The following is a 66978-nucleotide window of genomic DNA, read 5'->3' on the forward strand; positions in this document are numbered from 1 at the left end:
CAAATGTATACAAAAAGAGTTGTTTCAGACTAAAAAATGTTAAATGACAAAGTGTTGTAAATGTGTAAAAAAGTGTTGCTTTTAAAAAACTATGTCGCAAATAAAGTGTTGTAAAAATATACTAAAGTGTTGCTTATATTTTTTCGACAATAGTGTTACCAGATCTATGGTTATGCCAACACTTTCATTGTAGTTGCGATAGGGAAGAAAACTGTTGGTATAGACATGAACGGTAACACTTTTATTGATGTTGCCACAAATTTGAAAAAGTGTTGCTATTGATATTTATGGCGACACGCAAAAACCCAACACTTTTTTATAAGCAAAAGTGTTGCCTTTAAGTCTAAGCCAATACTTTTATGGTCTTTGCCAACACTTATTGCCTGTTGCAGTAGACCATCTATGGTGTAGTGATATGGGGTAATACTTAAATTAGATTATGATAATTGGATGAGCAAACTCATTTGTCATAAACTAATGGGCAATATGGTTGGAATTAATGTGAATAGCATATTAGTTACTAATGTAGTTAGTAACCCAATAACCTAGGAATCACATCAAAGATGTGATTGATTACATGAATCTACCTAACAAATGAGACTAGCTTGTTGAGCAAACTCAAGGTGAAATCTCAGGAGTTAGGATCCTAGCTCACTAAAGGATTTGCGAAATTCTTCGAATTAATATGGAGGGCTATTAATTTGGCAAAATAGTGGGAGCAATCTAAAATAAACAAAAGGCCTATAATTTTAGATTGATGTATTTTAAAGCAAATGAATAACGTACGTTTACTCTTTCTCACTCTCAGGTTATATTAAAACACTCTTAAAATCATGACTAACACCAATCTGCAAAATATACTTACCGATAACAAGTTGAACGGTTCAAACTTCATCGACTGGTATCGCAACCTCAAAATCGTTTTGAAGTTCGAGAAGAAAGGGTATGTACTTGATACACTGATACCCCTTTACCCGGCGGATGGTGCTCCCTACCAAGAATTTTATGCTTACTTGAAGCATAAGGCTGATGACGATCATGCGGGAGACATCATACTTGCATCGATGACACCGGAATTGCAAATGCAACATAAGGAAATGGATGCCTATTCCATCATCATGCACCTAAAGGAGCTATTTGGGAAACAGACTAGGTGCGAACGCTACGAGATATCCAAGTTGCTATATCGTTGCAGGATGCAAGAGGGCACATCTGTGATGACACATTGTGTCAAGATGATTGGCTATATTACCAAGCTTTCTAGTATTGGATTCGCGATGGATAACGAACTAAGCATAAACTTAATTCTTCAATCCCTCCCAGAGAGTTATTCACAGTTCATCATGAACTACCAGATGAATGACTTGCAAACCTCTCTTGAAGAGCTTGCAAATATGCTCAAGTCAGTTGAGCCCAATATGAAGAAAGACAAGGCAATACCGGCTCTTGTCATAGAGGGATCAAAGAAGAGGAAGGGGAATTTTCCCAATCCTAAACATCCGAAGAAAGGCAAGGGAGCCATGCCCACTAGAGCTAAGGGAAAGGAAGTGAAGAAACCCAAAGGAGAGTGCCACTTCTGTGGTAAAGACGGGCATTGGAGAAGGAACTGCAAGAAGTACCTAGCCTCCCCCAAGAAGGGAAAGGGCGGTGCTTCAACATCTGGTATGTTTTATATTGAAATAAATACAGTTTCACAATCTGAATCTTGGGTACTTGATACCAGATGTGGATCTCATATTTGTACAAATATGCAGGAACTAAATCGGACTAGGGAATTGAAGAAAGGGAGCATAAACTTGCGAGTAGGAAATGGAGCAAGAGTTGTCGCCCTCGCCATTGGAGATTATGCTTTGAGCTTGCCCTCGGGGCTTGTAATAGAATTAGGGAACTGTTTGTATGTTCCAGAAATGTCTCGTAACATTATTTCTATTAGCCGTCTTGTTGACGACGGTTTTCATATTTCAATAAAAGACAAACATTGCGATTTTTATAGAGATGGGATTTTCTATTTTTCAGGAATATCACAAAATGGGATTTATGTGCTAGATGACAAAATTTCTGTTTTCGCAATTGATACCAAAATACATAAGCTAGATGATTCAACTTACTTGTGCCATTGTCGTTTAGGCCATATAAACAAAAGACGCATGCTTAAGCTACATCAAGATGGGCTTATAAATTCAATTGATCCTGAATCATTGAAAACATGTGAAGCATGTTTAAAAGGTAAAATGACAAAGACACCATTTAGCAATAAAGGTGAGCGTGTATCAGACATTCTAGGATTAATACATTCCGATGTATGTGGTCCTATGTCAGTCCAAGCAAAAGGAGGATTCAGATACTTCATAAGCTTCATAGACGACCATACCCGATATGGTTATATCTACTTGATGAAGCACAAGTCTGAAGCTTTTGAGAAATTCAAATGCTTCAAAAATGAAGTAGAAAATCAATTAGGAAAGAAAATAAAGATACTTCGATCCGATCGAGGTGGCGAATATCTTTCAGATGATTTTCTGAATTATCTAACTGAATGTGGGATATGCTCACAATGGACACCTCCCTATACACCACAACACAATGGTGTATCCGAGAGGAGGAACCGTACCTTACTAGATATGGTACGATCCATGATGAGCATAGAATTACTTCCAAAGACATTCTGGGGCTATGTCTTAGAAACTGCCCTCTTCACCCTAAATCGAGTACCAACTAAATCCGCTAGTTCCACAACATATGAATTGTTCGTTGGTAGGAAACCCACGTTCTCATTCATGAGAGTATGGGGTTGTTTAGCATTTGTCAAACGCATAGCGTCAGACAAACTAGATTCTAAATCTGATAAGTGTTTCTTCATTGGATACCCTAAGGAAACTGTGGGGTATTACTTCTATCATCTAGATGATCAGAAAGTAATAGTATCAGAGGCGGTTCAAGCACGCAACCTTCTTGGAGAAAGAGTTTCTCGAAGAAACAGAAAATGGAAGCATGATTGAACTTGATGAAGTTCAAGAACAAGAAACACCGATTGAAACAACAGAGGCGGTTGAGGAACCCGAAGCAGTCCTATTAGATGAGACTCAAGTGCCACCCATTCGTAGATCACAAAGAGTTCGTGAACTCCCAATTAGATATGCTTTTCTAGTGGGAGATGATGATGAGGTTCCCATGTTAGACGACGAACCCGAAAACTATGAAGAGGCTCTTAACAGTCCAGATTCTAAAGCATGGCTCGAAGCCATGGATTCTGAGATGGATTCCATGTACACCAACCAAGTGTGGACTTTGGTTGATCCACCCGAAGGGATAAAACCCATTAGGTGCAGGTGGATCTTCAAAAAGAAGACTGACATGGATGGAAAGGTTAGCACCTACAAAGCTAGGTTAGTAGCGAAAGGATATCGTCAGAAACAAGGAATTGATTATGACGAAACTTTCTCTCCTGTGGCTATGTCCAAATCAATCAGAATAATGCTCGCTATTGCCGCTCACTACGATTACGAGATTTGGCAAATGGATGTGAAAACAGCTTTCCTAAACGGAAACCTGCTTGAGGATGTATATATGATGCAACTTGAAGGTTTCACATCAAAGGATGCAAACAAGGTTTGCAAACTTCAGAGATCCATTTATGGACTCAAGCAAGCATCAAGAAGCTGGAACAAGCGTTTTGATGAAACCATAAAACAATTTGGTTTCGAACAAAATTGCGAAGAAGCTTACATTTACAAGAAAGCAAGTGGGAGCTCAGTTGCATTTCTGATACTATATGTGCACGATATATTATTAATGGGAAATGACATAGCTCTACTACAGTCGGTAAAAGTATGGTTATCTGGTAACTTCTCCATGAAAGACCTTGGTGAAGCAGCTTATATACTTGGTATAAAGATCTACAGAGATAGATCAAGAAGACTGCTTGGTCTTTCAGAGGCTACATACATCGAAAAGGTGCTAAAGCGGTTTAGCATGCTTGAATCGAAACGAAGTAACTTACCCATGGTACATGGAGTAAAGTTAAACAATCATCAATGTCCTAAAACCGAAGATGATAAGAAGCGCATGGCTGTAATCCCGTACGCCAGCGCAATCGGTTCGATTATGTATGATATGCTTTGCACTAGACCTGACGTAGCGTTCGCGTTAAGTATAACGATTCGTTACCAAGGTAATCCGGGAGACGAGCACTGAAATGCCATCAAGAACATTCTTAAGTACTTGAGAAGGACTAAAGACATGTTCCTAGTGTACGAAGAAGGGGATCTGAAAATAGAAGGATTTTCTGATGCAAGTCATCTCACAGATGAGAACGATTTTAAATCCCAATCAGGATACCTGTTTATCTTGAATGGGGGGCGCGGTCAGCTGGAAGAGTTCCAAGCAAGGAAGCGTAGCTTTCTCTACGACCGAGTCAGACTATATCGCTGCTGCGGAAGCAACAAAGGAAGCGGTTTGGATTAAGAAGTTCATTACTGAACTTGGTGTGGTGCCTGACATTGTAAATCCCATTACACTGTACTGTGATAACAATGGAGCCATTGCGCAAGCAAAGGAACCACGGTCTCATAATGCATCCAGACATTACCTAAAGCGATACCACATTATAAGAGAAATTGTGGCGAGAGGAGATGTGAGAATAGAAAGAGTACCTACTAAGGATAACGTTGCAGATCCGTTGACAAAGCCCTTAACCTAGAAAGTACATGATCGTCATCTTAGTTCTACTGGGATAAGTTGTAGAAATAATTGGCTTTAGTCCAAGTGGGAGTATGTTGGGGTTTAGTGTCCTATAGACAATTGTTCTAGGATACAAACTTAATGTAAATGAAGTGTTCTTTATATCGTTTGTTTTAATGAGATATGGTTTCATAACTATATAAAGGCAATCCCATTTTAAACTAAATAGAGTCTAATAAAAGGAAATCCATAAGTTTATTTAAAGTGATTATAAAGTGTTCATACAAGCATGAAGTGAGACGAAACTTTATGATAAACTAATAAACTTAAAACCACCCCAAGTCAAGTAATATGTTTAGGATTGACATATCACTGCTGAGACTTGCATGTAACAATGTCTTCTGTCGAGACAAAAAGCTGATCTCACAAGCTTCATATATATAGATATCTGGACAGTTACATGGATCCAATGAAAAGAAGTTCATTAGGACTGGGGACCCGACTTGAGATAACAGGATGGGTAGATTCATCCTTATCACCTGTTCATCTCATTGGTATTAATAGGTATAAGTAATCCTCAGACTCAAAGGAATGTTAATTAGTGATTCTGGATTACGGAATGTGATGCTTTGATCCTGTTGTAACACGATCCATAACAGAGATGACTCTGGGGTGTGAACGGCAGACGTTGGGTATCACAGAAAGTAATTGCAGGATAATTATACATTGGATTGAGAATTTTTCACTCCCGATGAATGGGAGATACGTCCATGGATCGCTTGTGGAAGACTCGACTCTAAATCCTTGCAAGGTGATAGCTTAAGACTTGAAATACAGATTTCACTTAACCTATCTAATTGGAGTTGACTCGGCATATACAAGTAAAACGAACGTCTCGCTATATGTGACTTGACATTATGCATAGTCATAAGATTCAGTTCAAGGATGTAGTTGATAAAGGATCGAATTATACTGTAACTAATACGGAAAGGTCAACGACAGAATCAACCTCTCTTCTTATAGCTCTGGGGGAATGTTTCGGATTTACTAATCACATTTCGCGTACTCATTCCGTTATGCAAAGATTAAATATAATTCTGTGAAAATTAATTTAATAGTTGCATACGGCTAGAAGCAATAAGAACCTAATGGGTCACACATAAGACTTGGAGCCCAAAAGAGAAATAGATGTTAATTAATTAATGGAAGCCCAACTGAGTCCACTAAGGCCCAGTATATAAGGGGGGCGATTTTCATGTATGAAAATACATGAATAATTTAATTTGATTTTAACAATTCTAATTAGATTATGATTGTGAATTAAATTAATTAAAGGATAAATAAGTTAGGAGTTTTAATTAGATTAAATTGCTCCTATTATTATCCTATAAGGTTACTATTATTATCTTTATATTTAAGATATAATTATAGATAATAAATAAGAATTATATTCCGAATTAAATTCTTATTCAGTAACCTAATTCTATCTAACTAGGGTTTAGATACAAGAGAATATAAATACCCCCTATATGTGTGATTTTCGAAACACACTAGAGCAACCAAGAGAGAGAATTTCGACCCCCCTAGACGAGGACGAAATAATCCACCGCTTCCTACCGATTCAATTGATTTCATCTCTTTCTCTTTATCCTTGATCTTGTGTTGATTTATTAGAGACAATCTATACTTGATTGTTTTCACGGTTGATCACTAACTTGATTTGGGTTGTGTTTTGTTTTGTGCTCGTGAACTCGGAGTAAGAGTTGAGGGCACTTCGCTTGCAACGGTAGATAGTTCGTCAAAAGGTATTTTCTTCTATCCCTCTTTATATGAAATAACGATTAACAGATCTTGGATTAATGGAAAAAGGTTAAAAAAATTTATATTTCCGCTGCCATACGTTAGCCTTATTTCCAACAAAACAAACCCCTCATAAGTGGTTCCGGGCCTTGTTGGTTCAACTTGGCTACAAAATGTCTCAAGTCGACCCCTCATTGTTTGTCAAGCATCGAGGTAACGATAAGGCACCACACATGCACTTATTCTTGAAACCATTTATCAAATTGAAAAAGAATTCCCAATACGCAACTTGGGTCGTGATGAATATTTCTTGGGAAAGTGATGAATATTTCTTGGGAGTTGAAATTCGATACATGAAACAGGGAATTCACCTACATCGAGCAAAGTATATCAGTGATATTTTTTATAGGGTGAAGATGGTTGACTCTAAACCCACATAGACTTCGAGGGAAACTCCCACATTGTCTAAAGATCTTGGGAAACGTTTTACCTCTGGCGATGAATATAGAAGTGTGCTCAGGGCAGTCAAGTGACATTGCATTTGTGGTAAACAAACTGTGTCGATTTCTTCATTCCCCTACTGATGAACATTGGAAGTGTGTTGTTGAGCGATTTCCATAAGTGCACGGTTTCGCTTGTAGTAATAAAAAGATATCGATCCCACAGGGAACGTTTTTCAACAAAAACTTATTTATGTGTAGATTAAATACGACTTAAGGTTTATATAAATAGATAATCGTTATTTGAAATTGGTTTTGAGATTGATTGAATAAGAATTAGGTTAGAATATGTAGAATGTTATAAATCAATTCTGTTTTGAAAAATGAATTACAAAACAGAAATGTTTAGTGTTTAAATAAGAGAATAATTTTATTTGTTTGCATTAAGCAAAGAAAATAACTTTAAACTTTGTATAAATTATAAAAATGTAATAACGTAAACTCCTTCAATTAAAAGGCTTTGAACCGCAGACAATCCTCCTATGGTCGGGTTAGATTGCTACCTTAACCAAATTAATACTTATTTGCATAAGAATTAATCTGCCTAAGTGTTCAACAAAGTTTCCTTGTAATGATTTTGAATTTAACTACGTTTTAATGAAAACACCAGGACTCACTTCGGATTTATTACCTCAAGTGCTACATAAAAATATATTGAATTATATGAACTTTATTAAATGAATTGTGAATTGATACAGTTTACAGAGAATAGGAAGCATGGAAGCTTTCATCGACTTTCAAGTGAACAGGGTGTCAATCCTTTCCTCGAACCTCGTTTAGAGTTTGTCAGGCTCCTGGGTCAAATCCTCTACTTAGTCTTCTCGTTGAATCTTCGGAATAGAGATGGGTCATCTACTACCAAAATGTAAACTAATAAAAACTGATCTAAATCTAAATCTAAATCTAAATGCTACTGTATTTGTAATTATTTGATAAACAATGTGTGTACATCAGATTTCTTTTTACAAAATCGAACTTCTAACTCTGAATCGTTTAACTCAGAATTTCTGCATTAATTCTGTACTAAATCTTAACTCTAAAAAATCATCTATCAACTCTGAATTCAACTCTTTATTTATAGATGTTGAAGAGTCGAGTCTAAGGAACATGTCTGCTGCGAAGAGACATTCTTATCCAATCGAACGGACGCGTTTTTTTGAAAACGAACAAGTATATGTTGTGCTGCCTGAATTTCTGAACTTACCGATAATGTAAATTCTCGACCGAGAATGGAGAAACAGTTTTTCAGCCTTCGAACGAAAGGGGGAAGTGCCTGGGCGACGCGTGTCGCGACTGATAATGGAGGATTCTCGGTCGTGACACAGGATATTTTTCTCCGTTTCTGACTTCGTCCTCGTCTTCGTTTCGATGCGTTTGATTTTCGTCGTCTTTGACTCTTTTTGTAGGGTTTTTTCTTTGTTTTTTGACCTCTTTTCGTTCCTATTTGGATTTTACCAAATATTTAGGTACCTTGCATGAAAGAAACATATTCGGACGTAAAAGTACGCTAAATAGATATAAACAGCACGATTTTATAGCAAAACTGATATAAATATTAATGATATTTTAGGTAAATTTTGTGCTTAACAAATCTCCACACTTAATCTTTTGCTAGTCCCGAGCAAAATTTCACTGAATTTATTCTTTAACTAACCTCTTTATGAAAATAGAACATATATCTTTGTACTTCATTTTAAATTAGTTAAGCCGAAAAGACTAACTTTGCATGGCAAATTTATACGCAAAATATCAAACTAATTAGTATAAAGGCGATATATCAGTCGTCTTGTATTTCAATTTTAAATTGAAGCATTCGGGACAATATAAGCACGCATGTTATTGAGTCTTCCGTCTCAAGGCATTTCAAAGCACAAAATTTCCTTTCCCAAGATCTAAACTATTGCATTCAAATGAATTGAATAAATACATAGGTTAATTTATTTGCCTAGTTACGCCCAAGATAAGGGTGGTCTCGATCGTAACTTTATATGCATTTATTTGCTTTTGTGTTCTCTTAAGAGGTACCGACCATGCCATGGGTGGACGCAATCGTAATGTTAAACTTAAACACGCTTAAATTTTGCTTTTAAACGTTCATTCCATACCTCAATTGTGATAAGGGTGGTCACAATCGTGGCCAAAAGTAAACGGTACTTAATTTTCTTCCCTTTCATACCTCGATTGTGATAAGGTTTGTCTCAATCGTGGCCAAAAGTTAAGAATACGACTAATTAATTTAATTAACATGAATTATAAAATTATAAATTGTAAATTGGGAAAAAGAAAAATAGCACATCCATCCTATATTGACTTAAAATTCAACATGTATTATGGCTAAAGTTTCCTTAAAAACTTCAATTAGTGTTAATGTAAGACGAAATCAAATCAAGCTAAAAATTGTTTAGTTCAATTTAATGTCTATAAACCTAATTGAAAATTAAAAATAAGATTTATTGTATCATGAATTGCATGATATAAAATAAAGATTGAAAATAAAGAATTTATTTACTTAAATACATTCACTTGAGACGTTTTTACTTAAAATCGTATCGAAGATTTGTGAAAAATTTGAAAAATGATTGCCCGTATAGAAATATTATTTCTATCGATAATGATAACCTAAAAATAGTCATAAGTTAAATGTCTACTCATACATATGAAAATGTAAGGTTATAATGATATTACTTAAAATAATGTCATTTTGAAAAATATTATGTCAAATACTATGTTTTAAATAAAACGTTGCAAAATGTGTTACATTTGCATACAAGAAATGTTGCATTTAAAAATGTTAAATGTTGCTACAAAATTATTTCGTTGCATTAAGTCGTAATAAAAGTTAAATGATATATGCAATATCTCCTCCCACACTTAATTTGGACCATGTCCTCATTGGTGCAAAAATTGATAAAACACGAAAAATTATACGAAATAACTCATACGGAAAATTAAATTCATCTTAAGAAAATAGAAAAAGCATTCATCAAAATTGAAAAATAAAATTGTACCAAAAAAAATGGAAATAAAAATTGTATCAAAACATAACAAAGGAAATGTTAAAGAAAAGATAAAACCTAAGCATGTGAAGGGGAATCCGGTGGAGATGGTGAAGTTTCAACATTTTGACGACGGAAGAACGAGAGCATCCGACGACGGGTGGACTTGTGTTCCCTCCTCAAGTTGTTGAGATTGTCATTCATTACCATATTGTTTTCAACAAAATCATCAATCCTTAAATTCATTTGTCGATTATGTGAATGGATTTGAGTCAATGATTGTAAACTTCCTTTTCTCGATCTTGATTCACATAGAAATTCAAGAACTTCGGAATTCATGCCGGTGTCATAGAATTACTTAGCTTAGATCCCTCTAATTTAATTAGATACCATCTGAGGAGGCTTGGCAAAACCCTTGTATAGCTTCTTCGATTTCGCGATAAAGAGAAATATGACCAACAGTAGTTCGAATGTATATACAAAGAATTTCTTTTTTTTCTATTTCTTACTATTAGATAGTGTTCATAAATCTCATTATAAGTACCCAAAGATTCATAGTGAACTTCGATGGGAGCTTCTCTTGAAGCAATAGTGTGTTGATCTAGTTGCCATCGGAGCCACAAAGCACTATCTAAATTGATTATTTTCTGCCGATAAGCACCAATTGCACCAGAAGAATTAGAAAAAAAAGGGTTCTTTTGTATATTTTTGGTTATTGTCGTCAATTCTTTCATTTTGAGAATTTCTGCGATTACATGGATTATACCTATTTTCACAAATACCTCGACGATTTCCGCTTGTTAATACATAGAGCCCAATAAGTATATCTTGAGTTGGTACATAAATGGGATCTCCAATAGCTCGAGACAGGAGATTCATATGAGAAAACATAAGTAAATGAGCCTCCGCTTGAGCTTCCAACAATAAAGGTACATGAACAGCCATTTGATCCCCATCAAAGTCTGCGTTGAATCCCTTACAAACTAATGGATGTAAACAAATAGCATGGCCTTCCACTAAAATGGGTTGGAATGCCTAGATGCCTATTCTATGCAGAGTTAGCACTCTATTCAGTAATACCGGATGCCCCTGCATAACTTCCTGAAGTATTTCCCATACAATTGGCTCTTTTTCCCGAATTTTACTCTTAGCAACTCCTATGTTCGAAGCAAGATGCTGTCTAATTAGACCACGAATTACAAATATCTAGAAAAGCTCTATTTCTATCTCGCGAGGCAATCCACATCGATGTAATGAAAGTGAGGGACCTACGACAATGACAGAACGACCCGAATAATCAACCCGTTTCCCAAGCAGAGTCTCCCGAAATCTTCCTTCTTTGCCTTCAATTACATCCGAAAATGACTTGTAAACCTTATTATGACCGTCCCTCATTGGTTGTCCGCGGATTCCATTATCAAGAAGTGTATCTACGGCTTCTTGTACCAATTTCTCTTGACACATTACTAATTCCCCTGGCGTATATCTACTTGTTGTTAATAGATCAATAAGAGTATTATTCCGATAGATAACTCTTCTATAGAGTTCATTAATATCGGAACTCATTAGTGTACCCCCATCTATCTGAATGGTCGGTCTCAACTCGGGAGGAAGAACTGGTAATAGACATAAAACCATCCATTCTGGTTGTATATTTGTTCGAATAAAATGCTTAGCTAATTCCACGCGTCTAACTAAAAAATCTTTTCTTCTTCCAACCTTGCGATCTTCCCATTCATTCCATGTGGGCCCTTCTTCCCCTAATTCTTTCCATTCTACCGATGAACAATCTATAATAATTCGCAAATCCAGATCAGCTAATTGGTCTGGAATAGCACCAGCTCCTGTAGAAATTTCTCGATTTCGAAATGTATCGAAGCCTTAGGTAGTAAAAAAAAGTGGAATACTGTATTTCCAGGATTGGATTTCATGTTGAAATGAACCTCGTAATCGTAAAAAAATAGGTTTCTTAGCTATGGGCCTAGCAAAAGAAAAATTGGGATAGGATCCTATAGGCCTCCCCCCTTCCAAATCGGACGTGAAAGTTTCCTTTCATCCGGCTCAAGTAGTTAATAGTTATACAAAATAGAAAGAAAAGGGTTCCTGCTTTCAAATTCGATAAAACCCCAAAAAGAGCTACTCCTTACTCAAGTTCCCAATGAGTACCAAGCAAGCCTTCATTAATTCATTCTTCTTTAATACATTTTTTTAGAATTTCTGAATTCTTTATTCAATTCTCACAATTACGACCTAAATGAAATGTGAAATTCTTGAGTAGTCTACTTCCCTTCGAATGATGAATTCCCAATACCTTAGAATTCATAAGAGATTTACTTGTCTATGTCTCTTTCTATTCAATCTTTTAGGTCCCGAACTCACCTCGACGGTTATGCCACGATGCTATTAAAGCCTATATGCGATGTATAGACTCCTGTAACCATGACATATTTGCTTACTTGAATATAAACAAAGTTTCTTTCTAAAAAAGAAAGGGAATGACTAATTCCACAAAAGCAAAAGAAAGAAGTCAGTTTTTCCGAGGTACAACTAGGAATTCCTATTTTTTTGTTACTGCATCGACCATAGACCAATTCCTCTTTTATTGGGGAGTATTGAATACACCCATAATTCTGAGCTTCATTGTACTCCTCTCAAGAGACATGCCAGATCCAGGGCATCCCAATTCGATTAAATGGGATGACAGTTTTTCATTCCAAAACTGTAAAATCAGAATTTCGATCAAATCACACATCGCAGTATACTAGGCCTTCTAATTCTTTAAGAGGTTTATCTAAAAGATTGGAGATATAACTAGGAAGACGTTTCAAGTACCACACATGAGTTACGGGGCATGCCAGTTTGATGTAGCCTGATAGGAGCATTTCGTCCCTATCTTTTAGCATGATTTACTGTTTAATTTTAGATGAAATAAATAAGTTTAATTGCAAAAATAGAGTCTTTTAATAAAATAATGAAATAAAAATAAATTCTGTACTTTCGGTTAATTTTCCTTATTTTTGATTAATTTAGAAAATAAAACGTCAAGCTAACTCGGCTCTCGAGAATTGTATTTCAGGTACGAGCAAGGAGCGAAAATTCTCCAACATACGCGGGGCGTATCACCCTTCACGCGGGGCGTGGAACACTTGGTCAGAAATAATTGTTCAATCCACAGGCACCACGTGGGATCTAGTCACCGATACGCGGGGCGTCTCAACCACCACGCGATGCGTGTAACATATGTCAGAAATGATAAGCCCAATCCTGAAAGTCAGACTGCATTGTCTCCTAAGTCAACTATCGGTACGCGAGGCGTGTTTTTGGATACGCAGGGCGTAAATGGTGTAATTCGAGCAATAAAACGCCAGGAGCTCAACCACGCGCGGCGTATATCACTATACGCGGGGCGTGGTTGAGACAACAAGATCCGAATTAGGTCCACATGCAGGAAATTATTGAAGGAATGGGCCAATATGCAAGGCGTCCCCTACCATACGTGCGGCGTGGTATGGGAAAACTGCACAAAATAATGTTGCTCCATGCTTGTACCTTGTGAAATTATGATTTTACCCCTAGCATGATGTGTATAAATAAGAATGACTAGCACTCATTTGATATACCTCTTTGTATAGACAAATTTCATATTTTGAAGTTCTTGCTATTTTAGTTTTAGATTCAGATTTTATATAGCAATTCTCTATCACCTTGAGAGCTTGTTCGTTGATTACGGCATTCCGTCGAAGTTCCGTTCCACCTCCGTTCACCAAGCTCGAAAGTTCCACCTCCAAGTCCTAAGAGACGGCCTTGAGTCCGGTTAGCTAGTTCCGAGGGTGGATTCTTCCCTTTTCACTTGCTAATTAGCTTGTACTCTTCCTATGTACTAGGCTTGGTTGTATTTCATATTTACATTCTCCATATTTATAACTTATGATTCATAATATCTTTCTTTATATTTGTGCTGATGTTTGCTACTTGTTTTAATATTCGTAATTGATTATTGTGTAGGAAGAACGCGATTTCCGACGCCATTCGGGCTATCTTTAGGGATTCATATAGGTGTTGCCTTACCGGAAGTGACGCTCCGGAAACCGTAGGAATTGACAAACCACGGAACTTACGGGCCCTAATTTCCGGTCCCAAGCATTAGACACGCCTTGACTAGGAACCACATAGTCTAAGTACTTCACGGGTCGGTCACACTATACGTAGTCGTCATTGCAAGAGTAAATCATCAACCGTTTATATATTGAGAGTCATTGTTTGTCATATTTATAACTTATCGCCTTCCATATCATTTCGTAGAGTTTTGTTATATAAATTTGTTTCACCCGTAGTTAGGAGTAGTTTGTAGTTGGTCCCCATATCAACCTCAAAGTATTCACCGCTTAAATAACGTATAAAACCGAGTCGTTTAATACTTGCAGTTATAAATCCCGTGGATTCGATACCCGGTCTTAACCGGATTATTACTTGATACGACGGGGTACACTTGCCCCTAAGTAGTGACGTCTAGTAAAGATAGAGCACTTAGAAAGATCACATCCATAGTCGTAACGCACTTATCATAATACACATTTTGTCGTAGAAAATACTACACTAGCCGTTAACGCTATCATAGCCCATTTGATATCTTCGTATCCGAGAATCAACAAATTCGACCCCGCATTGTTCACAAAATTTTCGGTCTTCTTTTTCATTTTTTATTACTCGATAATTTCCACAAGCACAAATTCCACTTTTTATAGGCCCAAAAATTCTTTCACAAAATAATCCATCTTTTTCAGGTTTATTGGTTTTGTAATGAAAAGTGTAGGGTTTTGTCACCTCTCCAACAATCTCTCCGTTAGGTAGGATTTTAGTGGCCCAAGCCCTTATTTGTTGAGGCGAAACTGATCCAATTCGGAGTTGTTGATGTTTATACCGATCAATCATAGAAGAAAAATTCTAATTCATTCCGATTAAGCTTCCTTCCTATTAATCTGGAAGTTCTTCTTAGATACAAGGAAACGATTCAATTCTAGAGCCAAAGATTGTAGTTCTCGAACGAGCAATCGAAAAGATTCTGGAGCATCCTCAGGTTTAGGTATTGTTCCTCCAATATCATAATACCAAGCACTTCTTGGCGAGCTCTAATATGATCAGATTTATAAGTAAGCATTTCTTGTAAAATATGAGAAACACCAAATCCCTCTAGAGCCCAAACCTCCATTTCTCCGACCTGTTGTCCCCCTTGATTGGCCCTTCCTCAAAGGGGTTATTGTGTAACAAGTGCATAATGTCCACTGGAACATCCATGTATTTTATCATCAACTTGATGAATTAATTTCAAGATATAGGGCTGCCCTATTATAAAAGGCTGTTCAAAAGGATCCCATGTTCTTCCATCAAATATTCTACTTTTTCCCGGATACTCGGGTTCAAATACCCACAGATTTGTTGTTTGCTTACTGGCTTCATATAATTCAGAAAACACTAGTTTTCTCGAAGCCTTTTGTTCATATCTCTCATCAAAGAGCGCTATTCGATAATGTCGATCTAGCAGACCCCCCGCTAACCCGAGTGAGCATTCAAATATCTGTCCTACATTCATTCGTGAAGGTACTCCTAATGGGTTGAAGGCCATATCAACAGGTCTTCCATCTTGCAAATAGGGCATATCTTATCTAGGCAAAATTTTTGAAATGATGCCTTTATTTCCATGTCTTCCAGCTACTTTATCAGCCACTTTGATTTCACGTTTCTGTAAAATATATATATATGAATCGTTTCTGGATTATAACAGGAGTCCCCCTTTCTCTGGATCCATCTCACATCAATAACTCGACCCCTACCACCTAGAGGTAATTTTAGACAAGTTTCCTTTGAAGTAGATACTTGAATACCAAGTATGGCTCTTAATAATCTATCTTCTGGAGCATACGATGATTCTTTCGCTATTTGAGGCGTTAATTTACCTACTAAAATGTCGCCTGTCTCTACCCAAGACCCCAGCATCACAATTCCATTTTTGTCTAAATTTCGGAGTAAATGGTCTTCTAGATGCGATATTTCATTAGTGATCCTTTCAGGCCCTTGGCTTGTCACATGAGTCTGAATTTCATATTTACGTATGTGAAAAGAAGTATAAATATCTTCATATACCAGACGTTCGCTAATGAGTACTGCATCCTCAAAATTGTAACCTTCCCATGGCATATAAGCTACTAGTACGTTTTCCCCAAGGCGAGTTCGCCACCAATGGTAGCGGCACCATCCGCTAAAACTTGTCCCTTTTTAATGCATTTACCCTGCTGAACCTGGGTTTTTTGGTGCATACAAGTATTTTTGTTAGAACGTTCATACATAACTAATGGAATGCGTAGAGTATCTCTATTGCCCGATAAAATGATCTTGTCAATATCAGTATAAATTATCTTTCCCTCGTGTTCGGCTATAGTAGGAACCCCTGAATCTAGAGCCACTTGGCGTTCCAATCCAGTGCCAACAATGCATTTTTCGGACCGAGAAAGTGGAACTGCTTGACGTTGCATATTCGAACTCATTAAAGCCCAATTCGCATCATTATGCTCGATAAAAGGAATGAGGGAAGCTCCAATAGAAAAATATTGGAAGGGAAAAATAATTCGAAGATGGACCTGTTCCTATGCAATAGTCAGGAATTCTTGACGATATCGAGCTGGTGCAACCTGTTCTTCCTGAACACCTCGATTCAGCGCCAAGGAATTTCCTGCTGCTAACATATAGTGTTCGTCACTATTTGGTGATCAATAAAACATCCGTACTTTTTTTGATCCCTCAGAGATTTCATAAAATGGGCTTTCTAAAGACCCCCAATGATCAATCTTGGCATGAATTGCTAAAGATCCAATAAGTCCAACATTGATTCATTTATGGCACGCGGGGAGGGCTCATGCAGCTGCAGCAGGATTTGAAAAAGGAATTGATCATGATTTTGAACCCGTTCTCTCCATGACTCCTCTTAATTAACTGAGACAAGAGATCAAATACTTATACTTAAAGTGGGAATCGATTTGATTCTATAATACATATGGATTGGGTGGCTTAAGTCATACTTAAATAAAAAGTATTCTTTTTTCCTTTCTTTTCAACGCATTTAGATCTAATCTCTTTTTTTTCTGGCTCGGCTAGGTGGGATAGCCGAGCCATTTCCCTTAAACACATAAATTTATTCATCGAGAAAAGGAGAGAGAGGGATTCGAACCCTCGATAGTTCTTTGCAAACTATACCGGTTTTCAAGATCGGAGCTATCAACCACTCGGCCATCTCTCTGAAAGATAATTTCTATTTTACTATTTTATTTTTTTCCGCCGAATAGAAATGGTCATAGGAGTTGATACCATCACTGTACTATAAAAAGAAATTAGGTATCAGTCGATAAGTCTATTTATATATCTATAATATATAGACGGATGTCGGATGTCGGATCTAGTATGACTATTTGTGAAGTAAAAAACTACTCTCGACTCCATGTTCAAATAAACAAAAGGGGAAAGGAGTAGTAATAAGTCATAGAGAATCAATGAATTCATGGCACAATCTCCCCATGATGTATTTTTTTTTTTACAATTTTTTTGGTTAATATTAATAGAGGGATCAAATGGTATAGTTCTTTTGTTGGTAGCTTGGAGGATTAGAAACATGACTATTGCTTTCCAATTGGCTGTTTTTGCATTAATTGCTACTTCTTCAATCTTACTGATTAGTGTACTCGTTGTTTTTTCTTCTCCTGATGGGTGGTCGAGTAACAAAAATGTTGTATTTTCCGATACATCATTATGGATTGGATTGGGCTTGGGGTTGTGCTTGTGGTTCATCCTCCGCTTCCTCCTCCGCTCCTCCTTCTTCAGTACCTACAAATTGAGAACTCGAAGCTCCTCCTCTAATATTACCACGAGATGGGCAATACGTGATTCATAAGAAACAAAAACGGGAGGACATGAAGAAACCAATAAGTGAGCTCGTTCAAAAGCCGAAATATTCAAAAGCGAAACATAGCCATGGTAGGAAGACATATCATAATCGGCCAATTCTCCACGTGCACCCAATACTAAAGCGGTAATAAAATTACCTAGAAGGACTTGAGTAGTGTGAGCCCTCGAAGCATGATACAAGTTATCAAATAGCATACCAATGCTATCAACCCTTAAACCTTTCAACAAACAATAAAAAACGAACAAATCCCGAACTTGAATTTTGGAACACTCAACACGACCAAACAAAGAAAAACTCAAGAATTTGTGAAAGAAAAACAAACAATTGTCCTTAATCATCTTGCTTGAAGTATTTTTTGAGTAAAAATAGTCTTGACCCGAAAGAGTATTCCAAATGGTATCATTATCAAAATCCTTAGGCTTGTCAAAGAAATCACTAGCAGGAAAACCAAACATATTTCCCATTGCTTCATAATCAATAGTGTAAGTCACACCATTGTTTCTAAAAGTGATGAAATTCTTCTTCTTACCAATTTGCAAAGTGACCAAAAATTCCACAATATACTCCGTGATACTAGGAAATTTCATTGAAGCAAAAGTTTGCCAACCTAAAGTATCAAGGTAAGCATTAATCCGAGTAGAGAAGTTTAACTCTCTTACCGAATCAAAATCAAGGAAGTGTATGTCGACAAACTCCCTCTTTGCATTTGAAAAATGAGTGAAACGACTTGCCTCTTCCTCGGAAGCTATATCGAAATAAGCTCCACAATGAATACGAAGGCGATTTGCTTCCGTAACTTTAGGCTTGATTCCGGCAACTTTGGTTCTATGCATGATGGTGGTGTTAGGGTTTGAAATTAGAGAAGAAGAGATGTAGAGAGAATAGCCAAAGGTTGAAGAAGAGTTGGGAATAGTAAAGGTTAATGAATGAAAGAGAAGGTAGATGAAAGGGGTAATTGATTGAGAATGGTGATGAATAAATTGGGAAGAGTAAAAGTTGTGTATTGGGAAGAGTTCAGAGTGAAGGATTGGGTAAAAATTGAGGTGATGTGATGTTTGTGTAAGGAGTAGGTATATATAGGGTTGAATAGAGTGAATTATAGGAAGATTAGGAATAGGAATAGGCAAATTTTAGTGCCAAATTCGGACTCCACATGCCATATAACATGCGTGTCGCGACCGAGAATCCGGATTCTCGATCGCGACACGTCAATTTCAGAGAGAAAATTTCTCTGAAATTGGTTCGTTTTCGCTGATCTTACCGAGAATATTTAATTATCGGCCGAGAATTCGTCCCTGGTGGCTGAAAATCGCGCATATTAACTCCATTCGTGCAATTTTCTGAGTAATTATGCTATGAAATGAATTAAAATTGTACCTGTACTTGAAAACATAAATTAAAAAGCATTAAATACAAGGAAAACCAAAGGTTTGTCCTTATTAATTGGGGAATAATGAACAATTATGAAACATTAATGCTTTAATTTAGAGTTAATGAATCATTAATGGGCATTAATAGATATAAGTTAAATGAATCTTCTTAAATGAAATAAATACAAGTTCATGTATGCATTAAATCATTTTAAAACCTTAAACTGTTAAACAAAATCAAATGAATTAAGTATGATTCAGATACATAATTCGATGAAATTATGGACATATGTGTTAATTATGGAAGATCATATAAGTTCATTAAATCATTATCATGTTCATATTGTAAGAATGATTAGAATTGATTAATATGAAGTGGATTTAATACGGATTGATTCATTATCGTATAGAATATGGAACAAACAAGAATCAAACTAAGAAATGAACTGAAATGAATAGAAATTTTATTCAATAACACATATGTACAAGTTTAAACAAAAAACATATATACAAAGAAAAATTAAAAAAAACGAAACAAACACAAACAAAAACAATCAAAACTTAAAAAATTGAAACTACATAATCATCCCGCGGAAGTGGGATTCTTCTTGCCCTATAGCATTCAATCTTCATCTGCATGAAGATCTGTCTTTCTTCCGCAGAAAGAAACCTTGGGCCAACCCGAAAGATACGTTTCACGAGGCCCTCTTTTCCAAAAATTCATAATCCATCATTGGAAACGGTTCTGCATCAGTCCAAGGAACAGATGCTGCTCCTTTGGCTCCCAGTATTATGCCACATATAATATTCCCATATCCAATCTTCTTTTCTTTGGAACGAGAAGCGACAATCAAACCTTCCATCAATATTTTGGAACAGTTTATTTTGTTGCTTTGAAATATGTCGCCTAAGACATACAATTCGGTGTCTTGGACCATACTGCTGCCAGTTCGTCCAAATAAACTATGACACAGGAACTTGTGCAAATAAAGCATTGAATTGGAGTGGATGCATTTGTTGTAGGCCAGACTCGGATTGAAACGCCAGAATCCCGTTAACATCCTCCAGATGTCTCTAGAAGTCATATCCTTGCCAGGATGGTGGTATGAAGTATCCCGTGGTGGGAAACCAAACCAGGCATATAATTCAGGGTAACCGAAAATGAAAGTTTCGCCATCCTTACAAAAACTCAGACGAACCCGATGCTTATTCACGAAGCGTACTGTATATAGAAACTCAAGGATCCAATCTCCGATGATTGGAAACTTCATGTGGGCGAATTTGGTCCAGCCCAAATTCTCTAAATAGCGATTTATATCATCGCTAATCCCGAGTTCATCATTTAAGAACTCATCCATGTAAAGCATTCCGAAAAATATAGCATAACGGAATCGATAATAACGTCTGCCTTCATCATGGTTATAAATGGGGAATGGTGCACCATAGCGTTCTGATAAATCAGTACACTTACGGCGTGCAGCAACAATCTTCTTGGAAGATTTGAGTTTGGTAGTCATGGTGTTTGGAGGAACAAAAATGTTTCTGTAACTTTATTTGAAAATGGTGTTTAGAATATCAGAGTTTTGTCTGACAGAGATGAATAGAAAAGTAAGTAACAGAACTCTGAACCTCTTGATTTATTTATAGGGATCATAGGATGAAATAGTGTGTCTTTTTAATGCGAAAAAGCATAAAATCAGACCTCTTGGAGTTGAAGAAGCTCAATTTTTCGAGTATGAACAACTATGAAGAAGAAGAAACAGGTCTGATGGTGTAGAAAACACCCATGTCGTGACCGAGAATCCTGAATCTCGGTCACGACATGCTGATTTCCTCTTGGAAATCAGGCGTCGAAACCCCTCTATTTTGATTCTCGGCCGAGAATATTAATTCTCGGTAAGATCAGAAAATTTCTTACCGTCTTGGACAATTCTGAAAGTGTGAATTCTCAACTGAGAATCCTGGATTCTCGACCGAGAATTGCTAATTTCTTCTAATTCGAACTATTTACCTAAAATTTGATTAAAAACATGACTAAAATATATTTTTATGCATCTAAAACTTAATATAAATTCATCTAATAACTAAAAATCATAAAAATGACATGTCTAAAAATAAAATAAAATTAAATTAAATTAAAAATAAAATCAAAACTAATAAAAATTCATACAAAAACAAAATAAAAGAAGTACACCCAAAATTAACGAATTAATCTTCATGAAATTCTGTTATGAACTCAATTCCCTTAATTGGAGCATTTTCATAATAGATTTTGCATCTATTACCGTTAACGGTTCTGCATCAGTCCAAGGAAGAGATGATGCTCCTTTGGCTCCCAGTATTATGCCACATATAATATTCCCATATCCAATCTTCTTTTCTTTGGAACGAGAAGCGACAATCAAACCTTCCATCAATATTTTGGAACAGTTTATTGTGTTGCTTTGAAATATATCGCCTAAGACATACAAGTCGGTGTCTTGGACCATACTGCTGTCGGTTCGTCCAAATAAACTATGACACATGAACTTGTGCAAATAAAGCATTTAATTGGAGTGGATGCATTTGTTGTAGGCCAGACTCGGATTGAAACGCCGGAATCCCGTTAACATCCTCCATATGTCTCTAGAATTCATATCCCTGCCAGGATGGTGGTATGAAGTATCCCGTGGTGGGAAACCAAACCAGGCATATAATTCAGGGTAACCGAAAGTGAAAGTTTCGCCATCCTTGCGAAAACTCAGACGAACCCGATGCTTATTCACGAAGCGTACTGTATATAGAAACTCAAGGATCCAATCTCCGATGATTGGAAACTTCATGTGGGCGAATTTGGTCCAGCCCAAATTCTCTAAATAGCGATTTATATCATCGATAATCCCGAGTTCATCATTTAAGAACTCATCCATGTAAAGCATTCCGAAAAATATAGCATAACGGAATCGATAATAACGTCTGCCTTCATCATGGTTATAAATGGGGAATGGTGCACCATAGCGTTCTGATAAATCAATACACTTACGGCGTGCGGCAACAATCTTCTTGGAAGATTTGAGTTTGGTAGTCATGGTGTTTGGAGGAACAAAAATGTTTCTGTAACTTTGTTTGAAAATGGTGTTTAGAATATCAGAGTTTTGTCTGACAGAGATGAATAGAAAAGTATGTAACAGAACTCTGAACCTCTTGATTTATTTATAGGGATCATAGGATGAAATAGTGTGTCTTTTTAATGCGAAAATGCATAAAATCAGACCTCTTGGAGTTGAAGAAACTCAATTTTTCGAGTATGAACAGCTATGAAGAAGAAGAAACAGGTCTGATGGTGCAGAAAACACCCGTGTCGCGACCGAGAATCCTGATTCTCGGTCACGACACGCTGATTTCCTCTTGGAAATCAGGCGTCGAAACCCCTCTATTTTGATTCTCGGCCGAGAATATTAATTCTCGGTAAGATCAGAAAATTTCTTACCGTCTTGGACAATTCTGAAAGTGTGAATTCTCAACTGAGAATCCTGGATTCTCGATCGAGAATTGCTAATTTCTTCTAATTCGAACTATTTACCTAAAATCTGATTAAAAACATGACTAAAATATATTTTTATGCATCTAAAACTTAATATAAATTCATCTAATAACTTAAAATCATAAAAATGACATGTGTAAAAATAAAATAAAATTAAATTAAATTAAAAATAAAATCAAAACTAATAAAAATTCAAACAAAAACAAAATAAAAGAAGTACATGAAAATTAACGAATTAATCTTCATGAAATTCTGTTATGAACTCGGTTCCCTTAATTGGAGCATTTTCATAATAGATTTTGCATCTATTACTGTTAACTTTAAAACGAACTCTGTTAGGTCCTTCAAGTTCTAAAGATCCATAGTCGAATGTTTTAATGACTAAATATGGTCCTGTCCATCTAGACTTAAGTTTACCTGGAAATAATCGGAGTCGTGAATTAAATAACAGCACCTTATCTCCAACGCTAAAGCTTTTGACTTTAATTTTGGCATCGTGCCATTTTTTCACTTTCTCTTTATATATTTTCGCATTTTCGTAAGATAAATGACGTAATTCATCCCACTCATTCAAGTCGAACAAATGTTTCTTACCTGCTTGTTGTAAATCATAGTTAAGTGCTTTAATAGCCCAATAAGCTTTATGCTCTAATTCTACTGGCAAATGGCATGCTTTTCCATACACTAATCGGTATGGTGTCATTCCTATTGGTGTTTTAAATGCAATACGGTATGCCCATAACGCATTGTTAAGTTTACAAGACCAGTCTCTTCTTGAAGACGAAACTGTTTTCTCTAAAATCCATTTGAGTTCCCTATTTGATATCTCCGCTTGACCATTCGATTGAGGATGGTATGGCGTAGATACGCGGTGGTGTACTCCATATTTTCTCATAAGTAATTCAAAACTTCGGTTTATGAAATGGGTACCTCCATCACTTATCATGACTCTAGGGCATCCAAATCTACAAAATATATCTTTAAGAAACTTAACGACAACCTTAGCATCATCCGTAGGTGTTGCAATTGCTTCAACCCATTTCGAAACATAATCTACGGCTACTAAAATATAAGTTTTACCAAAATAAGGGGGAAAAGGTCCCATGAAATCGATCCCCCACACGTCGAAGACTTCAACTTCTAACATGTTTGTGAGAGGCATCTCATCTTTCCTTCCTAAATTCCCGGTTCTTTGACATTTGTCACACCGAATAATAAATGAACGAATGTCCTTAAACAATGTAGGCCAAAAGAATCTGCATTCTAATATCCTAGCAACTGTTTTGCTTACGCCGTTATGCCCTCCGTAAGAGCTTGAATGGCATTCTGACATTATAGACCCGTATTCATTTTCGCTAACACATCTCCTAATCATACCATCACCATAAGTTTTGAACAATAAGGGATCTTCCCAAAAATACTGTTTAATATCGAAAAAGAATTTCTTCTTTTGATAGAAATTTAACCCTTCTGGAACAATGTTAGCTGCGAGATAATTGGCTATATCCGCATACCATGGTGACATGACACTTTTTATCTGATAGAGATATTCATCAGGGAAATCATCTCGTATACCGATGGTTTCACCTATAGGACCGTTTTCATCTTCAAGTCTTGATAGATGATCGGCGACAAGGTTTTCTACTCCCTTTTTGTCTTTAATTTCTATATCAAATTCTTGTAATAACAAAACCCATCTAATCAGACGCGGTTTTGCATCTTTTTTAGCAAATAGATACCTTAAAGCTGCGTGATCGGTATATATAATAACTTTAGATCCTAACAGGTACGACCTAAACTTATCACATGCAAAAACTACCGCTAGCATTTCTTTCTCGGTTGTGGTGTAATTTAATTGAGCACCAGACAGTGTGTGACTGGCATAATAAATAATATGAAGCTTCTTATCCTTCTTTTGACCTCAAACACATCCTACGGCTAAGTCACTTGCATCACACATGATTTCAAAAGGTAAATCCTAATCGGGTTTAGCAATTATGGGTGCACTGACTAAAGCTGCTTTCAATGTTTCAAAAGCTTTAACACAGTCTTCATTAAAATCAAAGGTTGAATCTTTCATAAGCAAGTTAGTAAGTGGTTTGGAAATTACAGATAAGTTTTTTATAAATCGTCTGTAAAAACCTGCATGTCCTAAAAATGATTGTACTCCCTTAACAGTAGTTGGAGGGGGTAACTTTTCTATCACTGAAGTTTTTGCTCTATCCACTTCTAATCCTTTCTCAGATATTTTATGACCTAAAACAATGCTGGTCCCTTATAACGTGACAAGTTAGTTCCAAGGAGGGGGGATAGGAACTATTTAAAAAAATTGTCCATTGAGGCTGACTTCTTTTTTTATGAAAAGGTTTACACAGCGTCACTAAGTAGATTCAAGACACAAGCTTAGTCAACTTGTGACTAAGTCTGCTTCTTTACTTGAGTCAGGAAATAGCACTTAGAGTCTATTCCTGAACTCAGCTTCTTAGTAAACTTAACTCAGCGTGAGTTCTTTACTTAGTCAGTTTTATAGCAAGTAATATATATTAAAGGAGTTTAAGGGTTAGAAAGATCTTACTCAGCAGACTTATCCTGGTTCGGCCTCTCTGCCTACGTCCAGTCCCCGGAACTCGTTCCGAGCTTTTTGAATTCTCTACTGAGCTCTTTAAAGGTAGAGCATGAAACCTTTTACAGATAGAAGCTGAGTATAACAAGAGTACCTTCCTCCATACCACTACTCACTCCTATATCTATGCTGAGTACTATAACCGAGTACCCATCCTCTCCTTTCTATTCTTCTAGAAATGATAAAGTGTTTGTCTTAAACAACGATTGCTAAGACACTTTAGATGATTGGAAATCACTCTAGACTTTTACACAAAGATTAAGAATTGGTGTAAGGTATTTGCTTTGCTTTTCTCACAGAAACTTCAAGTATGAATTTGGTCAGCGTTTCGAATAGTTGAAGATCTGCATCGATTGAAGCAAATGGATGGCCTTTATATAGTGACACTTGAGGCACCTGGTCATTTCGAATTTCGAAATAACCGTTGGAGGGAAACGACTTCCTATCGTTATCACTCTGGGCGTGCTCAGCGTCGTTGGCCAATAGGATTCATGCATCTTCTGTCTTCGTCAGTCTTCGGCAGAATGTTTCGACATTTAAGGAAAAGTCCACGAGACAGCTTCCTGCGCCTTCTGAACTTTTCCCAAAGTAGAAATACTTTATCTAGAAGTTGAACATTGTCTGCCGCTATCCAGACTGCATTGTCGTCCAACTCAGCAGCTTCTTTTGCTCGAAAAGCCTTCTTCTTCCTCGGTCTCTTTAGCTTTGGACGAGTAGGGTCATAAGGAATGGACTCAATGGAGTCAGTGGGTGAAGCTTCCCTTTGAACAGCGAGAGCATTTGACGTGTGCTCAGTTTCTTCTTCGTCAACCAACTCAGTGTTGATTGGTTCAAGGTGCTCATCATCAGCTATTTCTTCAGTGTCATCCTGACCACTTTCTTCTTCTTCAGACTCATCATCCAGTTCTTCTTCCTCAAACTGTTCCTCCAATTCTTCCTCGATAAACTGACCACCCAGTTGGTCTCGTTCTTCCTGATCATCTATCTGTTGCTCAGCGTCAACGTCTTGACTTTGTACACAGTGTGAGTTAGGAGGAACGACGACATTAGTTGGTAGTGCATCGATAGGTCTTAACTCAAAATTGAGCTGCTTCTTCCTCTTCCTTAATGGTTGGTCATCAACCTCTCTTTCTTCTGTCTCAGGCTCAGCTTGCCTAGGTCTTTTCTCAGCTGACCTAGATCCACCCTGTCCTTGTTGAATCTGAGGCTTAGTTCCTCCACATACAAATTTAACCTTCTTTGGGGCAGAAGTAGCAGCTTTAGAGGTGCTCTGGACAGCCTTCCTCTTTCTTTGAGTTCTTCCCTTTCAAGTCACCGCCCCCTCAGCGTTCTGGACAGCTTCCCCTTTTCCTTTCTTTGGCACAATAGGTTGATCATATGCCAAACCGAATAGGGCACCAGCTGTAATCTCGGTTCCCCGAGTGATGATTTATGCAACCATGTCCACATTGTGATCCTTGAGGATTCGGGTGATAAAAGAGCCTAACCTAAGGGTTCCTGTACTTCGTAGAAACCCACCGATTATGAATACGGGCATGTTTATCGGTGTGTAGGTCAGCATATGCCATATAAAACACTGCTCAACATTGGTTGCTGAGTTGGTGCAGTTGATTTTAGGGAAAAAGAAATTGGTCAGTATGTAATGGGCCATCTTTTGATGCCGACCCATGGAAGTGCTCGAGATTTCACCTACATGACCCTCAGGTTTACAGAAGGTCTGAACGTAGTTGGTTTTCTCATGGTCACCAGATTTACGAAGTATAGCTCCTTCGTTTTTCAGTTTGAACAGTGAGGCAAGATATGCAGGGTTGATGAAGATGCACTACAACAAATCATCACTTGCGCCACGAATCATGCCACAAAAATTTAAAATTCGTGGCATATTTTCATTTAGCCACGGGAAAAAGAGGCTCCAGCAAAAACTTTAAATTGCTTGATATATTTATGCCATGGGTAATTGTTTTTCGTGGCAAAATATACTTATGCCACGAATTTCGCCACGACATTTATTTTTGTGTGGCTAAATCTATTTATGCCACGGAAAAAATTTACATGTGACATAAAATTACTTATATCTCTAGTAATTTATTCCGTGGCAAGTAAATTAATTATTTTCTGATTAAATTCAAACATATTAATTTTAGGATAATCATGGGTTTTAACTTATTATATTATCCTACATATATTTTAAGGTGCTTAACTTTTGTATTAATTAATTTTTTAGTTCCTTTATAGGTTTTTGTAGATGAAAATATAAAAGTTTATTTAGTTATATAAATAAATTTTTATTCTCATTTTTATTATTATATAATATAATATTTTTAAATTAATACTTTACCCTAAACATTAATATGAATTTTTATAATTTTATAAAATCATATTTTATTTTCAGATCCGTAGAGTTTATCACGATTAAAAAAAATTAATATTATTTGTTAATTTTACTTATGATTTAATAATATTTGAAATATCTTTTATTTGTAAGTGACACATTTCATTACAATAAAACTTATTGTTTTCCTATTTTTTTTCTAATTAGGAGATTTTTTATGTTGCTATAGTTTCTTTACGAATTATAGAATTATAGAATGATTGATATTCATTTATTAATTATTTATTTTTCATTAAGAATGATTAAAATTTTGGATTTTTTTATGTTGTATTCTTTTGTTCCAACTTCTTTAACATAGCTCCATTCAATTCAAAAATTAATAATAATTATAATTATGATAATAATAATAAAAGAAATTAGAAATTTATTAAAAAAATTACTAAAATTTGATCAAGTTTGCCACGATTATGTTCGTGGCTAAGTAAGGTTTCTAGCCACAACTATTCTCTTTTTGACACGGTTATGTCCGTGGCTAAACAAGGTTTCTAGTGAGATGTGTTCTATTTTGACACGGTTATACTCGTGGCTAAGTGGAATTGATTGCCACGAGTCGTTATCTCTTGCCATGGGTATTTTACTCTTGCCACGATTTTACCCGTGGCAAAGGTATATGATTAGCCACAGATTATTCCGTGGCATAAAAACCAATTTATGCCACGACCATTATTTTTCTGTGGCAACTACCTAGCCACGCTCACTTGTGCCACGGGGGTACCCACCTTGAATTTCCGTGGCTAAATAGCATAGCCACGGAAAAACTACACTTGGGCCACGACTTTAACCATGCCGCAAGTGATGATTTGTTGTAGTGATGTCATTTCCTCGAACATGAGAAGCTAGGTAGTGAAGGAAATTAGGCTAAGGTATAGCAGCGGAAATATAAAAATTTTAGCCTATTTCCTTTTAACCATAGGATCCGTTAATCGTTATTTCATATAAAGAGGGATAAGAAGAAATACCTTTTGAAGAACAATCTACCGTTGTTAATGAAGCGCCCACAACTCTTCTCCGAGTTCCCAAGCACGAAGTAAAACACGGTGAGGTTAAGTTAGAATCAACCGTATGAGATGCAACCAAAATAGATTGCCTCTAATTAACCAACACAAGATCAAAGAAAAAGGAAATAGATGAAATTAATCGATCGATGGAAGCCGTAAGAATTCTAGTCCTCGAACTTGGGGGGGTCGAAAATCACTTGTGCTAGTTAGATAGGGTTAGTCGAAATTCATGTATAGAGGGGGTATATATAATCACTTGTATCTAAACCCTAGTTAGATAGGAATAGGTTACTTAATAGGAATTCAATTCGGAATAGAATTCCCAATTATTATCTCATTATATATCTAATATATGTAGGATAATAATAAATAACCTAATTGGATAATAATAGGAGTATATTAATCTAATTAAAACTCCTAACTTAATTATCTCTTAATTAATTTAATTCATATTCCTAATCAAATTAGGATTAATAGAATTAAAATAATTCCTTATTTATTATATATAAATTTCGGCCCCCTTCTAATTAAATGGGCCTTACTGGGCTCAATTGGGCTTCCATCAATTAATAACATTCATCTCTCTTTTGGTTCCAAGTCTTATGTGTGATCCATTAGGTTCTTACTACTTCTGGCCGTATGCACCTGTTAAATTAATTTCTTCAAGAATTATATTTAATCTTTGCATAACGGAATGATGTACTGAGTATGTTATTGGCAAGTCTGTAATCATTCCCCCAGAGTCCGTTAAGAAGACAGGTTGATTCTGTCGTTAACCTTTCCGTATTAGTTACAGTATAATTCGATCCTTTATCAACTACATCCTTGAACTGAATCTTATGACTATGGGTGATGTCAAGTCACATATAGCGAGACGTTCGTTTTACTTGTACAGGCCGAGTCAACTCAAATAGATAGGTTAAGTGAAATCTGTATTTCTTACTCTTAAGCTATCACCTTGCAAGGATTTAGAGTCGAGTCTTCCACAAGCGATCCTTGGATGTATCTCCCATTAATCGGGAGTGATAAATGCTCAATCCAATGTATAACTACCCTGACATTACCTCCTGTGACACCCAACCTTTGCCGTTCACACCCCAGAGTCATCTCTGTTAAGGATCGTGGGACAGCAGGATCAAAGTCTCACATTCAGTAATTCAGGATGACCAATTAACATTCCTTTGAGTCTGAGGATTAGTTATACCTATTAATACCAATGAGATGAACAGGTGACAAGGATGAATCTACCCATCCTGTTATCTCAAATCGGATCCCCAATCCTAATGAATAACGTTTCATCGGATCTATGTAACTGTCCAGATATCTGTATATATGAAGCTTGTGAGATCAGCTTTCTGTCAGACAGAAGACATTGTTACATATAAGTCTCAACAGTGATATATCAATCCTAAACATATCACTTGACTTTGGGTGGTTTTAAGTTTATTAGTTTATTATAAAGTTTTATCTCACTTCATGCTTGTATGAACACTTTATAATCACTTTAAACAAACTTACAGATTTCCTTTTATTAGACTTTATTTAGTGCTTAAAATGGATTGCCTTTATATAGTTTATAAAACATATATCTCATTAAAACAAATGATATAAAGAACAATTCATTTACATTAAGTTTGTATCCTAGAACAATTGTCTATAGGACACCAAAACCCCAACATACTCCCACTTGGACTAAAGCCAATTGTTTCTAAAACTTATCCCAGTAGAAGTTAAATGACGATCATGTACTTTCTGGGTTAAAGGCTTTATCAATGGATCTGCGACGTATTCCTCTGTAGGTACTCTTTCTATTCTCACATCTCCTCTAGCCACAATCTCTCTTATGATGTGGTATCGCTTTAGGTAGTGCTTGAATGCATTATGAGACCGTGGTTCCTTTGCTTGCGCAATGGCTCCATTGTTATCACAATACAGAGTAATGGGATTGACAATGTCAGGCACCACACGTAGTTCTGTAATGAACTTTCTAATCCAAACTGCTTCCTTTGCTGCTTCCGCAGCAGCGATGTACTCTGACTCGGTCGTAGAGAAAGCTACGCTTCCCTGCTTGGAACTCTTCCAACTGACCGCGCCCCCATTCAAGATAAACAGGTATCCTGGTTGGGATTTAAAATCATTCTCATCTGTGAGATGACTGTTGAAACACCTTTCCATATAATTTTGATTTGACAAAATTGTTTAAGTATAATTAAAATACATATTCTAAACACACCAAGTTTAAATGCTTTAATTTATTCTACTAATGTGTTTGTTCAATGTTGAGTTAAAACTGTTATAAGTCATAAGGATTAAATGGCCCAAGCCCATTACGGAAGCCAGGGCCCAAGTCAAACAACTCAGTACACTCGGCCCACGTATGTCAAGATGTTGCCGTTTTGAACAAAACGCAACTCAGCAAACGGAAGGATCTAGAAGACCTTCGGGAACAACTTCAAGATGAAGCTGCTGAGTAGTCTCGACAAACGTACAAGACAGCAGCTGGCGAAGGAAAACTTCCAGACAAAGTGTTTCCTCTTTTGGCAAAGTTCAGACGACACAGTATGCTGTCCAGTTGACCTTACCATAAAAGGAGAGACCATCTGATGAGCTGACCGAGGACAGAAGATACACGATTGTGATTGGCCGAGAGCTCTGAGCAAGTCAGGATGACAACGACATATAGCCGTTTCCCTCCAACGGTTATTTCGAAATTCGAAATGACCGACGCCCAGACGTCTCTATAAATAGTGCCATCATAAGCTTCACAAGACACAGAACTTGATTAAGCAGTTACGCTGACCAAATTTCTACACAAGTTCTGCAAGCAAGAAGCAAAGCAAATCTTACACTACAATTTCTTATATTTGTGTAAAAGTCTAGAGTGATTGTTAAATCGTCTAAAGTATCTTATCACATCTTTGTATTAGGACAAAACACTTATCATTTCTAGAGATAGAAAGGAGAGGCTGAGTACTCGGTTTTAAGTACTCAGCGAGTGATTAGGATTGAGTAGAAGTATAAAGGAAGGTACTCTTGTCATACTCAATTGCTGATATTGTAAAGGGTTTGAGGCTCTACCTTTAAAGAGCTTAGTAGAGGATTTGAAATCTCGGAACGTGTTCCGGGGACAGGACGTAGGCTTAGAAGAAGCCGAACCTGGATAAATCTGCTGAGTGAAGTATTTCTTACCTTTAACTCCTTATTTATATTGCTTGCTTTAAATAATCAAAACTGACCAAGTAAAGAGGTCAAATTGAGTTGTGCGCGTTGAACGTCTGAGCTCAGGAATAGACTCTAAGTGCTATCTCATGACTCAAGCTAAGAAACTGACCTAGTCACCTGTTGACTAAGCCAGTATCTTGCTGTTTACTCAGCGCCGCTGTTCAAACCTTTTTCTTTAGAAAAAGAAGTCTGCCCTAATTGCGAAAAAGTTTAAATAGTTCCTAACCCCCCCCTTGGAACTATACTTGCAACCTTACAAGGGACCAACAATGACTAGCGTCTGAAAATCCTTCAATTTTTAGATCTCCTTCTCCGTACACCAGGAACATATCTTTAGTCCTTCTCAAGTACTTAAGAATGTTCTTGACGGCAATCCAATGCTCGTCTCCCGGATTCCCTTGGTAACGACTCGTTACAGATAACGCGAACGCTACGTCAGGTCTAGTGCATAGCATAGCATACATAATCGAACCGATCGCGCTGGCGTACGGGACTACAGCCATGCGTCGTTTGTCATCATCAGTTTTAGGACATTGATGATTGTTTAACTTTACTCCATGTAGCATGGGTAAGTTACCTCGTTTCGATTCAAGCATGCTAAACCGATTTAGCACCTTTTCAATGTATGTAGCCTGTGAAAGACCAAGCAGTCTTCTCGATCTATCTCTATAGATCTTTATACCAAGTATATAAGCTGCTTCACCAAGGTCTTTCATTGAGAAGTTACCGGATAACCATACTTTTACCGACTGTAATAGAGCAATGTCATTTCCCATTAACAGTATATTGTCCACATATAGTATGAGAAATGCTATAGAGCTCCCACTTGCTTTCTTGTAAATGCAAGCTTCTTCGCAATTTTGTTCGAAACCAAATTGTTTTATGGTTTCGTCAAAACGCTTATTCCAGCTTCTAGATGCTTGCTTGAGTCCATAAATGGATCTCTGAAGTTTGCAAACTTTATTTGCATCCTTCGATATGAAACCTTCAGGCTGCATCATATATACATCCTCAAGCAGGTTTCCGTTCAGGAAAGCTGTTTTCACATCCATTTGCCAAATCTCATAATCAAAATGAGCGGCAATTGCAAGCATGATTCTGATTGATTTGGACATAGCCACGGGAGAGAAAGTTTCGTCATAATCAATTTCTTGCTTCTGACGATATCCTTTCGCTACTAACCTAGCTTTGTAGGTGATAACCTTTCCATCCATGTCTGTTTTCTTTTTGAAGATCCACCTGCACCCAATGGGAATTATCCCTTCGGGTGGATCAACCAAAGTCCACACTTGGTTAGTATACATGGAATCCATTTCAGAATCCATGGCCTCAAGCCATGCTTTAGAATCTGGACTAGTAAGAGCCTCTTCATAGTTTTCGGGTTCGTCGTCTAACACGGGAACCTCATTATCATCTCCCACTAGAAAACCATATCTAACTGGGAGTTCACGAACTCTTCGTGATCTACGAATAGGTGCCACTGGAGCCTCATCTAATGGGACTACTTCGGGCACCTCAACCGCTTATGTTGTTTCAGTCGGTGTTTCTTCTTCTTGAACTTCGTCGAGTTCAATCACGCTTCCCTTTTGTGTTTCTTCGAGAAACTCTTTCTCTAAGAAGGTTGCGTGCTTGGATACTATTACTTTCTGATCATCTGGATGATAGAAGTAATACCCTACGGTTTCCCTAGGATATCCAATGAAGAAACATTTATCAGATTTAGAATCTAGTTTGTCGGACGCAGTGCGTTTGACATACGCTAAACAACCCCATACTCTCATAAACGAGAACACGGGTTTCCTACCAACGAACAATTCATATGGTGTGGAACTAGCGGATTTAGTTGGTACTCGGTTCAGGGTGAAGAGGGCAGTTTCTAAGGCATAGCCCCAGAACGTCTTTAGAAGTAAGGCCATGCTCATCATGGATCGTACCATATCTAATAGGGTATGGTTCCTCCTCTCGGATACACCATTGTGTTGTGGTGTATAGGGAGGTGTCCATTGTGAGCATATCCCACATTCAGTTAGATAATTCAGAAAATCATCCGAAAGATATTCGCCACATCGATCGGATCGAAGCGTCTTTATTTTCTTTCCTAATTGATTTTCCACTTCATTCTTGAAGCATTTGAACTTGTCAAAAGCTTCTGATTTGTGCCTCATCAAGTAGATGTAACCATATCGAGTATGGTCATCTATGAAGCTTATGAAGTATCTGAATCCTCCTCTTGCTTGGACCAACATAGGACCGCATACATCTGAATGAATGAGTCCTAGAGTGTCTGATACACGCTCACCTTTATTGTTAAAGGGTGTCTTTGTCATTTTACCTTTTAAACATGATTCGCATGTTTCCAATGATTCGGAATCGATTGGATCTATAAGCCCATCTGAATGTAGCTTTAGCATGCGTCTCTTGTTTATATGGCCTAAACGACAATGCCACAAGTAAGTTGAATTATCTAGCTTATGTCTTTTGGTATCAATTGCAAAAGCAGGAATTTTGTTATCTAACACATAAATCCCATTTTGTGAAATTCCTGAAAAATAAAAGATCGAATCTTTATAAAAATTGCAACTCTTGTCTTTTATTGAAATATGAAAACCGTCGTCAACAAGACGGCTAATAGAAATAATGTTACGAGACATCTCAGGAACGTATAAACAATTCCTTAATTCTATTACAAGCCCAGAGGGCAAAGGTAAAACATAATCTCCAATTGCGAGGGCGGCAACTCTTGCTCCATTTCCTACTCGCAAGTTTATGCTTCCTTTCTTTAGTTCCTCAGTCTGTTTTAGCTCCTGCATATTTGTACAAATATGAGATCCACATCCGGTATCAAGTACCCAAGATTCAGACAGTGAAACTGTATTTATTTCAATATAAAACATACCAGATGCTGAAGCACCGTTATTTTCCTTCTCGTGGAAGGTTAGGTACTCCATGCAGTTTCTCTTCCAATGCCCCAAGTCACCACAATAGTAGCACTTTCCTTTGGGCTTCTTAGATTCCTTTCCCTTCGTTTCGGTGAGCACAGCCCCCTTACTTTTATCAAGATGGTTTGGATTGGGAGAGACCCCTTTCCTTTTTCTCGATCCTTCAATAGCAAGGGCCAGTATCTCCTCGTTTTCTTTTATAATAGGCTCGACTGACTCGAGCATATGTGCAAGCTCTACAAGAGAGGTTTGCAAGCCACTCATTTGGTAGTTCATTATGAACTGTGAGTAACTCTCGGGGAGGGACTGAAGAAGTAAGTTTTCACTTAGTTCATGGTCCATCGCATCTCCAATACTAGAAAACTTGGTGATAAGGTTGATCATCTTTGCACAATGTGCCATTACAGATGTGCCCACCTGCATCTTGCTTTTATATAACTCCTTGGTTATTTCGAAGCGTTCGCACCGAGTTTCATTCACAAATAACTCTTTGAGGTGTTTGACTATGGAATAAGCATCCATATCTGAATGTAGTTGCCTTTTAACTTCCGGTGTCAGAGATGCAAGTATGATGTCTCCCGTTTGATCATCATCAGATTTATGCTTCAAGTAAGCATAAAATTCTTGGTAGGGAGCATCATCAGTTGGGTAAGGGGGTATCGGTGTATCAAGTACATACCCTTTCCTCTCGAACTTCAAAACAATTTTGAGGTTACGAAACCAGTCGGTGAAGTTTGAACCATTCAATTTGTTATCGGTAAGGATGTAACGCAGATCGGTGTTAGTCATGATTTTAAGAGTGTGTTTAAACAAAACCTGAGAGTGAGAAAGAGTAAACGTATGTCATTCATTTGCTTTAAAGTATAACAATCTAAAATTATATGCCTTTTAATTTATTTCAGATTGCTCCCACTATTTTGCCAAATTAATAGCCCTCCATATTAATTCGAAGAATTTCACAAATCCTTTAGTGAGCTAGGATCCTAACTCCTGAGATTTCGCCTTGAGTTTGCTCAACAAGCTAGTCTCATTTGTTAGGTAGATTCATGTAATCAATCACATCTCGAATGTGACTCCTAGGTTATTGGGTTACTAAACACATTAGTAACTAATATGCTATTCATATTAATCCCAACCATATTGCCCATTAGTTTATGACAACATGAGTTTGCTCATCCAATTATCATAATCTAATTTAAGTATTACTCCATATTCATGAAAGAACGATTTTCGATAATTCAGGTGTTACCATAAGACCCCGAGCTTGAGTTTGCTCAACAACCCAAAGGCCCCCAGTACTGCCGGCTGAATTATAATATTAGGGAGGGGCAACCGATTTTAATAACTTGCTTATTTACTCAACTTTTTAACGAGGGATTTTATTTAAGTCTCAATCTAACTTAGTCTTGATTTGCTTTAGCATACATCAGACACATACATTCACATACATTGGCGTTATGGACATATCATCTAAATTATTCCGTCGAGCCAGAGACGGAATAAAAGGGCAAACCTAAGGAAATACTAACTATTACATATTTCTCTTTAGGTCCTCCGTCTTCTCCATGGCGCCTTGAAATTACATATTAATTTCTATACTACTATAAGAAAACTTCAATTGAATTGAAGGGAATCAGATGAGAGGAGAAATTACAATAGATAGTAGAAAGGCAGGACGCGCAGGCCCTATTTCAAAAATACCAAAAGACTAAAAGAGGGTCTAAATATGTCCATAACTCCAAACATGCATAGACTCAATTAAATAAATTTAATTGGTTGATTACATAACCGTCTTATGTAATATTTAGGTTAGTCACATTAACTCGTCAAATTAACTTTCATCCAATTTTACTTCTAATCGTTTTGTATCTTTATATTAATTCTTAGATTAATATAACCATATAAAACATCGATTATGCATGTCCCAATTATTTTGATTTCAATTCATTTAACACTTTGATTTACAACTTGGTAAAAACAAACTTTTAAACGAATTTTCATTCGATAATCAAAACAGAAAACTATTAATTTCCTAAACATATATTTATATATACAAGTTATATTCAAGCCGATTTTAATGATTAAAATCAAGTGGGATTCGGGCCGGGGACCCGAAGCCGAGCTGCTGCCGTTTGGCAGCAGCCCCGCGACTGCGCACGCGGCTGCTGGTCGCGCCGTGAGGCGCGACCCGAGTCGCTGTCATTTTTTTTTTATAAAACATATATATATGTATATATATATATATCAGATTTTAAAACGGTTTTAAAAACGATTTTCAGAAATAGGAAAAACTACAATAGATTTCCGTTTTATCTTTTAGAATTAATAAAACTAATTTTATTAACCTAACTATAAAACTAATAGATTTTGTTATAATGATTATCAACCGAAATAATTAGGAACATGCGCATAATCTATTTTAATTAACAATTAATTAAAATTTATTTATCTTTAGAATTAATTAATCAAACAATTTGTTGATTAATCCTAACCATAAATATTTATTCAATCCTATTGAAAAACTTCTAAATTTTCATATATGAAATAACGGATTTAACGATGGCTCTGATACCACTGAAGGAAATTAGGCTAAGGTATAGCAGCGGAAATATAAAAATTTTAGCCTACTTCCTTTTAACCATAGGATCCGTTAATCGTTATTTCATATAAAGAGGGATAAGAAGAAATACCTTTTGAAGAACAATCTACCGTTGTTAATGAAGCGCCCACAACTCTTCTCCGAGTTCCCAAGCACGAAGTAAAACACGGTGAGGTTAAGTTAGAATCAACCGTATGAGATGCAACCAAAATAGATTGCCTCTAATTAACCAACACAAGATCAAAGAAAAAGGAGATAGATGAAATTAATCGATCGATGGAAGCCGTAAGAATTCTTATCCTCGAACTTGGGGGGGTTGAATTCTTTCTTTTTCTCTAAGGTAGGGATTTCGAAAATCACTTGTGCTAGTTAGATAGGGTTAGTCGAAATTCATGTATAGAGGGGGTATATATAATCACTTGTATCTAAACCCTAGTTAGATAGGAATAGGTTACTTAATAGGAATTCAATTCGGAATAGAATTCCCAATTATTATCTCATTATATATCTAATATATGTAGGATAATAATAAATAACCTAATTGGATAATAATAGGAGTATATTAATCTAATTAAAACTCCTTACTTAATTATCTCGTAATTAATTTAATTCATATTCCTAATCAAATTAGGATTAATAAAATTAAAATAATTCCTTATTTATTATATATAAATTTCGGCCCCCTTCTAATTAAATGGGCCTTACTGGGCTCAATTGGGCTTCCATCAATTAATAACATCCATCTCTCTTTTGGTTCCAAGTCTTATGTGTGATCCATTAGGTTCTTACTACTTCTGGCCGTATGCACCTGTTAAATTAATTTCTTCAAGAATTATATTTAATCTTTGCATAACGGAATGATGTACTGAGTATGTTATTGGCAAGTCTGTAATCATTCCCCCAGAGTCCGTTAAGAAGACAGGTTGATTCTGTCGTTAACCTTTCCGTATTAGTTACAGTATAATTCGATCCTTTATCAACTACATCCTTGAACTGAATCTTATGACTATGGGTGATGTCAAGTCACATATAGCGAGACGTTCGTTTTACTTGTACAGGCCGAGTCAACTCAAATGGATAGGTTAAGTGAAATCTGTATTTCTTACTCTTAAGTTATCACCTTGCAAGGATTTAAAGTCGAGTCTTCCACAAGCGATCCTTGGATGTATCTCCCATTAATCGGGAGTGATAAATGCTCAATCCAATGTATAACTACCCTGACATTACCTCCTGTGACACCCAACCTTTGTCGTTCACAACCTAGAGTCATCTATGTTAAGGATCGTGGGACAGCAGGATCAAAGTCTCACATTCAGTAATTCAGGATGACCAATTAACATTCCTTTGAGTCTGAGGATTAGTTATACCTATTAATACCAATGAGATGAACAGGTGACAAGGATGAATCTACCCATCCTGTTATCTCAAATCGGATCCCCAATCCTAATGAACAACGTTTCATCGGATCTATGTAACTGTCCAGATATCTGTATATATGAAGCTTGTGAGATCAGCTTTCTATCGGACAGAAGACATTGTTACATACAAGTCTCAACAGTGATATATCAATCCTAAACATATCACTTGACTTGGGGTGGTTTTAAGTTTATTAGTTTATTATAAAGTTTTGTCTCACTTCATGCATGTATGAACACTTTATAATCACTTTAAACAAACTTACGGATTTCCTTTTATTAGACTTTATTTAGTGCTTAAAAGGGATTGCCTTTATATAGTTTATAAAACATATATCTCATTAAAACAAATGATATAAAGAACAATTCATTTACATTAAGTTTGTATCCTAGAACAATTGTCTATAGTTCACTATTCCGCGGATTCCCGGAGATTGAACCGTCGGATCGTCGCGATTTTTGGACAGTATATTCTCGACATATTCTTCCACGTTTCCACCGAAGGGATTGTCGTTCGGAGGACTGGAATGTCTGTTTCGGATAGGGGCAGATTGGTAAACAGTTTCCATCTCTTTTGAAGTTGTGGGCACTTCGTTTGCAAGGTAGATTGATCATCGAAAGGTATTTCTTCTTATCCCTCTTTATATGAAATAACGATTAACGGATCCTATGGTTAAAAGGAAGTAGGCTAAAATTTTTATATTTCCGCTGCTATACCTTAGCCTAATTTCCTTCAGTGGTATCAGACCCATCGTTAAATCCGTTATTTCATATATGAAAATTTAGAAGTTTTTCAATAGGATTGAATAAATATTTATGATTAGGATTAATTAACAAATAGTTTTGATTAATTAATTCTAAAGATAAATAAGTTTTAATTAATTGTTAATTAAAATAGATTATGCGTATGTTCCTAATTATTTCGGTTGATAATCATTATAACAAAATCTATTAGTTTTATAGTTAGGTTAATAAAATTAGTTTTATTAATTCTAAAAGATAAAACGGAAATCTATTGTAGTTTTTCCTATTTCTGAAAATCGTTTTTAAAACCGTTTTAAAATCTGATATATATATATATGTTTTATATTAAAAAAATAATAATAATAAATACGACAGCGGCTCGGGTCATGCCTCACGGCGCGACCAGCCGCCGTCGCGCGGCTGCTGCCTCGCGGCAGCAGCCGCGTGCGCAGCCGCGGGGCTGCTGCCAAACGGCAGCAGCCCGGTTTCGGGCCCACTTGATTTTCATTGTTAAAATCGGCTTGAATATAACTTGTATATATAAATATATGTTTCGGAAATTAATAGCTTTCTGTTTTGATTATCGAATGAAAATTCGTTTAAAAGTTTGTTTTTACCAAGTTGTAAATCAAAGTGTTAAATGAATTGAAATCAAAATAATTGGGACATGCATAATCGACATTTTATATGGTTATATTAATCTAAGAATTAATATAAAGATACAAAATGATTAGAAGTAAAATTGGATGAAAGTTAATTTGACGAGTTAATGTGATTAACCTAAATATTACATAAGCCGGTTATGTAATCAACCAATTAAATTTATTTAATTGAGTCTATGCATGTTTGGAGTTATGGACATATTTGGACCCTCTTTTAGTCTTTTGGTATTTTTGAAATAGGGCCTGCGCGTCCCGCCTTTCTACTATCTATTGTAATTTCTCCTCTCATCTGATTCCCTTCAATTCAATTGAAGTTTTCTTATAGTAGTATAGAAATTAATATGTAATTTCAAGGCGCCATGGAGAAGACGGAGGACCTAAAGAGAAATATGTAATAGTTAGTATTTCCTTAGGTTTGCCCTTTTATTCCGTCTCTGGCTCGACGGAATAATTTAGATGATATGTCCATAACGCCAATGTATGTGAATGTATGTGTCTGATGTATGCTAAAGCAAATCAAGACTAAGTTAGATTATGAGACTTAAATAAAATCCCTCGTTAAAAAGTTGAGTAAATAAGCAAGTTATTAAAATCGGTTGCCCCTCCCTAAAAATCATGACTAACACCAATCTGCAAAATACATTTACCGATAACAAGTTGAATAGTTCAAACTTCACCGACTGGTATCGCAACCTCAAAATTATTTTGAAGTTCGATAAAATAGGGTATGTATTTGATACATCGATACCCCCTATCCCTGAGGATGATGCTCCCATCGAGGAAATCGATGCTTACCAGAAGCACAAGGCTGATGACGATCATGCCGGATGCATCATACTTGCATCGATGACATCGGAATTAAAAAAAAAGGCAACTATGCCTGTTCCATCATCGTGCACCTAAAGGAACTGTTTGGGAAACAGACCAGGTGCGAACGCTACGAGATATCCAAGTTGCTATATCGTTGCAAGATGCAAGAGGGCACATCTGTAATGACACATTGTGTCAAGATGATTGGCTACATTACCAAACTTTCTAGTATTGGATTCGCGATGGATAACGAACTAAGTGTAGACTTAATTCTTCAATCCCTCCCAAAGAGTTATTCATAGTTCATCATGAACTATCAGATGAATGACTTGCAAACCTCTCTTGAAGAGCTTGCAAATATGCTCAAGTCAGTTGAGCCCAATATTCAGAAAGACAAGGCTATACCGGCTCTTGTCATAGAGGGATCAAACAAGAGGAAAGGGAATTCTCCCAATCCTAAACATCCCAAGAAAGGTAAGAAAGCCATGCCCACTAAAGTTAAGGGAAAGGAAGTGAAGAAGCCCAAAAGAAAGTGCCACTATTATGGTGACGTGGGGCATTGGAAGAGAAATTGTTCTTTGTACCGAGCTACCCTCCAGAAGGGAAAAGCCGGTACTCCAACATATGGTATGTTCTATAAAGAACAAACATTGCAATTTTTATAGAGATTCGATTTTCTATTTCTCAGGAATATCACAAAATGGGATTTATGTGTTGATTTCTGTTTTCGCAATTGATACCAAAAGACATAAGCTAGATAATTCAACTTACTTGTGGCATTGTCATATAAACAAGAGACGCATGCTAAAGCTACATTCAGATGGGCTTATAGATCCAATTGATCCTGAATCATTGGAAACATGCGAATCATGTTTAAAAGGTAAAATGACAAAGACACCATTTAGCAATAAAGGTGAGCGTGTATCAGATACTCTAGGACTTATTCATTCAGATGTATGCGGTCCTATGTTAGTCCAAGCAAGAGGAGGATTCGGATTCTTCATAAGCTTCATAGATGACCATACTCGATATGGTTACATCTACTTGATGAGGCACAAATCAGAAGCTTTTGACAAGTTCAAATGCTTCAAGAATGAAGTGGAAAATCAATTAGGAAAGAAAATAAAGATGCTTCGATCCGATCGAGGTGGCGAATATCTTTCTGATGATTTTCTGAATTATCTAACTGAATGTGGGATATGCTCATAATGGACACCTCCCTACACACCACAACACAATGGTGTATCCGAGAGAAGAACCCGTACCCTATTAGATATGGTACGATCCATGATGAGCATGGCCTTACTTCCAAAGACGTTCTGGGCTATGCCTTAGAAACTGCCCTCTTCACCCTGAACCGAGTACTAACTAAATCCGCTAGTTCCACACCATATGAATTATTCGTTGGTAGGAAACCCGTGTTCTCGTTTATGAGAGTATGGGGTTGTTCAGCGTATGTCAAACGCATTGCGTCCGACAAACTAGATTCTAAATCTGATAAATGTTTCTTCATTGGATATCCCAAGAAAACCGTAGGGTATTACTTCTATCATCTAGATGATCAGAAAGTAATAATATCCAAGCACGCAACCTTCTTAGAGAAAGAGTTTCTCGAAGAAACACAAAAGGGAAGCGTGATTGAACTCGACGAAGTTCAAGAAGAAGAAACACCGACTGAAACAACAGAAGCGGTTGAGGTGCCCGAAGTAGTCCCATTAGATGAGACTCCAGTGGCACATATTTGTAGATCACGAAGAGTTCGTGAACTCCCATTTAGATATGGTTTTCTAGTGGGAGATGATAATAAGGTTCCCGTGTTAGACGATGAACCCGAAAACTACGAAGAGGCTCTTACAAATCCAGATTATAAAGCATGGCTTGAGGCCATGGATTCTGAAATGGATTCCATGTATACTAACCAAGTGTGGACTTTGGTTGATCCACCCGAAGGGATAATTCCCATTGGGTGCAGGTGGATCTTCAAAAAGAAGACAGACATGGATGGAAAGGTTAGCACCTACAAAGCTAGGTTAGTAGCGAAAGGATATCGTCAGAAGCAAGGAATTGATTATGACGAAACTTTCTCTCCTGTGGCTATGTCCAAATCAATCAGAATCATGCTTGCAATTGCCGCTCATTTTGATTATGAGATTTGGCAAATGGATGTGAAAACAGCTTTCCTGAACGGAAACCTGCTTGAGGATGTATATATGATACAGCCTGAAGGTTTCATATCGAAGGATGCAAATAAAGTTTGCAAACTTCAGAGATCCATTTATGGACTCAAGCAAGCATCTAGAAGCTGGAATAAGCGTTTTGACGAAACCATAAAACAATTTGGTTTCGAACAAAATTGTGAAGAAGCTTGCATTTACAAGAAAGCAAGTGGGAGCTCTATAGCATTTCTCATACTATATATGGACGATATACTGTTAATGGGAAATGACATTGCTCTATTACAGTCGGTAAAAGTATGGTTATCCGGTAACTTCTCAATGAAAGACCTTGGTGAAGCAGCTTATATACTTGGTATAAAGATCTATAGAGATAGATCGAGAAGACTGCTTGGTCTTTCACAGGCTACATACATTGAAAAGGTGCTAAATCGGTTTAGCATGCTTGAATCGAAACGAGGTAACTTACCCATTCTACATGGAGTAAAGTTAAACAATCATCAATGTCCTAAAACTGATGATGACAAACGACGCATGGCTGTAGTCCCGTACGCCAGCGCGATCGGTTCGATTATGTATGCTATGCTATGCACTAGACCTAACGTAGCGTTCGCGTTATCTGTAACGAGTCGTTACCAAGGGAATCTAGAAGACGAGGATTGGATTGCCGTCAAGAACATTCTTAAGTACTTGAGAAGGACTAAAGATATGTTCCTAGTGTACGGAGAAGGAGATCTAAAAATTGAAGGATTTTCAGACGCTAGTCATCTCACAGATGAGAATGATTTTAAATCCCAATCAGGATACATGTTTATCTTGAATGGCGGCGCGGTCAGTTGGAAGAGTTCCCAGCAGGGAAGCGTAGCTTTCTCTACGACCGAGTCAGAGTACATCGCTACTGCGGAAGCAGCAAAGGAAGCAGTTTGGATTAGAAAGTTCATTACAGAACTAGGTGTGGTGCCTGACATTGTCAATCCCATTACTCTATACTGTGATAACAATGGAGCCATTGCGCAAGCAAAGGAACCACGGTCTCATAATGCATCCAAGCACTACCTAAAGCGATACCACATCATAAGAGAGATTGTGGCTAGAGGAGATGTGAGAATAGAAAGAGTACCTACAGAGGACAACGTTGCAGATCCGTTGACAAAGCCTTTAACCCAGAAAGTACATGATCGTCATTTAACTTCTACTGGGATAAGTTTTAGAAACAATTGGCTTTAGTCCAAGTGGGAGTATGTTGGGGTCCTATAGACAATTGTTGCAGGATACAAACTTAATGTAAATGAATTGTTCTTTATATCATTTGTTTTAATGAAATATATGTTTTATAACTATATAAAGGCAATCCCTTTTAAGCACTAAATAAAGTCTAATAAAAGGAAATCCGTAAGTTTGTTTAAAGTGATTATAAAGTGTTTATACAAGCATGAAGTGAGACAAAACTTTATAATAAACTAATAAAGTTAAAACCACCCCAAGTCAAGTGATATGTTTAGGATTGATATATCACTGTTGAGACTTGTATGTAACAATGTCTTCTGTCCGATAGAAAGCTGATCTCACAAGCTTCATATATATAGATATCTGGAAAGTTATATAGATCCGATGAAACGTCGTTCATTAGGATTGGGGATCCGATTTGAGATAACAGGATGGGTAGATTCATCCTTGTCACCTGTTCATCTCATTGGTATTAATAGGTATAACTAATCCTCAGACTCAAAGGAATGTTAATTGGTCATCCTGAATTACTGAATGTGAGACTTTGATCCTGCTGTCCCACGATCCTTAACAGAGATGACTCTGGGGTGTGAACGGCAAAGGTTGGGTGCCACAGGAGGTAATATCAGGGTAGTTATACATTGGATTGAGCATTTATCACTCTCGATTAATGGGAGATACATCCAAGGATCGCTTGTGGAAGACTCGACTCTAAATCCTTGCAAGGTGATAGCTTAAGAGTAAGAAATACAGATTTCACTTAACCTATCTATTTGAGTTGACTCGGCCTCTACAAGTAAAACGAACGTCTCGCTATATGTGACTTGACATCACCCATAGTCATAAGATTCAGTTCAAGGATGTAGTTGATAAAGGATCGAATTATACTGTAACTAATACGAAAAGGTTAACGACAGAATAAACCTGTCTTCTTAACGGACTCTGGGGGAATGATTACAGACTTGCCAATAACATACTCAGTACATCATTCCGTTATGCAAGGATTAAATATAATTCTTGAAGAAATTAATTTAATAGTTGCATACGGCCAGAAGTAGTAAGAACCTAATGGATCACACATAAGACTTGGAACCAAAAGAGAGATGGATGTCATTAATAGATGGAAGCCCAATTGAGCCCAGTAAGGCCCATTTAAATAGAGGGGCCCGAAATTTATATGTAATAAATAAGGAATTATTTTAATTCCATTAATCCTAATTTGATTAGGTTTGTGAATTAAATTAATTAAGAGATAATTAAGTTAGGAGTTTTAATTAGATTAATATACTCCTATTATTATCCAATTAGATCATTTATTATTATCCTAGATATATTAGATATATAATGAGATAATAATTGGGAATTCTATTCCGAATTGAATTCCTATTAAGTAACCTATTTCTATCTAACTAGGGTTTAGATACAAGCGATTATATATACCCCTCTATACATGAATTTCGACTAATGCTCCCTAATCCCACCTAGTGATTTTTGAAATCCCTAGCTTAGAGAGAGAAAGAGAATTCGACTCCCCTAGTTCGTGGATAAGAATTCATACGGCTTCCACCGATCGATTAATTTCATCCATCTTCTTTTTCTTTGATCTTGTGTTGGTTAATTAGAGGTAATCTATTTTGGTTGCATCTCATATGGTTGATTCTAACTTAATCTCACTGTGTTCATGAAAGAAAGAAAAACAAACAAAAGGGAGAAATTCGTTTTTCTTCACCTACATCAGGTCAGTTCACTATTTCGCGGATTCCCGGAGATTGAACCGTCGGATCGTCTCGATTTTTGGACAGTAGCTTCTAGACATATTCTTCCACGTTTCCACCGAAGGGATTGTCGTTCGGAGGTCTGGAAGGTCTGTTTTGGATAGGGGCAGATTGGTAAACAGTTTCCATCTCTTTTGAAGTTGTTGGCACTTCGTTTGCAACGGTAGATTGATCATCGAAAGGTATTTCTTCTTATCCCTCTTTATATGAAATAACGATTAACGGATCCTATGGTTAAAAGGAAGTAGGCTAAAATTTTTATATTTCCGCTGCTATACCTTCTCATAATTTTCTTCATAGAATTCTCTTACCAACTCAGGGTAAGTAGCATCACGAACTGAGAACAGCTCGGTCCAACCATTATTCTTGATCCACTCACAAAAAGGTTGCTCGGCGTCCACGAATCCCCTTGAAAACCTTCGTGAGTGATCAATCTTCCACCCCTCACACTCTCGAAAACCTGAGAGTAGGTGCGTTCCACAACTTTCTTGCCCTTGTCCTTTTGCTGTTGGTTTCCCTTCGAAGAGGTGGCTTGGACAGCTTGAGATTTCTTGCTCGGTGTTGTGACCTTGGCGTGGACACGTTGGGTAGGAGATTTGGGGTTTGCATCGGAGCGGTTGTTGGGTAAACCAGCACCGGAGATATTTAGAGAACCGTTCGTCATATTCTCAGAGAAGTTTTTGGGAAGTTTGGGAATTTTTAGAGAGAGAGTATGAATGCCAAAGATTTCTAAGCGTAAAGAAATAAAAGTGGGAATTCAACCACTATTTATAGAGATGTTGAGTATTTCTTTGTTCAATGTGTTTAAGAAGACATGTAAAAGCGGTCAACACAGCATGCAGTCATAAAGCGATGTAGACATGGTTGATTTAGTGAAGATGTGATTTACTATTCAATACAAAACATAAGTAAGCATCACATAAGATCGTTTAATTTAAAAGGATAGATGCATCAAGGTTTTGTATTCAGGTCAGCACAAAAAAATACACAAGGAAAGGACTACAAGTTTTAGCAAAAAGAAATCTAGTCAGTCCTAGTAAGTAAAGCTAGAGCTATTTCTTCTTGTAGTTGAGTTGGGCTTCATGCTCTTTTAGCTTACCCTTTCCCTTGTGTCTTTGTTGACTTCCTGAAGCTTCTTCATATTGTTGAGTTCTTGGGGCTTGTTCTTTCTCCCCCGTTTTGCCAGCATCATTTTTGGCAATGAAGGTTTCTTCAATGGCAGCTTGAGTTAGGCGTCTAGAAAATGCCTTTAGCCTTCTTGTGCTTTCATTCATTCCATCAAAGATTGGGACTCCCTCATCCACAATAGCTCGAGGAATTCCGACAGATGCAGCACTCAGCATACTCAAAACATAGGCTTGAGACTTGCCAACCCAGTGTATGGTTTCAGTGAGAATTGCAAAAGCTTGATGAAACATCTTTAGCAAAGATGAATCAAAATACTCACGCTGAGTGTTGATTTGGCGCACATAGTTGAAAGTTACTCGAGAATACTTCAGAATCTCGTTGGTTTTAAGCTCGTCAGTTGCCATCTCTTGCCTGTTTAGGTTCAGCAGACGCACAACCTCGCTAATTTGCTCAATGGAGCATTGGGAGGAGGTGGAAAGTTGGTGATTTGTTTTCTCCTGCTCAGAATGAAGCTGGCTGAAGAGATGATGGACTTCGGCAGAAGTGGCATATGCTGAGTTCGCAGCTGACAATTGATGAATCTGCCCTTGCAATGAGTTCATGTGGTTTACCATGGTCAGCTGGAGTTCGGCCAGCTTTCTTATAGAGTCCTGCCTGGGCTGTTGAGATTGCAATGAAGTTATGACACTCAGAAGATCCTTCAGACCTTTGATCTCAGTTAGAAGCTGAGTGACAGACGAAAGTGGAGTTGTCTCAACATTAGTAGACCCAGCGGCATTGGTACTGGTTTGATGGAGGTCCTGGATAAGAGCTTGGGCTGAGTCAAAGATCCTTCGACCAGACTCAAAGGCATTCAAATAGCTTAAGGATCCATCATTTGTTGACCCAGATGCCGGAGGAGGAGTAGAACCGAATGAAGGCGGTGTTTGGTTCTGCTCATCATTAGAAGGCCCAGCATTGTCAGCGGCTGGCCTGGAATTTGGATTGTCAGTAGAAACTGACTGGATTTGATTCTGCACATTGAGTTGTGGAAGTGGAGGATCGGCAGAAAGTGTCGCTTGCTTAGGGTCAGGCTGAAGTTGACTAGGTGTTGGAAGTTGAGGAAGTTTAGTGTTCACCTGAGCAGGTAATTCCGTAGCTTGCTCAACATGTTGAGGAGCAGAATCTTCGAGCACTTGCTCGACATTACTTTGGTTGGCATAAGCATTTAAGTCGGCATGTTCCTTCGGCTGAGAAATAGAGGCTTGATTTTCTTGTTGCTCTGGTTGAGACTCAGGAGGGATTGAGAAGTACCGAAGATGTACATCTGTAAGGTCAGAGATCTCATCCCTTAGCGGTGAGTCACCCATGAGGTCAATGACGGGTGCTCGAAAAGCCTTCTTCTTCCTCGGTCTCTTTAGCTTTGGAGGAGTAGGGTCACAAGGAATGGACTCAATGGAGTCAGTGGGTGAAGCTTCCCTTTGAACAGCGGGAGCATTTGATGTGTGCTCAGTTTCTTCTTCGTCAACCAACTCAGTGTTGATTGGTTCAAGGTGCTCATCATCAGCTGTTTCTTCAGTGTCATCCTGACCACTTTCTTCTTCTTCAGACTCATCATCCAGTTCTTCTTCCTCAAACTGTTCCTCCAATTCTTCCTCGACAAACTGACCACCCAGTTGGTCTTGTTCTTCCTGATCATCTATCTGTTGCTCAGCGTCAACGTCTTGACTTTGTACATAGTGTGAGTTAGGAGGAACGACGACATCAGTTGGTAGTGCATCGATAGGTCTTAACTCAAAATTGAGCTGCTTCTTCCTCTTCCTTAATGGTTGGTCATCAACCTCTCTTTCTTCTGTCTCAGGCTCAGCTTGCCTAGGTCTTTTCTCAGCTGACCTAGATCCACCCTGTCCTTGTTGAATCTGAGGCTTAGTTCCTCCACATACAAATTTAACCTTCTTTGGGGCAAAAGTAGCAGCTTTAGAGGTGCTCTGGACAGCCTTCCTCTTTCTTTGAGTTCTTCCCTTTCGAGTCATCGCCCCCTCAGCGTTTTGGACAGCTTCCCCTTTTCCTTTCTTCGGCACAATAGGTTGATCATATGCCAAACCGAATATGGCACCAATTGTAATCTCGGTTCCCCGAGTGCTGATTTCCGTAACCATGTCCACATTGTGATCCTTGAGGATTCGGGTGATAAAAGAGTCTAACCTAAGGGTTCCTGTACTTCGTAGAAACCCACCGATTATGAATACGGGCATGTTTATCGGTGTGTAGGTCAGCATGTTCCATATAAAACACTGCTCAAAATTGGTTGCTGAGTTGGTGCAGTTGATTTTAGGGAAAAGGAAATTGGTCAGTATGTAATGGGCCATCTTTTGATGCCGACCCATGGAAGTGCTCGAGATTTCACCTACATGACCCTCAGGTTTACAGAAGGTCTGAACGTAGTTGGTTTTCTCATGGTCACTAGATTTACGAAGTATAGCTCCTTCGTTTTTCAGTTTGAACAGTGAGGCAAGATATGCAGGGTTGATGAAGATTTCCTTTCCTCGAACATGAGAAGCTAGGTAGTTCCGGTCATCATTGGCGATCTTTAGGTTGGCGTAGAATTCTTTTACCAACTCAGGGTAAGTAGCATCACGAACTGAGAACAGCTCGGTCTAACCATTATTCTTGATCCACTCACAAAAAGGTTGCTCGGCGTCCACGAATCCCCTTGAAAACCATCGTGAGTGATCAATCTTCCACCCCCTCACACTCTCGAAAACCTGAGAGTAGGTGCGTTCCACAACTTTCTTGCCCTTGTCCTTTTGCTGTTGGTTTCCCTTCGAAGAGGTGGCTTGGACAGCTTGAGCTTTCTTGCTCGGTGTTGTGACCTTAGCGTGGACACGCTGGGTAGGAGATTTGGGGTTTGCATCGGAGCGGTTGTTGGGTAAACCGGCACCGGAGATATTTAGAGAACCGTTCGTCATATTCTCAGAGAAGTTTTTGGGAAGTTTGGGAATTTTTAGAGAGAGAGTATGAATGCCAAAGATTTCTAAGCGTAAAGAAATAAAAGTGGGAATTTTTACTTGATACGGCTTCGTTTTGAACCCTTGAGCCGAATGGTCTTGATGTGTTGATTTGGGCTTGACTTCCACTTTACGGGCCTTTGGGCTTTTTAATCTCAATGTCTTATAAACAATTAAACTCAACATTGAACAAACACATTAGTGTAATAAATCAAAGCATTTAAATTTAATGTGTTAGAATATTTTTATCATCACTTAAATAATTTTGTCAAATCAAAATCATGTGGAAAGGTGTTTCAACAAACAATTCCTTCGTCAACCATGAAATGACATTTTTCCCAGTTTAAAGCTAAATTCGTCTCTTCACATCTAGACAAAAATTTATCTAAATTCCCTAAACATGCATCGAAAGAATCTCCATAAACTGAAAAATCATCCATAAAAACTTCCATGATATCTTCAATGAAATCGTTAAAAATTGCAGTCATACAACGTTGAAATGTTGCTGGTGCATTACATAGACCAAAGGGCATTCTCCTATATGCAAAGGTTCTATAAGGACATGTGAAGGTTGTTTTATCTTGGTCATCCGGGTAAATATAAATTTGAAAGAATCCGGAATAACCATCTAGAAAACAATAAAAAGCATGACCAGCTATCCTTTTGATCATTTGATCGATGAAGGGTAGAGGAAAATGATCTTTCCTGGTTGCTTTATTTAGGTTCCTATAATCTATACAAACCCTCCAACCGGTGGTGGTTCGCGTAGGTATTAATTCACCTTCGTCATTCCTTACAACAGTTATGCCTCCCTTTTTAGGTACACAATGGATTGGACTAACCCATTCACTATCCGAGATAGGATAAATGATTCCATTGTCTAGAAGTTTAGTAATCTCATTTTTGACTACTTCTTTCATGTTCAGATTTAAGCGTCTTTGCATATCCGTTTTAGGTGGCTTATCTTCTTCTAAGTGAATTCTGTGCATTACAATACTAGGATTAATTCCTTTTAAGTCTGAAATTTGCCATCCCATACTTCCTATCCTATTTCTAACAACTTCTTTCAATTTTTCTTCTTGAACTTTAGTTAACTTGTTAGAGATAATTATAGGTAGAGAATCGCCTTCGCCTAAGAAAGCGTACCTCAAATGGTTTGGTAACTCTTTAAGTTCTAATTTAGGGGGTATTACAATTGAAGGCGGAACTGGTCCATCTTCTCGAATCAAAGGCTCTGGGTCCTTATCTTCTAATTATTCTCCCATTATAGGTTCTATTACTTCTTCTTTTTGAATAATGTCATTGACACATTCTTCAACTAAGTCGAGTTTCATACAAGCGAATTCTTCCATAGGATATTTCATTGCTTTATTCATATCAAACTCGATCTTATCTTCTCCTATCCTTAAAACTACTTTCCCTTCCGAAACATCAACTAGAGCATGTCCCGTGTTCATAAATGGTCTACCAAAAATTAGTGGACAATTAACGTCATATGCAAAATCTAATATAACGAAATCGGTAGGAAAAATAAATTTGTCAACTTTAACTAAAACGTCCTCAATTATACCATATGGTCTCTTAGTGGTTTGATCCGCTAATTGCAAAACCATATTGGTACGTTTGATATCTTCTTCTAAACCTAACTTATTAAAAATAGACAACGGCATTAAGTTTATACTTGCTCCTAAGTCACAAAGGCAACTTGGGAATTCAATATCCCCCAACTTACATGGAATAGTAAAACATCCGGGATCTTTGAATTTAGTGGAAAAAGTGCTTGACACTATTGAACTACAGTCCTCAGTTAGCGAAATGGACAAAATTCCTTCCCAACTAATTTTCTTTGAAATTAAATCCTTTAAGAACTTACCATAGTTAGGATTTTGCGTAATTGCATCCATAAACGTTAAATTAATGTGCAAATTTTTAAGTTTATCCGGAAATGTTAAAAGTTGTTTGTCATAGTCCTTATTTCGGATTTTGTGTGAAAAAGGTGGTTTGGGTACAAAAGTTTTTTACTTGAGTCAATTGGTGAACTTTTTGTGTTTGATGTATCTTCTTTGGATTTTGGTAAATCAGTTCCTGGTAATGTTGCATCTCCGGGCATTTCCGGACCTAAGTAATTTTTCCCTGAACGAAGAGTGATAGCCTTCACATGCTCTTTCGGATTTTCCTCCGTATGGCTGGGAAGACTTCCCTCTTTTCGGTATGGAATTGATTTAGCAATTTGACCAATTTGAACCTCCAAATTATGGATGCTAGATGAGTGGTTTTTAATAAGCTGATCGAATTTATTTTCGATCCGTTTAAAACCATCGTCGTGATTACTTATTTTTCCACCGATAGCATCTATGAATTTGTCGATTTTAGAAGATAAAGTGCTAATCGTATCTCTTGACTGATTTTGATAATTATTAGTACGATTTTGATTAGCATTTGCATTATTATTATTATCTCTCCAATTAAAGTTAGGATGATTCCTCCATCCAGGATTATAGGTATTAGAATAAGGATTATTAGTTTGGTTTTGCCCTTGGACAAAATTTACCTGTTCGATCTCGCTCATACCTTCATAATCCACATTCGTTTGGATTGGATTACCATTAGCATCGCACGGTGCCATAAACCTATCAATTTTATGCGATAAGGCAAAAAATTGGGCTTGTAACATCGCAACTGGATCAAGATTCACTATACCTTTAACTGATGATGTGTTTGAGGATGATGGTTTCGCCACTGGTATATGTCCACGTTCTGCGGGCCACATACTGCTGTTGATTGCCATTTCCTCCAAAAGTTCTCTTGCTTGGGCCGATGTCTTCTTCATAAATAACCCTCCCGACATAGCATCTAATGAACCTCTAGTTGTAGGATTTAATCCATTATAAAATGTTTGCATTAAAAGTGCATCGGGCAATTGGTGGTGTGGGCATAAACGTTGAAGTTCTTTAGAACGTTCCCAAGCCTCATAAAGAGTTTCATTATCATTTTGAGAAAAAGATGTTAACTCCTTTATGACTCTTGCGGTTTTTGCTAAAGGAAAATATTTTGATAAAAATGCTTGGGCAAGTTGGTCCCAAGTTTCAAATGTTGCACCTGGCATAGAAGTTAACCATTCTTTGGCTCTATCCTTCAAAGTGAAAGGAAAAAGACGAAGTTTGATTGCTTCGGCAGTCACATCATTTATTATAAAAGTGTCACAAATTTCTAGGAAATTTGTCAAGTGGGTGTTAGGATTTTCGTTAGGCAACCCATAAAATGTTACATTATTTTGCAACATATTAAGCAATGCTGGCTTAATTTCAAATTGGTTTGCATTTATTTGGGGTCTAACTATGCTATTGGTTACACCGGCCACTCCTGGCCTAGCGTAATCCATAAGTGTTGCCATATTTTCTGGCTGCGGTTCTGAATTTTGTTTATTTTTATTTTTCTTGTCTTTCTTTTTCTTTTTAATGGTTCTTTCAATTTCTGGGTCAATAGGGTCTGGTGCAATGCCTGATCTTCGAGAACTGTGCATGAACTTGAAATCTTACATGAACCGAAACTACCTTCAAAACAGAATTTGAAAAATAAATATGTTAGTAAAATAAAATTAATAAATTACAAAAGTTAAAATAAATATGTATAAACTTAGATCCGAAATAAAACACGAAAAATCTAAATTTTTGTTAAAAAATTTGGCGTTCCCCGGCAACGGCGCCAAAAACTTGTTGAGCGATTTCCGCAAGTGCACGGTTTCGCTTGTAGTAATAAAAAGATATCGATCCCATAGGGAACGTTTTTCAACAAAAACTTATTTATGTGTAGATTAAATACGACTTAAGGTTTATATAAATAGATAATCGTTATTTGAAATTGGTTTTGAGATTGATTGAATAAGAATTAGGTTAGAATATGTAGAATGTTAGAAATCAATTCTGTTTTGAAAAATGAATTACAAAACAGAAACGTTTAGTGTTTAAATAAGAGAATAATTGTATTTGTTTGCATTAAGCAAAGAAAATAACTTTAAACTTTGTATAAATTATAAAAATGTAATAACGTAAACTCCTTCAATTAAAAGGCTTTGAACCGCAGACAATCCTCTTATGGTCGGGTTAGATTGCTACCTTAACCAAATTAATACTTATTTGCATAAGAATTAATCTGCCTAAGTGTTCAACAAAGTTTCCTTGTAATGATTTTGAATTTAACTACGTTTTAATGAAAACACCAGGACTCACTTCGGATTTATTACCTCAAGTGCTACATAAAAATATATTGAATTATATGAACTTTATTAAATGAATTGTGAATTGATACAGTTTATAGAGAACAGCAAGCATGGAAGCTTTCGTCGACTTTCAAGTGAACGGGGTGTCAATCCTTTCCTCGAACCTCGTTTAGAGTTTGTCAGGCTCCTGGGTCGAATCCTCTACTTACTCTTCTCGCTGAATCTTCGGAATAGAGATGGGTCGTCTACTACCAAAATGTAAACTAATAAAAACTGATCTAAATCTAAATCTAAATGCTACTGTGTTTGTAATTATTTGATAAACAATGTGTGTACATTGGATTGCTTTTTACAAAATCGAACTTCTAACTCTGAATCGTTTAACTCAGAATTTCTGCATTAATTCTGTACTAAATCTTAACTCTAAAAAATCATCTATCAACTCTGAAATCAACTCTTTATTTATAGATGTTGAAGAGTCGAGTCTAAGGAACGTGTCTGCTACGAAAAGACATTCTTATCCAATCAAACGGACGCGTTTCTTTGAAAACGAACAAGTATATGTTGTGCTGCCTGAATTTCTGAACTTACCGAGAATGTAAATTCTCGGCCGAGAATGGAGAAACAGTTTTTCAGCCTTCGAACGAAAGGGGGAAGTGCCTAGGCGACGCGTGTCGCGACCGAGAATGGAGGATTCTCGGTCGCGACACGGGATATTTTTCTCCGTTTCTGACTTCGTCCTCGTCCTCGTTTCGATGCGTTTGATTTTCGTCGTCTTTGACTCTTTTTGTATGGCTTTTTCTTTGTTTTTTGACCTCTTTTCGTTCCTATTTGGATTTTACCAAATATTTAGGTACCTTGCATGAAAGAAACATATTCGGACGTAAAAGTACTCTAAATAGATATAAACAGCACGATTTTGTAGCAAAACTGATATAAATATTAATGATATTGTAGGTATATTTTGGGCTTAACATGTGTCAAACAAATTCTGTTGGTCCCTTATAACGTGACAAGTTAGTTCCAAGGGGGGGGATAGGAACTATTTAAAAAATTGTCCATTGAGGCTGACTTCTTTTCTTATGAAAAGGTTTACACAGCGTCACTAAGTAGATTCAAGACACAAGCTTAGTCAACTAGTGACTAAGTCTGCTTCTTTACTTGAGTTAGGAAATAGCACTTAGAGTCTATTCCTGAACTCAGCTTCTTAGTAAACTTAACTCAGCGTGAGTTCTTTACTTTGTCAGTTTTATAGCAAGCAATATATATTAAAGGAGTTGAAGGGTTAGAAAGATGTTACTCAGCAGACTTATCCTGGTTCGGCCTCTCCGCCTACGTCCAGTCCCCGGAACTCGTTCCGAGCTTTTTGAATTCTCTACTGAGCTCTTTAAAGGTAGAGCACGTAACATTTTACAGATAGAAGCTGAGTATAACAAGAGTACCTTCCTCTATACCTCTACTCACTCCTATATCTACGCTGAGTACTATAACCGAGTACTCAGCCTCTCCTTTCTATTCTTCTAGAAATGATAAAGTGTTTGTCCTAAACAACGATTGCTAAGACACTTTAGATGATTGGAAATCACTCTAGACTTTTACACAAAGATTAAGAATTGGTGTAAGGTATTTGCTTTTCTTTTCTCACAGAAACTTCAAGTATGAATTTGGTCAGCGTTTCGACTAGTTGAAGATCTGCATCGATTGAAGCAAATGGATGGCCTTTATATAGTGACACTTGAGGCACCTGGTCATTTCGAATTTCGAAATAACCGTTGGAGGGAAACGGCTTCCTGTCGTTATCACTCTGGGCGTGCTCAGCGTCGTTGGCCAATAGGATTCACGCATCTTCTGCCTTCGTCAGTCTTCGGCAGAATGTTTCGACATTTAAGGAAAAGTCCACGAGACAGCTTCTTGCGCCTTATGAACTTTTCCCAAAGTAGAAATACTTTGTCTAGAAGTTGAACATTGTCTGCCGCTGTCCAGACTGCATTGTCGTCCAACTCAGCAGCTTCCTCTTGAAGCTTTTGCTATGAAGGCTTCTCGATCCTTCTCTTGTTGAGTCGTCGTTTTGCTTGATACGGCTTCGTTTTGAACTCTTGAACCGAATGGTCTTGATGTGTTGATTTGGACTTGACTTCCACTTTATGGGCCTTTGGGCTTTTTAATCTCAATGTCTTATAAACAATTAAACTCAACATTGAACAAACACATTAGTGTAATAAATCAAAGCATTTGGGCTGACACGACTTGATTTTCATGGTTTTATATGATGGTTCATGTTAGCCGACCCCGAATCATTCCGGGACTAAGGCTTTGTTGTTGTTGTTGTGTTAGAATATTTTTATCATCACTTAAATAATTTTGTCAAATCAAAATCATGTAGAAAGGTGTTTCAACAAACTCCCCCATTTTGATGTTGGCAAAAATATTCAGTTGAAGAACTCAATGTTGAGCTCCCCCATGATAGTTGACCTAATTTTATCAAATAACTCCCCCGTAAGGGTTGAGCGGCTGACTTAGTTTTACTCTAAACATTTTAAGGTTTAATCGAGTAAGTCTAAGGTCAGTTTTCAGAAATAGGTCAGTTCATGGAACATATTCTATGCAACTCAGTTTTATTCGGAAGATTTATATATCAGAGAGCGCTGAGTATTTCTTTGTTCAATGTGTCTAAGAAGACATGTAAAAGCGGTCAACACAGCATGCAGTCATAAAGCAATGTAGACAAGTAGCACCGTTGGTTTAGTGAAGATGCGATTTACTATTCGATACAAAACATAAGTAAGCATCACATAAGATTGGTTAATTTTAAAAAGATAGATGCATCAAGGTTTTGTATTCACGTCAGCACACAAAAAGTACACAGGGAAAGGACTACAAGTTTTAGAAAGAAATCTAGTCAGTCCTAGTAAGTAAAGCTAAGGCTATTTCTTCTTATAGTTGAGTTGGGCTTCATGCTCTTTTAGTTTACCCTTTCCCTTGTGTCTTTGCCGACTTCCTGAAGCTTCTTCAGATTGCTGAGTTCTTGGGGCTTGTTCTTTCTCCCCCGTTTTGCCAGCATCGGTTTTGGCAATGAAGGTTTCTTCAATGGCAGCTTGAGTTAGGCGTTTAGAAAATGCCTTTAGCCTTCTTGTGCTTTCATTCATTCCGTCAAAGATTGGGACACCGTCATCCATAATAGCTCGAGGAATACCGATAGATGCAGCACTCAGCATACTCAAAACATAGGCTTGAGACTTGCCAACCCAGTGTATGGTTTCGGTGAGCATTGCAAAAGCTTAATGAAATATCTTTAGCAAAGATGAATCAAAATACTCACGCTGACCGTTGATTTGGCGCACATGGTTGAAAGTCACTCGAGAATACTTCAGAATCTCGTTGGTTTTAAGCTCGTCAGTTGCCATCTCTTGCCTGTTTAAGTTCAGCAGACGCACAGCCTCGCTAATTTGCTCAATGGAGCATTGAGAGGAGGTGGAAAGTTGGTAATTTGTTTTCTCTTGCTCAGAATGAAGCTGGCTGAAGAGATGATGTACTTCGGTAGAAGTGGCATATGCTGAGTTCGCAGCTGACAATTGATGGATCTGCCCTTGCAGTGAGTTCATGTGGTTTACCATGGTCAGCTGGAGTTCGGCCAGCTTTGTTATAGAGTCCTGCCTGGGCTGTTGAGATTGCAATGAAGTCATGACACTCAGAAGATCCTTCAGACCTTTGATCTCAGTTAGAAGCTGAGTGACAGACGAAAGTGGAGTTGTCTCAACATTAGTAGACCCAGCGGCATTGGCACTGGTTTGATGGAGGTCCTGGATAAGAGCTTGAGCTGAGTCAACGATTCTTCGACCAGACTCAGAGGCATTCAAATAGCTTAAGGATCCATCATTTGTTGGCCCAGATGCCGGAAGAGGAGTAGAACCGAATGAAGGCGGTGTTTGGTTCTGCTCATCATTAGAAGGACCAACATTGTCAGCGGCTGGCCTGGAATTTGGATTGTCAGTAGAAACTGACTAGATTTGATTCTGCACATTGAGTTATGGAAGTGGAGAGGGTCAGGCTGAAGCTGACTAAGTGTTGGAAGTTGAGGAAGTTCAGTGTTCACCTGAACAGGTAATTCCTTAGCTTGCTCAACATGTTAAGGAGCGGAATCTTCGAGCACTTGCTCAGCATTACTTTGGTTGGCAGAAGCATTTAAGTCGGCATATTCCTTCGGAGAAACAGAGGCTTGATTTTCTTGTTGCTCTAGTTGAGACTCATGAGGGATTGAGAAGTACCGAAGATGTACATCTGTAAGGTCAGAGATCTCATCCCTTAGCGGTGAGTCACCCATGAGGTCAATGACGGGTGCTCGAAAAGCCTTCTTCTTCCTCAGTCTCTTTAGTTTTGGAGGAGTAGGGTCATAGGGAATGGACTCAATGGAGTCAGTGGGTGAAGCTTCCCTTTGAACAGCGGGAGCATTTGCTGTGTGCTCAGTTTCTTCTTCGTCAACCAACTCAGTGTTGATTGGTTCAAGGTGCTCATCATCAGCTGTTTCTTCAGTGTCATCCTGACCACTTTCTTCTTCTTCAAACTCATCATCCAGTTCTTCTTCCTCAAACTGTTCCTCCAATTCTTCCTCGATAAAATGACCACCAAGTTGGTCTTGTTCTTCCTGATCATCTATCTGTTGCTCAGCGTCAATGTCTTGACTTTGTACATAGTGTGAGTTAGGAGGAACGACGACATCAGTTGGTAGTGCATCGATAGGTCTTAACTCAAAATTGAGCTGCTTCTTCCTCTTCCTTAATGGTTGGTCATCAACCTCTCTTTCTTCTGTCTCAGACTCAGCTTGCCTAGGTCTTTTCTCAGCTGACCTAGATCCACCCTGTCCTTGTTGAATCTGAGGCTTAGTTCCTCCACATACAAATTTAACCTTCTTTGGGGCAGGAGCAGCAGCTTTAGAGGTGCTCTGGACAACTTTCCTCTTTCTTTGAGTTCTTCCCTTTCGAGTCACCGCCCCCTCAGCGTTCTGGACAACTTCCCCTTTTCCTTTCTTCGGCACAATAGGTTGATCATATGCCAAACCGAATAGGGCACCGGCTGTAATCTCGGTTCCCCGAGTGCTGATTTCCGCAACCATATCCACATTGTGATCCTTGAGGATTCGGGTGATAAAAGAGCCTAACCTAAGGGTTCTTGTACTTCGTAGAAACCCACCGATTATGAATACGGGCATGTTTATCGGTGTGTAAGTCAGCATGTGTCATATAAAACACTGCTCAAAATTGGTTGCTGAGTTGGTGCAGTTGATTTTAGGGAAAAGGAAATTGGTCAGTATGTAATGGGCCATCTTTTGATGCTGACCCATGAAAGTGCTCGAGATTTCACCTACATGACCCTCGGGTTTATAGAAGGTCTGAACGTAGTCGGTTTTCTCATGGTCACCAGATTTACGAAGTATAGCTCCTTCGTTTTTCAGCTTGAACAGTGAGGCAAGATATGCAGGGTTGATGAAGATGTCCTTTCCTCGAACATGAGAAGCTAGGTAGTTCCGGTCATCATCGGCGATCTTTAGGTTGGCATAGAATTCTCTTACCAACTCAGGGTAAGTAGCATCACGAACTGAGAACAGCTCGGTCCAACAATTATTCTTGATCCACTCACAAAAGGGTTGCTCGGCTTCCACGAATCCTCTTGAAAACCATCTCGAGTGATCAATTTACACCCCCTTACACTCTTGAAAACCTGAGAGTAGGTGCGTTCGACAACTTTCTTGCCCTTGTCCTTTTGGTGTTGTTTTCCCTTCGAAGAGGTGGCTTGGACAACTTGAGCTTTCTTGCTCGGTGTTGTGACCTTGGTGTGGTCACGCTGGGTAGGAGATTTGGGGTTTGCATCGGAGCGGTTGTTGGGTGAACCGGCACCAGAGATATTTAGAGAACCGTTCGTCATATTCTCAGAGAAGTTTTGGGAAGTTTGGAAATTTTTAGAGAGAGAGAGTATGAATGCCAAAGATTTCTAAGCGTAAAGAAATAAAAGTGGGAATTCATCCACTATTTATAGAGATGTTGAGTTAATCCAAGGCGTTGGGTTGTCCATTTTACCTCGAGATTCTCAATCGATAAAGATTCTGGCATTTATGACACATACGGCGCGTGTATTTTCTAATTATAGCCTATACGTCATCCTAGGTGGCTATTTAATTCGCGTGCTTTGCATTAAAGTTTGCAACGACTCTTCACTCAGTGTTAAGAAATTCAAGCGTTTAAAATTCTGAGTAGTCACTGTTATACAAAGGAATAATTCTTATGCTTAGTTGCTCAGCTTAAGATAAACACACAGCATGTAATAGCATAAATCATTCAGCATGGTAATTCACTCAGTATGCATACTATACTTGAAATTTATTGAAGAGGATTAAACATACCAATGGTTTCTCTAAGTATGTTGAATTGCTCACGAGCCAGTGGCTTTGTGAAGATATCAGCAAGCTGCTCATCCGTTGGGACATAGGTCAGCTTGATCTCTCCCTTGAGTACGTGATCTCTGATGAAGTGATGTCTTATGCTGACATGCTTCATCCTGCTGTGCTGGATTGGGTTCTTTGATAAGTCAATGGCGCTTTTGTTGTCACATTTGACTTCAATTGTTTTGGTCCGAACGCCATAATCTTCAAGCTGTTGCTTAATCCATAGGACTTGAGAAACACAGCTTCTAGCAGCCACGTACTCAGCTTCAGTGGTTGACAGGGCTACTGACGCCTGCTTCTTGCTGAACCAGGACACAAGACAGCTCCCAAGGAAGTGGCATCCTCCTGAGGTGCTTTTTCGTTTAAGCTTGTCTCGTCCGTAGTCAGCGTCAGTGTATCCAATGAGTGTGAAGTCATGAGTATTGGGATACCACAAACCTGCATTCACTGAGCCTTGTAAATATCTAAGGATTCTTTTTACAGCTATGTAATGAGATTCCTTAGGGTTAGATTGATATCTAGCACAATAACATACCGAGAACGGAATGTCCGGCCTACTAGCAGTTAAGTAAAGTAGAGAACCAATCATACCTCTGTGCAATCTGCTATCTACTGTCTTACCATTCTCATCAACACAGAGGACAGTGTCAGTGCCCATTGGGGTAGATATTGACTTACAATTCTCAAGTTCATACTTCTTCAATATCTCCTTAGTATACTTAGTTTGACTGATGAAGATGCCATTTTTCCCTTGTTTGATTTGAAGTCCAAGGAAGAAATTGAGTTCTCCCATCATTGACATTTCAAACTCAGTCTGCATCTGCTTACTAAATTCCTTGCACATTGACTCGTTAGTGGCACCAAAAATAATGTCATCAACATATATTTGAGCCAGTAGGGTATCTTTACCCTTCCTCTTAATGAATAAGGTTGTATCATCTTTACCTCTGACATAATTTCTAGTCAGCAGGAAACTGGTCAGCCTCTCATACCAAGCACGTGGTGCTTGCTTGAGGCCATACAGAGCCTTTTTGAGCTTATAAACGTGGTTTGGGAACTTAGGATCCTCAAACCCTGGAGGCTGATTAACATAAACTTCCTCGTTTATAACTCCATTAAGGAATGCACTCTTAGCGTCCATTTGAAACAGTTTAAAGTTCATATAGCTTGCATATGCACATAAAATTCTAATAGCCTCTAGCCTTGCCACTGGGGCAAAGGTCTCACCATAGTCAATACCTTCTGGCTGACTGTAGCCCTGAGCTACAAGTCTTGCTTTGTTTCTGACCACGTTCCCTTGTTCATCCAGTTTATTGCGGAAGACCCATCTTGTTCCTATGGTCTTCTGGCTTCTTGGTTTTGGCAGTAGATCCCATACTTCATTTCGTTTGAACTGATCAAGTTTTTTTTGCATTGCATTCATCCAGAATTCATTATACTCAGCTTCAGTGAAATTCTTTGGCTCCTGGATAGAGACGAATGCTACGTTGCTGAGGTATCTCCTGAGTTGATTCCTCATCATCAGGGTATTCTCAGCGGCATCAAGAATGGCACTCTCTGAGTGACCTCTTGGTATCCTAATCTCCTTTGGTAGATTGATGTCTTGCGCTGGTTGTGTTTCAACAATCTCTACAGGTGTAGATTGGTCAGTGAAAGTAATTTGAGTTTCACTTTTACCTTTGGTTAGCCCTTGAGGAAATGACTCAGCGGCAGTTTCTTGGTCAGCGGGTGCTGAGTGTGGATCATCCTCGGTCAGCGGCTGGTATCTTCCTGCAGGGTTAGTTTAATCGAACTCAACATGTACTGACTCTTCTAAGACTTGAGTTCGTTTATTGAAAACTCTGTATGCTTTGCTGTTTGTTGAGTAGCCTAAAAAGATAGCCTCATCACCTTTTGAGTCAAACTTAGCTAGGCTGTCTTTAGTATTCAAGATAAAGCATTTACACCCAAAGGCACGAAAGTATCCAATGTTGGGCTTTCGTCCTTTCCAAAGTTCGTAGGGGGTTTTCTTTAGTATAGGTCTAACTAGAGCCCTATTAAGAATATAGCACACTGTGTTAACAGCTTCTCCCCAAAAGTACTTTGGAAGCCTATGCTCACTCAGCATTGTCCTGGCTATTTCAACCAAGGTTCCGTTTTTCCTTTCAACAACCCCATTTTGTTGAGGCGTTCTAGGAGCAGAGAAATTATGGTCAATGTCGTTGGTTTCACAGAATTCAACAAACTGTTGGTTCTTGAATTCTCCACCATTATCACTTCGGATGTGAGCTAACTTAAGGTCTTTATCATTTTAAAGTTTTCTTACTAAATTTGAAAACGTCTCAAAAGTTTCATCCTTGCTACTCAGCAAGATGATCCAAGTGTACCGAGAAAAGTCATCTACAATGACCAAGGAAAATCTTCTTCCACCCAAGCTCAGCGGCTGGACTGGACCGAAGAGATCCAAGTGTAGTAACTCTAATGGACGCTTAGTTGAGACAATGTTTTTACTATGAAAAGATTGTTTGGTTTGTTTTCCAGCTTGGCAAGCGTGACATAATTGATCTTTTTCAAATTTAAGTTCTGGCAGTCTCTCAACCAATTGCTTTCTTGCTAATTTGGCCAGGAGGTCCATGCTTATATGACCAAGTCTCCTGTGCCATAGCCAGGAATTTTCTTCCTTTGACACTAAGCATACAGTTTTTGAAAACTTCTTTTCTAAGTTCAGCATAAAGACATTATCAATACGAGGGGCAGTTAAAATTAACTCATTTGTTTTACCCTCGAATATTTTACATCCAGTGTCATCAAATATAACTTTTCTCCCATTGTCACAGAGCTGAGCTACGCTGAGTAAGTTATATTTGAGTCCGCTGACTAGGGAGACTGACTCAATAGTAGGATTACCACCAATGGTTCCTGACCCTACTATCTTACCCTTCTTGTTGTCTCCAAAACTTACACTTCCTCCTCGTTTACGCACAAACGTGATGAACTGAGTTTCATCACCAGTCATATGCCTCGAGCATGCGCTGTCAATGTACCACATCTTTGACTTCTCAGCACACCTCAGGCTTACCTGCAATATAGCTAGTTTCTTTTAGGTACCCAATTCTTTTTGGGTCCTTGCTTGTTAGGTTCAACAGGTAAATCATCATATTTCATTTTATGACGACATACTTGGACAGTGTGTCCATTCTTTCCACAGAAGTCACAGCTGACCTTCCGTTTAGGATGTCTCACTGACTGGTCAGCACCCCAGTGCTGAGTGTGCCAGCACACCTTTGTGGTGTGTCCTTTCTTCCCACAGAAGTCACACTGGCATTCCGCTGAGGATTCCATCTCTGCTGACTAGTACTTCGGTACTCAGTGTTCAGAGGAATATTTCTTTTATTCGGAACCTTAAGTTGGTTCTGAATTGATGTGACATCCTTTCTCAGTTTCTTAGAATCTGATTGGACCTCAGAGACAAACTTTTGCATAATTTCTACATTACTATGCAAAATTGAAGTGTCCTGGAGAATATATCGAAGGTCACTCAGTTTGACCTCCTCAACCTCGTCACATCGCCTGTTGAGTGCTCTAACCTTTTTATTACAGTTTTTGACAAGTGTGTAGAGGTCACTCAGGGCATTAACCATTTCATTTCTGAGCAAGGTTAGTGACATTACCTCAGTTGAGTGTTCCTCATCGTCAGATGCAATGGAGGGGTCAGCATGCTCAGAAACACATGGCTCAGCAAGTTCGTCAGCCATGAAAAAAATCTTTGCTGACTCAGTGGCATCAGCTTCTGATGATGAAGACTCATCACTGTCGCTCCAAGTTTCCACCATTGCCTTCTTGCTGTTCTTTCTTTCTTTCCTCAGCGTGGGACAACTTGACTTGATATGGCCAGTTTGATGACATTCAAAGCATGTAATGGGCTTTGAGCTTTCCTTCTTGTACTTGCTGTCGCTGGACTCATCTTTGTACTTATCAAACTTCTTGTAAGGCTTCTTAGAATATTTGTCATTCTTTCTGAATAGCCTCTTCATCTTTCTAGTGAACATAGCATTTCTTCATCATCTGTTGAGCTCCCATCAGTGGAGTCAGCTTTCATGATAAGAGACTTTTGCTTCTTGTCTTCAGACTTCTCCTTCACCTCGAAGTTCTTCATTGATATCTCGTGGGTCAGCAGCGAGCCAATGAGTTCATCATACTTGTAGGTGGTTAAGTCTTGAGCTTCCTCAACAGCAGTTTTCTTTGCTTGCCAGCTTTTAGGAAGACTCCTAAGAATCTTCTTGACTTGCTCTTCCTCAGTGAAGATCTTTCCAAGTCTCTTGAGCTCGTTGATGATGTTTGTGAACCTTGCGTTCATGTCAGAGATTCCTTCATCATCATTCATTTCAAACAGCTCGTACAACCTCATGTGCTGGTTGGCCTTGGATTCCTTCACCTTGTTGGTTCCTTCATAGGTGACCTCCAGCTTCTTCCAAATCTCCTGCGCTGACTCACAACCTGAAATCTTGTTGTATTCTGCAGCATCTAAAGCACAGTGAAGCATGTTTATAGCCGAAGCATGATTTTGTAGCTTCTTGAGATCATCCTCTGTCCATCTAGTCTCAGCTTTGACAACCGTTTGGCCATCAATAGTTTCAATAGGAACAAATGGGCCTTGGACTATAGATAGCCATGCACTCATATTTGTTGCCTGAATGAAATTGTTCATTCTATTCTTCCAAAAGGTATAGTTAGACCCGAAGAATAGAGGAGGCCGAGTTATGGACAGACCCTCAGGCAAAATCTGAGTTGTCAGATTTCCTGGGAGAAACCGAGTGCTGTTCTCAGCCATAGTGGGGATCAGCTCAAGGTAGTTAAACCTTACACAGTGAGCTTTTAAGCTCTAATACCACTTATTGGTCCCTTATAACGTGACAAGTTAGTTTCAAAGGGGGGGGGGGATAGGAACTATTTAAAAAATTGTCTGTTGAGGCTGACTTCTTTTCTTATGAAAAGGTTTACACAGCGTCACTAAGTAGATTCAAGACACAAGCTTAGTCAACTTGTGACTAAGTCTGCTTCTTTACTTGAGTTAGGAAATAGCACTTAGAGTCTATTCCTGAACTCAGCTTCTTAGTAAACTTAACTCAGCGTGAGTTCTTTACTTAGTCAGTTTTATAGCAAGCAATATATATTAAAGGAGTTGAAGGGTTAGAAAGATGTTACTCAGCAAACTTATCCTGGTTCGGCCTCTCCGCCTACGTCCAGTCCCTGGAACTCGTTCCAAGCTTTTTGAATTCTCTACTGAGCTCTTTAAAGGTAGAGCACGAAACCTTTTACAGATAGAAGCTGAGTATAACAAGAGTACCTTCCTCTATACCTCTACTCACTCTTATATCTACGTTGAGTACTATAATCGAGTACTCAGCCTCTCCTTTCTATTCTTCTAGAAATGATAAAGTGTTTGTCCTAAACAACGATTGCTAAGACACTTTAGATGATTGGAAATCACTCTAGACTTTTACACAAAGATTAAGAATTGGTGTAAGGTATTTGCTTTGCTTTTCTCACAGAAACTTCAAGTATGAATTTGGTCAGCGTTTCGACTAGTTGAAGATCTGCATCGATTGAAGCAAATGGATGGCCTTTATATAGTGACACTTGAGGCACCTGGTCATTTCGAATTTCGAAATAACTGTTGGAGGGAAACGGCTTCCTGTCGTTATCACTCTGGGCATGCTCAGCGTCGTTGGCCAATAGGATTCACGCATCTTCTGCCTTCGTCAGTCTTCAATAGAATGTTTCGACATTTAAGGAAAAGTCCACAAGACAGCTTCCTGCGCCTTC

At 37.9% G+C, this 66978-nt stretch overlaps 1 non-coding gene and 1 pseudogene across 1 annotated transcript; one reads left to right on the forward strand and one right to left on the reverse strand.

The window, feature by feature from the left end:
* Positions 1 to 10244: 10244 nt before the first annotated feature.
* LOC136218973 (DNA-directed RNA polymerase subunit beta'-like) lies at positions 10245 to 16521 on the reverse strand (annotated as a pseudogene).
* Positions 16522 to 53436: 36915 nt separating this feature from the next.
* LOC136221206 (small nucleolar RNA R71) lies at positions 53437 to 53543 on the forward strand. Its single transcript, XR_010684986.1, has one exon. It is a non-coding gene; the product is annotated as a small nucleolar RNA R71 (small nucleolar RNA).
* The last annotated feature ends 13435 nt before the right edge of the window (positions 53544 to 66978 follow it).

This window comes from Euphorbia lathyris, chromosome 2 (genome assembly GCF_963576675.1).
Source record: "Euphorbia lathyris chromosome 2, ddEupLath1.1, whole genome shotgun sequence".
In the NCBI taxonomy this organism is placed as follows: Eukaryota; Viridiplantae; Streptophyta; class Magnoliopsida; order Malpighiales; family Euphorbiaceae; genus Euphorbia; species Euphorbia lathyris.